Source organism: Hakea prostrata, chromosome 6 (genome assembly GCF_041222555.1).
Source record: "Hakea prostrata isolate BN-2017 chromosome 6, UWA_Hpros_2, whole genome shotgun sequence".
Taxonomy (NCBI): Eukaryota; Viridiplantae; Streptophyta; class Magnoliopsida; order Proteales; family Proteaceae; genus Hakea; species Hakea prostrata.
The window spans coordinates 31,190,872-31,257,477 of NC_142605.1; the positions used below are offsets into that span (position 1 = coordinate 31,190,872).

Consider the following 66,606-nt stretch of genomic DNA (forward strand, 5'->3'; position numbering starts at 1 on the left):
CACTACATTCCATACATCTTTGGTTGTAGGGAAGCGAACAAAAGTTCCAATCAAAGCTGGTTCCATGGAGTTAGTCAACCAACCTTTGAAAGTGGCATCATCTATTTTCCACTTTCTAAAGATTGGATTGGTAGGTAGGGGTTGAGGAAGCTCTCCATTGAGATGTCCCAACTTGTCCTTCCTAGAGACATACATCTCGACAACTAGTGACCAAAGTCCATAATTTTGGCCATTCAATTTGACGACAATTTGTGCGGATGGTGCTTTAGGATGAAAGTATGTATGTTGTTGCAGAAGAAGCTTCATCAGTCGGTGATGGAAGAGTCCCTTAAAGGGCCTCTTGCTTGGTTGGATCAGCCATGATAACTTCTCAAGTTTGTGGATCGAACTGCTCTAATGCCATGTTACAGTTAGAAATCTTTGGAAAAGTTCTAACTCGAGAAGAAGACTTTATTACTTTCTATATATATTCACGATTACAAGATCTGAATTTATAGAAAGAAGAATCTACCTAAAACAGAATTTAAATCTGACTAGAATTTGAGAAAGAATAGAACTCAACAATCCACAACTCTAGCCTAACTCATGTCTCTTACAAATCCTTATTTGCCCCAACTCTACTTAACAACTCACTCACGCTTCCTTGTATCTTTTTCCTAAGAAGGAAAAGAGAGAGAGAGAGAGAGACAGAGACGCAAAGAAGTGCTATGATATACTAAGCAATCATTATCAAAATAGAAGTAAAGTCTTTATCTTCTCTAGAGTGGGAAACAGATACAAAAGTGAGTATATGATTGTGAAATTCCCATTTGCGTTTGTCTAATTGCCTAAAAGGACACTATTATATTCAATATTTAATATCTTCATAGAGCAACTGCTCATTGGTGGTGGTGATTCACTGGTCAATCATTTCAAATAGGGAGAATTATTTGCTATGACCGACACGTTGAACCAATTGGAGTCTGATGTGGAATGACAAATTGTAGGTCATGAAATGTGTTAACATCATCTGGGTTAATAATTCAAGATTATAAAGATGGTTGTCTAGTCATGTAAGCATCTCTATCATTAAAGGGTTGACTAGACATTGGTCAGTGGGTCAATGGAATCCGGATCCTCACCCGTTGGGGTAGCACAGAGTGCTCCCTGACGGTTCCCGACCACACAAAACAGTGGGGCTCACGGATAAAATTTTAATTTTGTTTTTTTGTTTTTTTCAATAAGTATTTTTCACCGTGAGCCTCACTGTTTTGTGTGGTCGGGAATCCGTCGAGAGAGCTGATCTGGACTCGGGTCAATCTATATATATTTTTTGATTGATTGCAAACACAGCGACACAGAGATGTCCAAATGGGTGAGATACATTCAATCTACGGTATGTTCAACAATGAATGTATTTTGATACAGATTGATAAGCCATGATAATGTTATGGCACTGTCAAAAGGTTTGATATTTAGATGTCCTGAGATGATTCTTAATTGTAGGAGTTCAGTTCCTGCTGTTATATGCCATTTTATCTAATCATTACCACTTTCTTAAGGGGGTGAAACCCAATTAGTTTGGTTCGTGAGAAAATGTAGGGTAGACGGTTATTCTGCCACCATTAGTTGCAATCCTCATTATTCTCTATAGCAATATATAATATTCTTGCCTTGGTCCAAAAATGTACATCAATTCATAGCCAACCCAAGTTAGCCTCAATTGACATGGATTGACCTTAATTTTAGCAAGGGCGGAGCTGATTTTGATTGACCCTGGCCCTATTTTTTTTGTGCAACTCCAAAAGACTAAAACAGAGACGCCATTAATATATTTCATTCTTAACAATAATTCTGAAGACAACCTCAATGGGGTGGTTCAGTTAGTAAAGATTAACATTCATTAAAAAATAAAAATTAAACATTCGTTATATAATGTTAAGGGTTTGAATTTATCGGGATCTAGGGATGCAATTTCGTTATCGGGAATAATTATAAAAGGCTAAAGTGTACGGATGTGTGAATAGATTAGATGAATGACTATTTATTAAACTAAATCAATAAAATACTTTTTTTTCTCCAATTTTTTATGGGTTAGTTAAGTTTAACCTAATAGCACCCTTTGTGGATTCTGGTTGGCGGTAATGCATTTTTTCTTCTTCCTCTGTTTCTTTTCTATCGACTTCACTAAAAACCCTTTCACTTGCGTTATCAAGCTACCCTATGATTTTCAACAGTTCTTTTCTTGTCGTTTCGAAGAAGTGAAAAAGAAATCTCGTTTCATAAGTACCTCCTTTACTCTCGTGTCACTTGCAAACCCTCTTGATGTCAGAATATCAGATCTCTTGTCCTACCCACATCATTTTCTCTCATCTTACTTACAAACTCTCTCGATGTTTCTCACAATAATAATTGTTTTACTGCCTGAGATTTTCAACTATCTCTCTCTGCTAAATTATCTCTCCATTGTCGTGCCTCCCATTATTCTTAAGAGAATTCTCTAGGTATTTTTCTATTCTCTTACTTCTTCTTCATGAAAAATATCTCATGTGAATAAATTTTAATCTTGAGCTTTCAAGTGTGAAATTTGTAATTTCGTTATTTCGCAATCAATTAGGAGAGTTGTTTTGCTCGTTATAAAGACAGAGGAAGAAGAAAGAGACGTTACTCTAATGCCAACGTTGTTTTTCTTTTTTCTTTTTTTTTTTTAAATTTAACCAGTGATAGAAGGCTGACTTAGCTAACCTGCAAATAATGAAAGAAAAAAAATAAGAATTTTATTGGACGATTTAGATGGTAGATATTTAGAATTGTGTAACTATCATATTCACACGTCGGTTCACATCTTCCCATTATAAAATTAGCTCCAGTTTGGTAAACCTCATGTCCCAAGTTCGAATCCCCTCTGCTCCTTTGTTTCTTGCATTGGACAGTTGTGTGCTCTTTGGCCTGGGCATGAGTGCTACCGGCTTCTGTGGACTATACTAGGCCTCCGGTTGGGCTCCGCTGACGGGGCCAGTGCTTGCGCTGGTAGTGCACAGGGCTAATGCTTGCATAGGTCGCATTCGATAAAAAGTCCGAACATTGCGCAGTGGGGGGCGCTAGGTCGCCGCTACTGCATCCCCTCTTTTATTTATCAAAAAAAAAAAAAAAAATTAACTCCAGTTTTATGTGGGTTTAGTTTATCAATACGCCCAGTCAGCCTTGAAAATTCAAAGCATAAATCTCAGTCAAGAGATATGTGGCAAAGCTATTTCATCCAAATGGACTAAAAATGAGTGGAAACTGCGACTGCAACAATAAAATAGTGTAGAACTCATGACTCCAAAGAGCAGAAGAAGTGGCTTTTCGGTTTTCCACTCACTTGACCATTATTTCAAATCCAAATAAAGCAGGCCCTTATCCATCCTAGCTTGATTCTGCTGCTGGTTGTAGCTACAAAACCTAACAAGTCAATTTAACTGATTGATAAGAACTAAATTATGGAGGAGTCATGAAGAAGAACCAGTCTACAACTATTGACTCTGTTGTTCAGACATCAGTCTCAGAAACTCAAAAATGAACCAGGTTTTTAGACTCTTTACATCTTTGATGGTCATGACTAGGAAGTATTTTTCTACCGTCTTTAAAATTCTTGGAACAAGCATTAATGGCCAAAATACAAGTTGTAGCAAATATGATCCAACCTTTCCCACTGACCTCCTGCAATTCTTCTTTTAGTAGAATCGTTTGCTAATCGAATGCCCTCGTAGAGGATCAAGAAAACGAGGCATTTGGCGGATTCTATTGTGACCAAGCGCATGGTCTGGAGCGGAGCCCCTTTTACTTTCTTTCTCTTCATAATTTTCCCCATTTGCAGCAAATCTAACATACTTTTAACTTTTCCAAGATATGTAGCTTTCTTGTTGGTGGGGTTACCCAAAAAAAAAGGTTGATGGTGAATGCTCTTTTCTTTTTAAAAAGAAAGAATTCATTCATTGAACTAGCAAGAAACCCATAAATAAATAAATAAATAAATAAATAAAAGAAAAAGAAAGAGATAAATGCATGAAAATACAAGGTTCAAACATAAACATTCGAAACTAAGGAGAAGAATTTAATCAAATCGTCATACATGCAATAGACAGAGTCGTCCAAGCTATAATATGGGTCAATTTCAATAAAACCTTAGAAATAAAGTTGTAAGTACAACAACTAATAAACTCAAAAGGCACAAAATACGCATCATCTATCACAAGCGTCCAAGTAGGCGAAAACATGCTACAAAGGCATAAACTGACATGCCATATTGGCGGAGATGGGCGGGGAGAAAACACACCACAGGGGCGGAAAAGCTACATTGTGAACAACTACTGGATCAATTTGGAAGAGGGAACTGCAAGAAAGTTCCGCTGCTTGACTTCGTGAGAAGAACGAAGTGCTTCGGCAACAGTGACTTTTCCTTCACCAGATTTGTGGCCAAATGATGTTGCAGCAAAGGCTCTAGCAAATGATGAAGTAGGGGCTGCAATGGTAGTGATCAACAACATTACCGAGGCTACAACATGTGCCCGCAACATCAAAACTTCAAGATCCGAGGGATTTTTTTCAAATCTAGCAATGACAAGAATGAGGGGTAAAGAAAAGTATAATAGCGAAAGCTCCTAATAAGGGATAAATTCTATGAGAAATGAACAGGAGAAAGGAGAAAGAGGAAGGAGAAGTAGAAGAAGAAACAGGGCACCGTTGGGTTCTCTCCGCTTCAAGAGTTTACCTGCTGATGAAGACAAAAATAACACTGAACCGGGTTCTACCACGGTCAGGTCAATATCCCCGATCGGTCCAATGACTCCGATCGGGCTGGTTCAAAGGATGGGTCAACAAGTAATGTATGGAAGAAGCAACCCGACGGTTATGGCAAGAGACATGGGATTCCCATGAAATTCAGGATACATGATCGTGCCGTACAAGGAAACTACCACTAACTCTGAAAAAGGGGAAAGAAACCCTACGATCGGGCGGCTACAAAGAAAGATCGTGAATTGATCCAATGGTCAAGGATAGGAGGTAAACTTATATATACTAAAGCATTACAAAAAGCAGAGGTATCTAAATCGTTTTCTCTCCATTAACGTTATTCAATTAAGCTCTACAACCAGTCAGATCTCTGTGGTGATCCATTGCTAACTTAACATTTGGAGGTGGCTTTCCGACTGCACGGTTGGCCCACATCTAACCTTGTTTTGTAGGTAAGCTTTAAGGAATCCGAGGGTCAAGCAATTTTTGGACGAATCATTTGGCGCTGTCTATGATAAAAGTCATAGTGGTAGACACCAGGTCTACAAGACATTAGAGTCAGAACTTCCAACCTCCTTCAAGAGAAAACCCTCCAAAGGGAAATTGTGTTTGTGAAGGCGAACTTCATGAAGAAGAAGAAATAGCTAGAGGAGTTCACCTGAATGACCCAAATGATGAAGTTTGAATGGTTCCAGTCGTTCAGGAACAGATGAACTAGATGCAAATTCAATTTATGAAGATGCAGCAAATGGCCCAAATGGTGGCTAGACGCCTAGGAGCCCCAAGAAACTCGAATCTTCATGATCGTGAGGAAGCAAGAAGACAAACACAAAGGATTGAGAGAAGAAATTCTCCAATCAGGGGGCGTTCTCCATGGACAGACAGATGCCTGATCAAGGGCCAAAGTATCCATTAAGGAAGGAACCAAGGCCCACAGAAGCACAAGAAGAGCGATCAGGAATAAGGAGGACTAGAGAGCTACTGAGGAGAGATGAATAAGACATTCGAGATAGTGCACAAGGGAGTCTAATTGGAACTCCCCCTAGAATTGAGCGTGGGGTGCGATCACATACGACAACATTAGAACAATCGGGCAGGGACAGCGTCCGAACGACAGGCACTTGGGCTATGCATATCAATCGGGAGTTGGCTGACATCAATAAAAAATTAGGACAATTCACGAGAGGAAAAATAACCGATGACATTTATTCGATCATCAGGAAAACCTCGTTCGTGGAGGCAATTGCCAGGTAAGAATTCCCCCACAACTTCAGACTTCCAACCTTCTCTTCGTTTGATGGATCTGGAGATCCAATAGCCTATATGAGTTACTACCAGTAGACAATGGCTATTATAGGCAACTATGATGAGTATATAGAGTGTTCGGATCGTCACTCACAGGAGCAACTCAAAAGTGGTTCTCGAATAGACCCTCAGGAAAAATAGCTGATTTTGATGAACTAGCCCGAAAGTTCATCGGTCAGTTCCAAAGTGGAATTCAGAGGGGACCAGTCAATCCCTAATCCTCACAATATTTGAGGGACCAAAGCTCAAATCCCTCAGAAAATTGAAAGCGAAATCAAAGTTTTTCGTATAGGGAGAAGCGGTAAAAAGAAAGATACTGAATGAAGAAGAAATCATTGTCTTCAATGAGGAAGACAAAAGAGGTATACTGTATATGTACACCTCACGATGATGCGATCGTGATCAAGGTCGAGATTGGCCGTCAAGAGGTACACAGAGTGTTAGTACTTAGTAGACATAGGATCATCAGCAGATCTTTTGTCTTACAAAGAATATCATAAGTTAAAAATGGAGGAGGGTTTGTTGAAGCCAACCTCCACATGCTAGTATGGCTTCTTTGGATTGTTAGTGATAGCCGAAGGATCAATCCAATTAAATCTCACAGTTAGAAGCTTCCTGAAAGAGACCACTATTTGGGTAAAATTTCTGGTTGTCCAAGAACTCCCAGCCTATAATGTCATACTCGGGAGACCATCCTCACAAAGTTGGGACCAATCGTATCAACCAAGCACATAAAGATCAAATTCCCGACCGACAAGGAGTAGGAGAGGTAACTTCTGATTAGAAAACCTCCAAACAATGTTATGTCTCATATTTGACGGACAAGGTTTGACCGTGAAAAGCTACGGCTTTACCAATCGAGGTTCGTGATGATTGGGATGAAGACATAATGCAAAGACCCGAACTAGTTAAGAAACTAGAGCAAGCCCAGTTGGATCTTACAGTCGAAGGGAAGGCCACCTTCATTGGGTCAAAACAATCAATAAGTTTCAACGAAGAACTGAAGATGTTCCTTCGAGAAAACATAGATGTGTTTGCAGGTTGTGCATGGTTAGATAGAAGCATTCGATATACAAGCTGTGGATTGACCCGAAGGCCAAACCTGTGATCCAAAAAAGAAGGAATTTCTCAATTGAAAAAGATGAAGCCGTCAAGGCTGAAGTTGAAGGGACGGGGATTCACGACCTCGATGCCAAGGCCCAGAGTGACGGTGGAGGCGAATGGGAAATGGCGTTATCCAGACCTCAAAAGCCCAGCCCCAAGAAGGCAATGACCTCTCTGCCACCACCATTGAAGAAGAGGAAATGACCTACTAAAATGAAAGAGTCAAAGGGCGAGAAGAACGTTGAAGAGGATTGAGGATTCATGAAACCGATCGAATGCCAAATTTGGCAGCTGGCAACATAGTGAGCAAAGGGTTGAAGAGGTTGAAGAAGTAAGCGAATGACGGAAAATGGACAATGGAGTAGACGTCAAAGCTAGATCAACAAACATCAAAAAGCATGCCCAATAGCGTGGCCCATAGAATCATCATCAAATGTCTTGCCACTACCATTGAAGAAGGGACTCGATAGTTATGACAAGCGACGTGTTCCCATGAAATCCAGGAGATATGATCGTGCCATACAAGGAACTACCACTAACTCTAAAAAAGGGGAAAGAAACCCTACGATTAGGCGGCTACAAAGAAAAATCAAGAATTGATCCAACGGTCAAGGATGGGAGGTAAACCCTATATATAATAAAGCATTACAAAAAGTACAAAGAATCTAAATCATTTTCCCTCCATTAACATTATTCAATTAAGCTCTACAATGAAAGCTCTATGGTGATCCATTGTTAACTAAACCTGCGGTGTTGGCTTCCCGACCATGCAGTCAGCCCATGCCTAACCTTGTTATGCAGATAAGCTTTAAAGAATATGAAGGTCAAGCAATTTTTGGACACATCACCTGCATTTCAAGGTTCATTGAGAGCGACGCTAAAGAGGGAGGAGATAGTGATTGATTGACGAATGATATATTTCTTTCTCTACAACAATTTCCTCTTTTGGCAAGAGATCTGTTTTATTTTCCTTTGCAGATATGATTCGCTTTCAGGGGCATGATTAGGGCAACTGATGGACCATTCGTGTGGTATAGAGCTGTTTTCATCCAAATTTGTCCCCTTGGAGAAGGAAAGCTAGTCACAACTCACAAGACTCACAACCAACCACCCATAAATCTCCATCGAATAGTTTTTGACATTTTGTTATTATTGGTAGGTGGCAGGTGGGAATATACATATTTAGAGGTGAAGCTCCCGGTCTGTTACCTATATTTTAAATATAAACCAAGATTTCATCCTGGCCCCAAGAGGATTCAGACTCTTAACTTCCTGTTTGGAGGTGTTGGGCTTTTTACTGAGTCACCCCTTGAGGTTCCATTGAGCCTATTTCACAATAGAGACTCACATCAGAAGTTCATTATTCCAAGATTTCCCCCGAAAAGCCAATGCAACCATTATCAGGTCAGGAGCCAAATCTTCAAACTAGGTGGTTCTTTATTGGAACGGTGCAAAATTTATGAGACCTGAATTTACAAAACAGTGTTGATATGAAGTGCTTTAAGCAGTGAAGTGGCCATCTGTTTCACCAAGACTTGGCCTCCAGAGTGTTCTCTACGCTCCTCAATAAGGTTTTGTAGCTTCTGTGGCAGATCGTTCTCAACAATGAGTTGCTTGGGCCGTGGGTGGTGTTCGTAAACAGCCTGCAGCAGTGTTGTGTGTGAGCATATTATCAAGAACGGAACAGATAATAATTTAGAAAACCATATTAAAATGCCATCACAAGGTTCCAAAATCATAAACAACCCATGAAAACTTTGCTTCAGGAAAGATTTTCAACATCACAAATTCTTTGTTTAATAAAATGAAACTGCATCGAATTTAATAGATGACTGTAATAGAATGATAGGTATTTGTAAGTGCCCTAATGGTTATTAATGCATTTTAATCTTTGTTTATCAAAAAAAAAAAAAAAAATCACAAATTCTTCAAATAGGGATGAGTCAATGTATGGGTAAATGATAACCTACAACTAAATCTAACATCCAACAGTAATCATCTTAAAGCAGTAGAAACCAACCCTTTTCCCAGAGCATATAAACAACAAAGAGCTTTACAAAAAGGTATTTGATTAATCATGAAGTAGCCTTTCTGTCATCAAATGAAGGAACGCAGATGTTTCATAAATTAAATAATCTAACATCTTAAACTAGTGAGAATTTCAAATATATAACCAAAAGTAAATCTCTAATGCACAACGCATTCTACATTATTTTGAAAGCTAGAGATTTTTCACAGAATTCATCAATGAGTTCCACATCACACACTTTCTCGTTCCCATATATGGAAAAATTAGCAACATTCAGGGACTTAATTACAACATGAAACAATTATGTAGAACACAAAAAGCATCTGTGACATGGAAAAGCCTAAAAACTTTTAAGCAACGGTTGAGAATGACACATGGCCCTAGTATGCAATGCGCTATTATTGAATAGCCTCCGACAAAAAGCATAAAGCATGATACAAAGAAGAAATCTCGTACCAAATTTCCACATATACTAAAATAAACTAAGTGAGACATGATGCACATGGAACACTGGTGCAAGACAAGCTCTGATGGTAACCCAGGGAAAAAAAAGGGTGGAAAATTGTCACCTTTATCAACCTCAGCAGATTAAGACGAGCTATAGCATCTTGATGGTCAAGCCTTGCAATAAGTAGTGGTGTCAAACCATTAACAGCCAATGCCGTATTTATTCGAGATGATTTTCTGTTTTCCAAAAATAAATTGGTTAGCCATAAACATTAAAAAAGCATCAGAAATCAATTCATGGTTGTAAGAGTAGACCCTTGGATAGAATACCACAACAGCATGGTTATGCAACTTGAAGCTTCAATGCTAAAATTTGAAATGATTAGACACTAGATGTCATATGTTGGAGAAAAATGGACGGTTGGGCTATAATAGCAGATTAGATATTGGTTCATTGAAGTTTTGCACCAGGACATCTCCTAATTGCCTCAACTAGCATTTTGTTCATTGCTTTCCACATAGTCATAACATGTAGTACACTGTCAGTAACACCAGTTCACAGTGTATTCAACAGATGTACTCAGATATCTTGTTCTAAAAATGACAATTAAACAAACACACATCCTGTGCATGATTAGTAGAAAGCACAGATTCCTAAATCCATTTGCAAGCAGGCATCAAACATCTTCAGAAGAACAAAAATCTTGAGAGAGACATACGTGATCATTTTCAAGAAGGGTTCCAATATGTGCACGAAATATTGTTGTGGACAGCCTTCAAAGAACTTCACTAATTTGTGTACTGCTTCCTTTCTCAATAATGCCTGTTCTACCTTCCTATTGTCATTGTCATGTGCCAAGCAGATTGCAAGAGAATCCAGTGCTGTCACTGACCATAGCTCATCATCCAATAGACTCAAATACACGTCCAACCCACCATGGGCTCTCAATTTCTCCCTGGAATTACGGGAAGCATGGGCCATATCACACAATAGAGGTAGAGCATATTGTTTCAAGGGTGAATCTGACGTAATGAAATGCATCAAGTGTGGGATAATTCCATTTTCAGCAGCCTGCTCCTGTCTCCTCTTGTTTATCTTGCACAGATTGAACAGTGCACTAAGTACCTTCAGCAATACGATTATTAGTCAGAAAGAATCCACCAATGGGTTATCAACCAATGGGTTATCAACAGATACTTGATCTACAAATAGAGAGAGACTTTAGATGCCTTTAAATAATCAGTGACACAACATGGACCGCTATGTAGTTTTAGATACTGACTATGATTTGCATGCCAACCATAAAACTATAACTGAAAAGTCCTTCATAGGCCTAAAAGAAAACAGTAAAGTACTGTTCGACACATAGGCATACCAAGGCAGTAAACTTTCAGTAAGGATGAAACTAAGACATGGAACTAACATACACCATCTCTTGTTCTCTCTATTCTGCAAACGGTCGGAGGGGGAGGGAAGGAAAACCGGACAAGAAACTGTTGAATTAGCTTTTCAGGCATAAGTCGTCTCAAAGTTAGGCAATTCTTCCTTGAGAACAGAAAAATATTTCCCAGTTCAGGCCTGGGACAATTAAAAAAAAAAAAAAAAAAACTTATCACAGTCCAGACCTGAAGAAAGATCATATTCTCATTCAGTAAAATAAAATAAATGCTAAAGACTCATCTATTCAAAGATGTCTGCAGTAAAATAATTATTTCTACATTTAAATCTCAATGCTATTCATATCCCAGAGGCAATAAATCACATTTTAGTACATAGCAATTTTATGGCATGAATCAACAGAGTAAAATTGACAAGATAGGATTGCAAATTGGCCAGTAAGGATAGTGGCTAAATTCTGACAATGCCTTGGAATAAAATACTGCCCTCAATTCGGTGGAATGGCTTTCCTCTAGGGCTAAAAAAAGAATAAATTCAGCACACATGCATCACCCTGCTTTGTGCATCATTGGTAAAATGGGATTACACAAAGTAGAGATTGAAGGCAAGAATTAGGACAAAGTGTATAGAATTTTATTTTAAGATACTTCAACGGGGTTTACAACCATATAAAGGTTTTTACAGAGTTAGTGAACCAGTTTCTTTCCAAAAATTCAAATCTCAGCTCGACAACAGAGAAAATGTTGGATGCGTCAAAAATAATAATTGGCAGTACTCACTTCTTGATGTATTTGAGATATAAGAGGTCCATCTTGGAGTTCAAGGTTTGGAATCAAATGTCTTATCGCATCTGCACGTTGAAGATTCTCTAAACAGTTCGCATCGGCAGACAAATAATTTATACACTTCAATAACTACAGTGGAGAAAAGAAATACAGATGCAATTATAACCTGGAACAAAAAAATATTTGGATAATGAGAAAGCTATGTTGTCAAGTGAGATTTTGATCTAACCTTCAGAAGAATATGAGGCTCTATTCTATTAAACATCTGGAAAAGCCGGCTGAGCAGACTTTGGCCACACATGTAGGATTTGACAGTTGTGTCTGCTTGAGCAAACTCAAGAAGCAAGTCAGCAACCTTCTCGAGATATTCCTTAGTCACATCAGTATTCAATGTTGATGCCATATGAGAAAGTAAACCAGAAGATGCTGCACTTCCTGGTCTAGCATTTAGAACACCTGAGCCAGAAAGTACACCTGATGCAGTCTGAGATGCAAACCCAGACGTCAGGACAGCTCCCTCATTTGGCGTTGGTGGTCCTATCTTCTTAGTTACCGTTTTGTGAGGAAGTTTTGGAGTATGGCCAAGATTTCCATCTTTTCCACGTCCAGAAACCTCTGGTAAATCATGAATAAGTCCTTTAACCAATGTTACATGAAATGTTTATAGAAAAGGTCCCAAAGTCAACCTTTGACTAATGAAGGAACAGAAAACAAATACAGAATTATGAAGATATCTTTGTTAAACCATTCATGTTAAGAAGATCTATAGATTACTAAGTCTACTTTCTGCAGCAACATGAAATTTTATAGGAAGCATAAAATTACCTGCGAATTCTGTCATCAGGAAATCTAGTTCACTATTTATTTTCCTTTCCTGTAGATGTATGCAGCAGAGGCAGTATACTTTCATGCTGGCCAAACCCAGAGAAGTGGCGTACATACTCAAGCTGACCAGAGAGATGTTTAGATGGAGGTTCCTTCTCCAATAGGCTAAGAAGAGGTCGAACTTGGTCTTTCTGGTCAGCTGATGAGGTGGGGAACCCATTTGATGCATCATTTTCCATTTGTTTTGGAGGCTTATCAATAGAAACTCTATTAGTATTGTTTCGCTGTTGTCTAAGCTCAGCTTCTGTCCAAGATTGATCAGATTTTTGAAGGTCCAACAGTTCCAAGTCCTTCAAACCAGAGTCCTTGGTTGGTCGACTCCCAACATTCTCTACACCTGTTCGCTGTGGAGAAGAACTTGAGGATTCCATTACAACATAATTTGACCGATATTTATCAGGTAATTCAGTACCAGAAGGTGGCATTTCACAAGGTGCTGATACATGATGACTAAAATCCAATGAAACAGAATGTGGTAGTTGAGCTGAACCGTCAGCCGGAATAGACCCACTGGCACTTGAAACAAAAGCTAGCCGAGTTGCCTCGTTCAAGCTATGGAGGGTGTTAATAAGCCTAAGCAGTATGCCATTCTTTGCAGCTATGCGACAAAAATCATTTCTGGGTGTTGAACGCCGGAGCATGAAGACCTGCCACATGCAATCGATAGCTAGATGAACCATTTCCCTGGATATATAGAAGAAACTAATTAATATGCTTAGACTAAATTAATAGATAGGCAAAATTTTGAAATTCCATGATTGAAGAACTGTCTTACAAACATCCAGAGGAAACAAAAGAATGGCAAAGAAGCTTGACCATCATATTTCTGGAATTGTGTTGAATGCCAACAGCAAAGCAAACAGGTCAATAAATTAGGGCCATTCTATAGTGTCCTAAGCTTTTTTTTTCCTTTCTAGTTGGACAAGCAGGCACTGGTCATTCATGGGCGGTTAGGACTTGAAGATCATGATGGGTTTCATCCCAGTTCAGTGATATGAACCATTGTAGGAGAACTCTCGAGATCTCACTAAGATCTATGAGATATCTCTCTTTTTCCATTTAGTGAGACATGATGATGCACTTGATGAATCAATGTGCTTCACACACAGGGTCTCAAGCCACGACTCTCAAGTTGTAACTTTGACGATCAGGTTATCATTTGAACTATGAACATGTATAATGTATTAAACTTGTTTGATTTTAATATGTGGAGCATTAATCTAAGGTTTCACTTTTAGCGTAGTTGTTTCCCACTTGGGATCCAAAGTCAAACTCATTTTTACACCATTTTCCCCATAAATCTGAGGTCACCAATGTGTTCAGAAGGGCTGAAATAGGCTGGACATCAACTTTCAACCCCAACTGACCCTTAATATCCCTCGGGTTGGAGCCTCGAGCTGGGGAAACAAATTCCACCAACTTAGAAAGATCTCACCAAGATCTTGGGCGCACTCTCTCCTTTGACTTGGCAAGACAAGCATCGAGATCGAAATCTTGAACCATGATATGAACCTCCAATGACCTTCCATCTTAGCACTCTATGCCCAAAGCAATCAACTGCCATACAGAGCACCAAAGGTCCAAATTGGAGGCCCATCATTAAAGCATCTAGACTTTCTTCCTTCTTTTTCTTTCTTTCTCTTTTTCTTCTTTTTTTTTTTTTTGGGGGGGGGGGGGGGATAGATTTTGAATGTGAAGAATACCTAATAACTCATGGTATGAATAAACATGCACCTGTATTTTGCATAATCAGCCTCCAGAAAGCCCACCAAAACTGGAATTCCACGGCAAGCAATGAACATCTGCAGTGTCAAGGAGCTGCAAGACAAACTCCAGCATGACTAATCCAATAAAAAGTGATGCACTGGAATGAGGCTGAACAAAAAGGAAACTCAGGAGAAGATCTACACCTTGACTGACAAAGCTGTTGCAAAAAATACACAGCCTGCATACGAACTTCCCGTGGACGATCAGTTGCCGCAAAACTCATCACAACAGGTATCTGCAATTTCATTTCACAACCACACCATGGCAATGACTACTCGCAATAAAATAGCTTTCACTTCTTGAAGCAGAAAAAATTGTCACATAGCAGGCAAAGAGTAGAGGGATGATTGAAACCCATTTATCATATTTCTAGCCTAACAGTTTCAGGGTTCGCATGACAAGGTTCAGTCACCCCATTTACCAAGTTCCAACTGAAGGACCTAAGTCCCAAACTGATGTACGACTCTGCCGTGATATCTTTCAACAGAAAATTCTTAAGGAATCAATGGAACTTCTAGAATATTGACATGTCACAACTACAACACTGGGGAGTTTCAATGAAGGTCCAACAGGAAATATCTTGGAATTTCAGTACTTATGCAACCATACTTACCAGGCCAATAAGACAAGCATTTTCTAGATAATCAGTGTTGCCTTTGACTATCTTATTTATCATTTGAAGCACAGAACATATAACCTGCAATTTCATAGAACACTCGTAGCATCATACTTGGCCCCTCAAACTGCATTAAATTGCATAGTTAGCTACTTTTTCCAATAATTGAGAATAGCAGGCAAAGCCCTCAGAAAGCATACTAACACGGGTTTTAGGAACTTCAAGCAGTTCCATCAGAGGAAGCAAACCATGCTGTGAAACATAAATAACTTTCTGTTCTGGGCGCAATTGAAAAAAAGAAGTAAGCTTCTGACAGGCAGAGACGATCACATCTTCTGGTTCTTCTGGCTTTAGTGAAGCAACTAATCTGGTGAATTCGACAGCCTAAAATTGACAATGAAAACATATAAGGTAACTGTGCTAGAGTTAGTAAATGCAGTTCGCACTATTCAAATGTAGCAGATACTATAAGAAGTATCAGTGCCAAAAATTACTCTTTAGTAAACATTATTTTTGTTCAGCTTTTCACTTATATCATGGAAAAAGAATACGTGTTATGGGATAGGGCTGCAACACGGCCTGGCTGGGCTGGGCTTTTCCAATCCCAATCCCAGCCCTAAATGTCCTTAGCTAAGCCCATTACTGTCCTGACCCTGATTAACGGCCTAGGACTCTTGTCTTTGACCTTGAGCCCTAACGGGCCAAGCCAAGCCCATTCCCATCATAATTGGGCCAGGTCGAGATGGGTTGTCCTTGTCCCTAACCTGGCCCTAATTGGCCCTATCCCTTGTCCCTATCCCTATCCCTATCCCTAATCAAATTTGAATCAAATATAATCATATACATAATCGATAAAATGCATAACCTAACATGTTGATTCTCAATCTAACACCTTGTTCAATTTGAACCATCTAATACATAAAAATATTGGTCTAATATAACTGTACTATATGGCTAAATGACTAATAAACAAATTTTGATGTTAATGTCTAGAAATATCAATCGCACCCTTAGAAATATCAATCGCACCCCTAGTAGCCCTACCAACAGAATATTTTTTTCTTAACAAACAAAAACCTATCCAATGACATGAAATATCTGTTAAACCCTTTTAATTAAAATACCAATAATTTTGGCCGATTTTGATTGAAAATAAGATACTTATTAAAAAAAAACTATAAATTACATTTTGGCAATGATTCAGTAGTCAATCTCATTGCAAATTGATTTCATGTCCATTTGGTTCATTCTTTCATATATATATATATATATATATATATATATATATATATATATATATATATATATATATATATATATATATATATTATATATATATAATGAATTATTAGCAAACGCATGTGCCTGGTTTTTATTTAAACATAAATTATGTAAAATGAATTATGTAATTCACTTTTACATTGTATTACATTAGATATTAAGTGCATTTTGATTATTAGCATTTATTTTTATATTAGTCATCAATAAAAAAAAATTTGTTTGTTTGGTATTTTCTTCTGGTTTTGTTTGTTTGGGAAGTAGAGAAGGTATCTAAGTTATTATTATTTTATTTTTTTGAGAAATGGGAAAGAGAGAAATAATGGCAAGAATTAATTCTAATTAAGTGAAAGTTTAGAATTATGATTTTGGACATAATTAATTATATCATTTAAATGAACATTTGAGGGTGTTATTGGAAGAAAAAAATGTAACCATCTTTCATCAGTTTGTGTTTTTATAATAAACTAGTATGATATTTCACATCATTGGCAGTTGAGGCATTAACTTTTATCGACAATTAATGTGGTTAGAAATAATTTTTTTAATACATTACGTCATATAAAAAATATTTAATTTATAGATCATGTCATTGAAATTTCTTTTGAAAACTTTCTATTTTAAAATATCTATTTTACTTAGATGTAACAAATTAGGGTTGTCAATGTATAGAAATTACGCTTAGGTGTAAGAATGGCTTGAATTGGTTTTCATTATTGTTTATAATATGAGACTAGTACACATATTTACAATCCTAATAAGTTCTAAGTTAAATACCCTAATAAAATAGAATAGTGCAAGAATGACTTGAATTGGTTTTCATTATTGTTTTGTGCTTCGATCATTAAAAAACACTTAGAATAGGTTAATTGGAATTTTGATCATAGAATGCCCTAGTTTAAGAGGAATAATTTGTGACCTTAAACTTATGGCATTTCAAATGTACCCTAGTTTAATTAGAATTTTGACTCTAAAACACCCTAATAAAGTTGTATTAGAATTTTGATTTTAGTTAAGTCAACAATTATTTACATAAATATTTTTAAATAAAAACGTAGGATGTAACAAATGACTTAGTTTCTTTTTGAAACAATAAATCATTTATTTCTACTAAATGACAACAACACAAGACATAAAAAATAATATAAATATTCTTAAATAAAATGTAGGATGTAACAAACAACTTAGTTTGTTTTTGTGGTAACATTTCAAAATATAAAAACAATAAATCATTTATTTCTATTAAATGACAACAAAACAATACATAAAAAATAATATAAAATGAAGAGGACTCATGGGATCAGAATGATCTGAGGTCAAAATCAGGACTTGGATCAAGGTTAATATTAGGATTAAATCTATTGGTTAAAATCAAGGTCAGGATCAATGATAGAATCAGGGCCAGAATCATAAACAAAATTAGGGCCAAAATCAACACCAAAACTAGGATTAAGGTCAGGGCCGAAAAATAGGGATAGGTTAGGCAAGACAAACAATAACACCAGGCCCGCCCTCAGGGCCAATCTTGAGCTTAGGGCGGGGCAAGCCACCTAGGCCAAACTTGCACCCCTAATATGGGATGTGAGAGTGAGAGTAACAGACTTCAGCTTACGAGCCACCATTTCATATTGGAGAATGTAATCCTAACCAAGTGTACTTTACCTAACATAGTTAGTAGTACAAATAAAACTAAAGTTGTTTTGTTTAATGTCTTGTGATTGTGTAGTTGTTGTTCTTGTATTGTGCTCTTGCAATATTTTGTTTTATTGTGCTATTTGGCTCCCCCTAGTATCTTGGTGGAAACTTCAAGGTCAACTTAACAGTTTTTTTTTTTTTTTTTTTTTGGGATGAATAAAGAAATATATTAAAGACAACAACACCAAGAATACAAAGGGAGAGGGGGGGGGGAGAAAACAAAACCTTTCAAGAGGAAGGCCTAAAGGAGGAGGTGAGACTCCAAGAACTAACAATTAGCCTATTCTTGGGGAAGTTAGTCACCAGGGGATGGGGAACATTGAGGAGTCTAGATGAGACCTCAAAACAGATGGCCTTCTAAATCATGTCAAGGGATCGAGACTTGGAGGACCATCGCCTAAGATTTCGCTCTCACCATAAGTGGTGGATAATCGCACCAAACACTAGCTTGCCAACTTGGTCACAAAGGGAAGAGCCCAAGAAGATTCTCAAGCACCAGGCCCAATCTCGAGCAAAGCCATAAGAGCGCCTTGACCAAGGCAAAATGGAAGCAAGGGCTTTCTCCCAAAGAGAGCAGGAGAAGAAGCATAAGAAAAATAGGTGCTCAAGGTCCTCAGTACAATTCCAATAAAGGGTACAGCTAGGGTTAACCTGGATATGGCAACTAATGAGGAAGGCTTAGGTAGGAAGGGCTAGGTTAAGGGCTCTCCAAAGAGTAAGGGAGTGACGGGGGATGTGACCTTTGAACCAAACTAGGGGGCCCAGGGGACAACAATAGAGGGGAGTCTGAGAAGATTCCAAGCAGAGGAGGTGGAGAAGAGCTTAGTGGGGGAGGGAAGCTAGATGGTGATATCTTTAGAGGAGCCAACGATAAGGGGAGGGAGAGAGTTCCACACTTGTGTGAGTCTTGGGTGGGGGGAAGGGGACCAAGAACCATTAGTGATGAAGGTAGATAGAGGGGTGAGTTTGGGGATGTGGGAATCATAGACAAAGCAGGGGCCTAAAAAGGGTAAAGAGGATGCCCGACGGATGCCAGGGGTCAAGCCGAAAAAAAGTGGACGATCCAAAAGAGATTTGGGTAGAGATAGCATAAAGGGCCAAGTGACGAAGAAGCAAAAGTTTTCTCCAGACTCAGGAGAGGTTGGGAGGGATGGGGACAGTCCAAATGGAGTCAAATTTTAGTAAGTGAGAGTAAACCCAAGAAACCCAGATGGAATTGTGCTTGGAGGCAATTTTCCAGATGAGTTTCAGGAGGCAGACAAGGTTGATGTCAAAAATCCGGTGAATGCCCAAGCCCCCTTCGGTTTTGGGGCAACAAACAGACATCCAGCTGATAGGGTGGAGAAAACGGGAGGATTCATGGACTTTCCAAAGGAAGGCACAATAGTGGATCTTGGAATGGAGAAGATTCAACACCAGTAGAGATAGGAGGATTGGAGAACAAAGCGAATGAGCACCACTCGATTAGCAAAGGAGTGGAGTTTACTTTTCCAGAGTCAAAGTTTTTTCTGAATATGGTTAAGCATCAGCGAACAATGATGGAGAGTGAGGCGGTCAAGGATAAGGGGGAGCTTGAGGTAGGTGTCAGGGAAGGAGCCCGATCTAAAGCCAATAAGGAGGAGAAGGGAGGAGCGGACAAAATCGAAGACTCCGAAGAGAAAGAGGGAGGATTTTTCTAGGTTGACCTAGAGACCAAAAAGGGATTCGAAGGACGAGAGGGCTTCGAGAATGGAGGAGATGGAGGAGTGGTCAGCTTTAGCGAAAATCATAAGATCATCCGCAAAAGCAAGGTGAATGAGTTTCATGGATTTGCATTTAGGGATAGGGGAGATGAGGAGTTGGTTAGTTTTGGTTTAAAGGAGACGAGAGAGGACTTCGACAGCCAAGAAGAAGAGGTAGGGGAGAGGGGGCAACCTTGACGAATACCAACCCAAGAGGGGAAATATCCAGCAAAGGAACCATTGGTGATGATAGAAAAGTGGGAGGTAGATGTGCATATCTTAATCCACTGGACAAAGGGAGGTGGGAAGCCCATTGCAGAGAGGGCTTCACTAATGAAATCCTAGCGAAAGAAGTCAAATGCTTTGTGGAGGTTAACCTTAAGAAGGGCTGCCAGGGAATGGGCAACTCTATCAAAACCTTGAACAATCTCTGCATAGAGGAGGATGTTATCCGAAATGCTATACCCAGAGATGAAAGCAGATTGATTGGGACTAAAAAGAGAGGGGATGACTCGCATAATTCGGTTTGCCAGGACTTTGGCAATGAATTTATAGATGAGATTACAAAAGGATATGGGACAAAAGTCAGAGAGGGAAGTGGCCCCGGGTTTTATAGGAATGAGGCAGATGAAGGTTTGGTTAATGGAGGATAGCTGAGAAGGGTTGAAAAAGAAGCTATGGATAGCATGGACGAGGTCATCCACGATGAAGTCCCAAGAAGCCAAGAAGAAGCCCATACTAAAGCCATTAGGGTCGGGAGCTTTGTTAGCCTTATGGGAACAGATGGCCGAGACGATTTCCTCTGGAGAGGAGATGGAGCTAAGGGAATCAAGGGAAGAGGGGTCAACAAATTTGTTGAGAAGGGAGGGGGGGGGGGGGGGGGAGAGAAGTCGGAGAGAGAAGAATGAAATGACTTCCGCCTTGATACTAGGGGGATCATAGACCTAAGAGCCGTTCCTAGAGAGGAGACAAGGGATGTAATTGAAGTTAAGGCGGGCTTTTAGGGAGCGATGAAAATAAGCAGTGTTAGCATCCCCAAGCTCAAGCCATTTGATTCTCACCTTTTGACGAAGAAAGCTTTCTTCCTGGAAAATAAGGGAAGAAAGGTCCAGGGAGAGAGATTTCTCATCATCCGCAAGAGAGGAGTTACGGGGGTCTCTTTGGAGAAGAGTTTGGATCCTACTCTGAACGACAAGAGGAGATGTGGGAGATGTTACCAAAAGAAGAGGAGTTCTAGGACCGAAGGGCAATTTTGGTGCTCTTGAGCTTCCGGGCAAAAGCAACTAGGGGAAGTTAATAGACCAGTTGATTCCAAGCATTTTGGACAGTAGGGAGGAAGGAGGGGTTTAAGGTCCATATGTCAAAGAATTTGAAAGGTTTGGGGCAAAAGAGAGGGGGTCGAGGATGTGGAGGTGGTAGGGAGAATGGTTGGAAAGGGAGAGAGGGTAAAAGGATGCGAAAGAAGTGGGGAGAAGGGAGAGCCAGGGTTTATTGACAAGGAAACCATCGAGTTTGGAGGCGATACGAGCGTCTCCCGATCTGCGGTTGTGCCAGGTGAGGTGATGACCAATCCAACGGAGATCAGAGAGACCCACATCATCTAGGCATGAATTGAAAGCATCAATGGCCATCAGGTTTGGCGAGCAACCACCCACTCTTTCATGAGAGAACCAGACGATATTGAAGTCGCCTCCAATACCCCAAGGGTGTCCCACAGTAAAGGGATAGATGGCGCAGAGATCATTCCAAAGGGGGGAGCGATCAAGACAGCAGTTGAGGCCATAGATGATGGTGAGGAAGAAAGGAGGATTCAAGGGGGAGGGATAGGGGGTAAGACGAAAATGCATAAGCTGGGGGGGGGGTGGAAATTAAAGAGGTTTGAAATTTGGTTGAGTCTTATAAAATCTAAATACGCCCATTAAGGGTAATATTGGAATTAGATAGAAAAGACCAAGAGGGGGCAATAGAGAGGGCAATCCGACGATCATTATCGATATGGACATGGGTTTCAAGAAGGGCACAAATGAGGCTTCTGAATTGCGAATGGCGGATTTGACTTCAACTTGTTTGGCTTGGGAGTTAAGACTCCTAATGTTCCAAATGAGAAGGTCAGTCATTGAGATTGCAACGGGGGGGGGGGGGGGTAGCACTAAAGGTGTGAGAGGGGCAAGTGAATTAGGAAAGTTGAAGATCATAAAATGGGGGGGGGGGGGTAAACTCACACAAGGTGGAACTTAAGGGGGAGGAAGTTTCTAAGATGCTGAGGTCAATGGTGGAGCAAGAGCTAGGGGAGTTTGGGTTGCAAGAAGAGGTTAGGCAAAGGGTTTGGTCATGGGCGGTGGGGTTAGGGGGGTGTGGGTGGTTCAACGTTGGGGGGGTCCATGGGCTTTGGTCTACAGGCCTCACACAGTTAGGATGGATTAAGGGAGGTAAAAGGGTGGAATGGGGTGGGCTAGAGGAAAAGTTATTGGGAGATGGGCTTGGGCTAACATTAATAGAAGGAGGAATTGAAGAAAGTGAAGGGGTGGGGTGGGGTGGGCCAGATATAGGAGAAGATGGGCTTGGGCTTAGGTTATTATTAGGAGGGGTTAGGTTGGAGGATGAAATGGGCCTAACACTTGAGGTGGGTTGGTAAGGCCCATTGAAGGAGCCAAAGGGGATAAAGGGTGGAGGGTTAGAGGATTTTATGGTCGGCGGCGTTGGAGGAGGTATATTCAGGCTATTTGGGGAATGGGGTTAGGAGAGAGAAGCGGTACGGCATGAGGTAGAGGGTTTCACAAGGGCGGTGGTTGAGGTGTCATTACCGCCAGCAAGAGGTAGGGAACATACCTGGGATGCTTTGGCGCAGGTGTGCAGGGACTCTAAGGGCTGCAGCAACCAAAAAGGAGCCAGCATTCCATCAACAGTGGAAGGTGAGGTAGTGTGTGCAGGTGCAATGTCAGATGGCAGTGCAAAATCAGGCAATAAGGGGGGCTTCACCGTTGGAGGCAACAGAGAACCAAGAGCTATAGAGTGCATCAGCGTCAAATTCAGCAAGGCAAAGGTAGGTGGCATCTATTTCTGACGTCTTCTACTTCTCCGATATGTCTTAACTACCAGAGAGGGAGAAGAAGATTTGGCAACAACGTCAACGGAGCACTGTTCAAGCCTGTTGATGATGAGGCATGATGAATTGGAGGCAGGGGAAGGTGGCGGCATCAAATATTCAATCAGCGGCAGCATGCGAAGCAGCAACGGAGAATCCAAACGAACGGTAGGCGATTTTGACAAAAACGGCAACGACAGCATCGGGCTAGCAGTTGCAGGAACATTAGAGGCAGCAGTGCAATTCGAAACGTCATGGCCGAAAGAGGAGCAAGCAGTGCATCTATTGGGTACCCAATCATATACAATGATTTGGTCATAGTGGAGACCCAAAGTCGTCTTCAATGGAGATACAAGGGGGTAGGGGCTTGTCAATAGGGACTTCCACACAAATTCGGGCATAGGAGAGGGCAAGTTGAGAGTTTAGGGTCTGCATGGTGTGGGTGACCGAGTGTTGAGCCAATACGGCTAAGGTAGTAAAGATTCAAGAATTCCAACGGGAGACCAAGGAGATTAACCCACAAGGGAAGAGAGCTGAAGTCGACCTTGTGAAATGGTTTAAAAGGTTTCCAAGACTTGATGAAGATAGGAGACTTACCAACAAACCAGGGAGAGCCTTCAAGGGCTTTGTCTTTGCGAAGGTAGAGGGGAGCTTGAACGAGAAAATACCTATATCAATAACACATGCTTCCAAGGAGCCTTGAGCATGCCATTGCTTGGAGAGGGAGGTTTGGACAATGCGGAGCAGAGGGCAAGGGCCAAGAAATTGGCCAATCATAGCCAATTTCCAATGGAGAATGCTAGGTTTTGTAGCAAAGGAGTGGCAATGGAGCAGAGGAGGATGGAGGGAAATAGGAAAGGATGCATTCAGGGGTGGAGGGAGAAGGGTGGGAGAAAAGAGAGTTCCTAGGTATTTGAGGTGGAGGGGGTGAAGAGTTGCAAGTGTTACAGGGGGTTTGATTTTCAAGGGTGGAGGTTGGGGGGGGTGGAAGGAGGGGAAGCAGGGAGGGAGAAAACGTCTGGAGCCATCCTCGAGTTCTCAACTCAACAATTTTTTTTCAAATTATTTACTATTTTATTTCTTTTATTTTTGGATGAATGAAAGAATCATTAATCAAAAGAGGGGGGTGAAAAGAACAATGGGACTATACCCAACAAAGCTAGACGACCTAAACTCTGATTAGTGGAGGTAACAACAAGCAGTTTGAAATTAAGCTCTGATATAGTGTATTTTGAGGTTTTACTTTCAAGAAATCTAAGCTTGCCACCAATAAGAGTAAATCAAGATTTAAGGCTAGTTTTTGAATATTCTATACATAAGATTTGAATTTGATGATTTATTTTGAATGATTCAGTTTGAATTTAATGATGGTTTGATTAGCGTCCTTGTGGACTAAACACTTAAATATATCTAGCTCAGGTCATCAAAATAATGTATGGCACCACAAAGAAACATGCTTTATTATTATTGGTTCCCAGAAATTTCAAGAAACATACCATCTAATTCACATGTTATTTTCTTGTTATCAACAATTTCCCCACTTTTTCTTCTTCCCTAGCACTATTATCATACTATGTGTGGAACCATTATTCCAACAATTTCTATTTCATCTTGGAGTTCAAATAATGTCAACTCTTTCCTCATATTTCTATACTTTTTCTTTTTTGGGCATTGAAGATGTGAAAACTTCTCCTTCCTATAAGCATGATATCTTAAAGAAGTATAAGTCTTTTCACGCCTATCACCGGTCTATGCAGTCAAAGAGTCGCATAGTATATGTTTCTTTAGTAAGATGGACGTCTAACATAAACCAAAAGCACATCAATATCATGGAATGTTAACATAAACCAAAAGCACATCAATATCATGGACTGTAGAAATTCAAAGAATACTAAGCACCTGTAATGGGAAAAGGCTTTCTCCAGGCAATTTTTCATCAAATACCTGTTCAATACAGAAAGCAACCAATGTCAAGAAGGACCCATAACAAAAGCAATTATAGGTACCTTACAATTGACAAAACATACCAGACTGTTGTCAATACCAATGACATCTTCCCTAAGCACACCCATCATGAGGCGCATCAGGCCTCCCCCATTAGCTTCCTCCATTCCATTCTCCAACTGTTTCTGAGCCATCCTAGCTTTGAGCTTTGCTGCTAGGTCTTTTGGTCCAGCATCACGTGAAGTTCCTTGGTCTGTAAGTGATGAAGAAGCAGATTTTGAGGCTTCTGACACACGACCCTCCTGGTTCCTGTCCAATGTCTGAAACAAGTCATCCAAGGAAGCATCTCCTGGTGGATCGCTAAATCTACTCAGTTCATTGCTTCCAGAACCAATTGATGCCTTCATAGCCTTCAAAAAGACAGCTCCTTACATTCGTTAGGTTGGCTATTAACCAAATGAAAATACAAAGTTAAAATATCCAGCAACATGTTTTATATGATCTAGTAATTAGAACTTGAAAAAGTGAACAGTCATAATTGGTATAGGAATCCATATTATAAACATTGGAAACACTAAATAAGGGACAGTGAAAACAAGAAATAACCATCTTCCCTCACAAGAATTAACAAGTACTAATGGGAAAGACATCAGGTGATGGCAAAAAAATACATCATTAGGAGAGGACAGGTTATTGAAAACATAACCTGACGCTATATTCCTTCTATGTGAAAATTGAATTCACTCAGCTAGGCATATAAATGACATTTGGTTGACTCAACTAACTTCCCAAATCAGTCCAACCAAAACAATTGATTTTTCTAAAGACTGATAATGACATCATGGTCATTTCCTATGAGTTTCATTAATGGGAGAGGCTCCTTGTTAGCCATCACTCTCGAATTAACGTTGTTTCCATGGCCATCAACAAATTATCAAAACCTGCTTTCCATGCTGACAGAAGCTGCCTCTGTCCATAAGATTGGAGAATCTTCCAAAACATAGAAGCAATATCCAAAAGAAAAGACTAAAAACACTAAGCAGCTCGTCCCAACTCCTGCTCCACTAGCACAAGAGTATTATCATAGATTTTGAAGAAAGAAAAAAAAGAGAAATAAAATTTGGGATGAAATCCCACCTCTCTTGAAATTTTGTTGAAAGCCTCTTCAACCTTCTACAGATGTTGTAAGAGTGTTGTTCAAGAAGTCTAATAGGTATTCAGGCCAAAACTCCAATAAAAAAAGGTTTCCCAGAAAAGTAGCAATGAAGAGGAAGAGAGGACGGAGATCAAGCCGAGATATATCTTGACCCAATTGAGTTAAGGGCATCTTATAACACTAGTTGGACTGATATTTTGATTGAATCGAGACCCCCATTTGACTGAGATCTCAGTTGTCTTACAACTTTTTGGGATTTTTGACAAAAAACAAAAAAAAAAAAAAAACAAAAGAGAAGAGAAGAGAAGAGAGATCTCGCGAGATCTCATGAATTCTCAAACCATGACCTAATCATTCACAGCGCATTCCAGCTATGATAAACCATCTCTTGATAAAACACTCCACTGCACTAGTAGGAACTCAATCCTGATGCAAGCCTCGTCTCTCACTCAAAAAAACCTCGGTTTCTTGCAAGAAACCCTACAATTTACCCAGCCCAAACCATCAAAATTAACTCCAATTTTGATCGATTACTCCCGCTATTCTCCCAACAAGACCATCTGAATTTGGCTGCATTCTGCCCAGTAGAGATCCTAGATCCCCTTATTCTTCAGTGTTTAGAAACCCTAACCCTAAATTGTAGAAAGTTCAAATCCAGCAATGTACCACCATTTGTACACCCCAAACCTTAAATGGCTCCCCTACACTCACTTAACCCTACTATCAAACCCCTTTAAAGCCTAAACATAGTTTTAAGTCCTAAAACCCTATTTTGACATACCTGAGTTTTATCGATTCATCCAAGATCCTACATATTGGCTCCTAGTTGGTCTTCTACCAATGTAGGATTACATTGTATTGGATCCAAAGCATAGTTGCCAAGGATTGCATTGTCGCCTACATCCAGGCATCTAAGTACCTTTTGTTGAGGTCTCTAGATGCCATAACAGCTATAGTTCAAAGCCAAACTACTGATTTGGATCTTATTTTCTCAATCTAATTACTCAAACACATGTATTTACTTAGGTGACTAAACCAAGTCTTTAAGCTTGCATGGATATCTACTTAGGTGTTAAATCTATTTCAAAAAATTCTTTAAGCTTGCATGGATATACAAAGAAAGTTAAAAACCTGCTGGAACATATGTGGTTCAGATGGCCTATAAAACTTGATATGTGACTAAACCAAGTCCTTAGCTATCTGATGGTGGGATTGGCCACGACAGTCTTTGATGTGAGAGTAAACTAAGTTACTCATTTGCTAGCTGATGGTGGATTCGGCCAAGACAGTCATCCACATGCCTAAATGGCAACTCTCTGTACAGAACCTTTTACGTATGCCACGCAGAAAAACTTTTATCCATCAGATATCAATTACCATCTTACAAATGTTTTAGTGATACAGTTTTTCATCCTATAACACCAGACAAACATGGGACCTAAAAAAACGGAGGGGGAACCACAACGGCCCAACCAACCCAGGGGGCACCCGACCCCAAGGCCACGCCGCAATGGAACACACGGCCCCCGGAAAGGGAAGCACGACCGCCCCAAGCGGGCCAACAGAGACCCAAACGAAGGGGCGAACGAGAACCAAGAAGCAACCGCCGCTACTCAAACCAGGAAAAGCACAACCAGACCCGGGAAAGGGCGACTATCCTCAAACTAACCCCCGGACGCCCACCTCCAACCCCCCGGACAGGAGGAAGGCCCCTCGCCCGCCCACCACCCGCCCGGCCCACCCCGGCGACCGGCACCGAGGGACCCTCAACCCCCCCCGCAGCAGAGACCGCACCCAAACACCCGCCCCCAATCCAGGGCGGGCCCCCCCCACCAAGTCCACGCAGGGAACCCCCCCCACCCCCCCCCGAAAAGCAGGACCCCACCCCAAAAAACCACCGCGCGGAAGGCCCCCCCCCCCCCCCGGCCCCCCGGGGCAAAGGCCAACCCGCACCTCACCCGGAGAGCCCAAACAGCCACCAACGGACCGCCCCGCCACACCCGGAACCAAACACGGGAAGGCACGAGGACACGAGAGCCCCCAGTGCCAGAAAACCCAACCAGGCCCGACCGGCCAGGGCGGGAGGCGGGAGAACCGACCGGACCGAAAGGAGCGGGGCCCACCCCGGGGGGACAAACCCGCACCAAACCGACCAAGATGCTATTGGAAGCTATTTATTTAACCCAAATCAGCTCCTCCCCCGTGTGACTCCCAGGAGACCTGTGGCGGGGCCTCCTCCACCATTCTCCCCCGTCCATGACCTTGGATCTTTTTGTATTGTTCTCATCTTTTAATTGATTAATTATTCATCCACAAAAAAAAAAACATGGGACCTAAAAACTTCAAGCATATTCTACTATATCTCTTTTATAGATCATATGGGTACTGATAGACATGGTTACGCAAGAATAAATATCGAAGATCCATATTGCGTTTTAAAACTCTTGCTGGTCCACCCTCTTCAACAATTCTCTATTGTTGCATAAATGTTAATACTTTATACATAAAGAGACTGATGAAATTGTAAACCATCAAAAAACGTGGACTTGCTAAGCTCATTAGTCCATTACCAATTGAATCATCAAGTGTGATCCAACTACCAGATCCCCCCCCCCCCCAACGCATAATAATATGTGATCAAAAGATAGGGTTTCAGCTAAAACAAGCACATGCATCACAAGAAGTATTTTGGGTGGCTGTAGAGAACATCCAAAAACGAATATACAATGTTAAATAAGTAAATGTCACATGTCATCCTTCAACAAATTATCCACAATATATCTGTGGGTGATTTAGGTAACTCATGAGTCATCCCAGAATTTGAAAATTATAACTTTAACTTGAGACTATTCTAAGTTACCAAAGAATTATGAATCCATGTACAATTCATCTTTTAAAACAGCCCTTTTGGGGAATATTGAAAGAGAAAAAGGGACAGATATATGATAAGAATAAATAAAACCAAGGGGTGGAGAACACTGTGACTTACCTTTCCAAAATTAAGTGAAGCACTCTGATGCATGGAACTTCCTTTTCTTTCAATTTCTCCATTTACCACATTTTTCCTTTTCGATTCTGCATATTCCACTTCACCATTCACCATTGGTTCAAATGGTTCACATTCACTTCCTAACTCCATTGCACCAGTGGAATTAGCAGAAGCATCTTCTTGAGTGGACGGATATCTACCAGGACTAATTCTTGTGGGTAACCCATCATACAACGCTAAGGTGGGAACCGGATCTGAAACAAAATCATCTTAGATTAACCTATCTACAAAAAATATCACATTCAAATTCTCATTTTTATGAGACTTTCCATACCGATTCCACCTTCCACTAGCAACTCTTTTGAAGAATCCTCCTGACATGAAAAAAATCATCCAAGTAAATAAACAGATAATCCAAAATGTTTCAATTCAAGTAAAAATATTTCTTGGAAGTTTAACCAAAAATTCAGATAAAGAATGATAAATCAGATGTTTGTTCCTTGAAAGACCAAATTTCCTAAAATTAAAGTCATTGCATATTACAAGATTCTCACCAGTTTGAACACAAAAGCATCCTTCTCCGTTATCTCTCCAGATGGGTTTTCAGCACTTCTTTGATCTCCATATGAAATTTCATCTTCCTCTATATTTCTGCATGAAACAGGGAACTTCAGATATGTATGATCTTCAAATTTTAAAATCCAGAATGGTTGTTCCCGTAATTTGTTCTTTATCTCACTGTTGAAAGAACATGACCTAAAAAATTTAGAAATACCACTTACTCAAAATGGTCATGGAAATTGCAAGGAGTGTTTGACCAAATGTTAGGACCATGGTCGCCGAGATCTCACGAGATATCTTAATACATAAGCGAGACGAGATGGAGGTCGAGAGCAGAGAGTTGGAATATCTCGCTCGAGATCTCGGGATATCTCGCTATATCTCGCCATATCTCGCCCTAAATCTCGCTGAAACTCTCAATTTTTGCCTTTTTTTTGTGGATTTCGGCTGGATTTTCACTTGCAACTACTCTTAGCATATCGACAACATCAAAGGAAGATCAGTCATTCTCTTCTTGTCTTATGAACTTATGATTTAATGACTTATATAGAACTTCTAATATAATCCATATTGAAGGAACTAGAAGAGCTAGGGGTATACCTAAGATAACCTTAGGAGAAGTGGTGAGAAAGGATATGTATAGCTTAGGCCTTGTATCTAGTATGGCCTCGAACAAAACTGATTGGAGGGCAAGAATCCATGTAGCCGACCCCATTTAGTTGGGACAAGGCTTATTGTTGTTGTTGTTGTTGTTGTTGTTGTATATATAACTTCTAATGGTTGTATAATTTAATGATTCTATTCTTGAAAATTGAGATTGTGATACTCATATGGATGGAATTTAGATAACATTTAGGTTATTTGATGCATTTGATACACTTGCTCTTCATTTATATGCCTTAAAGGTTCTATATTACATGTTGTATAACCTTGCATTCCCTAATCCTACAACATTTCGGTTTCACACTATGGGTAGACTTAGAAATCACACATAGAGTTGTTTTCTATCAAATCCAAGGCCACCAATGTGTTCAAAAGGCCTCAAATAGGCTATATATTCTAAGTTTCAACCCAATTGGGACCCTAAAACCCACCGAAATGGGTCACCGAGTGGACGCCAAAAAATTGTATATCTCGACCGAGATCTCACCGAGATGGTCGAGATCTCTCTTTTTCAAGGTGGCGAGATCTCGCTTGAGAGCGAGATCTTCTACCATGGTTAGGACAACTATGTGCTAGTTCTTTAATCTTGAACAAATCTTCCCAAAAGAAAAACTTGGTATGAAACAAATGATACCATAATAATAGATGCCTCAAGCCCTCAAGTACTGCGAACATCTTTGTTTTGTATCGAGATCTCATATTATGGAATGAATGTATTTCATTTCCATTTACACAATTACCAGAAACCACAAAACATGTCACGAGCATGGTTTCAGAACTCTCTCTCAAAGGTCTTGGTGATCCCCAAAATTTAGATGGACTGAGATCTCACCAAGCTGGTGCACTTTTTTTTTCTTCTTTTTTCCCTTAAAAAAAAAGTGCAAATCAAAAGCAAGATTTGGGTTGGAAGCATAAAATTATAGTAGAATTCTAAGATATACCATGATCTAGTTAAGATACCAAGACATTAACTCGCAGGGCATCTTGCCTCGGAATCCCTAAAAGACGAGATATTACTGAGATCTCGGCCGGTTCTCATACAATGGTCACTAGGAAGCAATCTTGAACACACAAAAAAATTGTCCCACCCCTTTTATTGTTCTTTCTCGTATCCGCACAATTTACAATTGTTTACAATGAACCATCCCTTATATCCTTACTGTTGTGAGAGGGAGTCCTAATTAGAATAGGATTTTCTTCTCCTTATGTCTTCAGGACTTTTAGTTATTTCATATTTCTTTTCTATTTTGTATTCCCATTCCCTCTCTAAGTTGGTTCTAGTCTATGATTAGTAAATCTATAAATACCCTATTCAGGTGAATGATGAAATCATCTTTAGGAGCGCAATATTCTCTCAGTTTACAACACATACTTTTGCAGTGACCAGGCAAGCAGAAAGCTTCCAATCAACAAAAAGCAGAAAGGATCCACATCAGCATAAGTTAAGTTAAATCTTGATTACCCTCCAACTCACTTGTTAAACCAAAACGTTCACTAACTGTAATTATGAATCAGAAAGAAAAGGGGGGGTAGGGGGAATGCATGTGAAAGGGGTGGGGAAAGAACAAAGAGGGATGAAAGACCAGCCTGCAGAAAGTATCAAAGTATTCAACAAGAACTGATAACTGGCCACCGGGCTACCTGACTGTTCTGGAGGACTCCCGGAGAGAGGGCTGCAAACTAGGTCTTGAATTTTGTATCCACGGATGCATAAGTAATGTCTTCGCATCCGGTCTCTGACTAGCATCCTGAAATAGTTTTCAGTGTCAGGAAAATAAAAAATAGTAAAATTACATTGTCAGGCTAGGAACATTTTTCTCAGTGTCAACTGTCAGCTGCAATAAACAGTTTACCGGAATTCACTAGGGGGAAAAATGAATAATCAAAAAGGTAGGATAAAGACCTGGTAATTGGGAACTCAATATGCATGCAACCTTTCCAATGTAATCATACACATAATTAACCAGTCATGAATCTCCTTTCTTTTTTCCTTTTTCCTTTTTCTTTTTTTTTTTTTTTTTTTTTTTCTTTCACGCGGGGGGTGGGGGAGTTGTGTCGTTGGGGGATAAGCAATCATTTCAAAAACTTTTTGAAAAGACAGTCACCGATACTACGATTCCGTAAATTTTCATGATTTTGATAATACATAGCCAATTTAATTTAACAATTAGATACTAAGAAATATTCATAAAAAACTCAAAAGTCTCATGAAAACTCAGGATATTTTTACGGCTATATTTCTACAATTAAAATATTACTATTTGTTGGAATGTCTTTTTGCTAAAATAATTGAAGTTGGTAGAATTTATAGACACAAAATTTATGTATATTCATGGTTGCACCAGCTTGACCAGTCTGACCATCCACAACAAGATGAAAAAGGTCCCAATTCTTTCATTTCCATGCTTAAAGAAATTTAAGCTTCCCTTTATATCAACTATCATTTTGTCCCAAGTCTGTTCATTCTGCCCTAAAAGAAATTTGAACTTCAATTTGTTTACAAAATCACCAATACTCTCTAATTTATTGAGTTCTATCATTCAGGAAGTGCACATAGAGACCCTAGACCGGGTTTTTGAGAATCCATGTCACAACAAGAACGTTGAGACTTTCCAATAACACAGGTCCTAATCTCCTATGTGGTGCAGATAAAATAACTATTTGCACAGAGAACACTCCTGCCCATAGTCCAGGGGCCCATAAAGTATTATTCTAGGAATATGTGAAGTTATAAAAAAAAAATCAGAATAAACAAATGCAAAGGGATAAAGAATTGAGAAATATCAATTTCAAACATCACCTTCTTAAAGCACTGATGAAGGAAATCTGTGATTTCAGGGGAAAGATGATCAGGTATTGGTGGATGCTCATCCTGCAAAGCATAAAGCTAATTCATTCAGTTGAAAATTCATAAAAATAATCAATATGCTGATTATAGCACTGAACCAATATGCTCATCCTGCTAAGTGTAAAGCTAATAATTCAATCACTTGAGAGTCCATAACAATATGCAATCTGCAGACAATGAGAAACAATACAAACTCTTCACAAATTCAGAGAAATAGAAAACAGTAACAGAAACTCCACAAAACTAACAAGAAAGAACCTGTCAAGTTTTTGACAGTAAAAGCAAGAGAGAGAGAGAGAGAGAGAGAGAGATATGGAGATGGACGAGTTCAATATAGACGACTAAGAGTTTACAAAAAAAATCATAGTTCTTGACATTCTTGATAGTAAATTATCAAAGATAGGAACAAATATTCCAGAATAATGCTGGCATATCTAGACGGGAAAGAAGACCTGGACAATTCGCCAAAGTGCTGGCATTGGCTGGAGGTCATAGTAAGGTGGAATACAAGTGAGAAGTTCTATCACAGTGCAACCAACACTCCAAATATCTGATGCAGCAGAAACTCCTGACATTTGAATCACCTGCAGATAAAACAGTTAAATAAAACTTGCAATATAAAATTTACTTTCAAATCATATGCTTTTTTCTTTGTTGGACCTATGTTCCCTTAATGTGAATTTTGATTGTTCTTTTCCTTCATTTTTATAGGACAATTTCTTCTTCTTCTTCTTCTTCTTCTTCTTCTTCTTCTTCTTCTTCTTCTTCTTCTTCTTTTCTTTTTCTTTTTCTTTCTTTCTTTCTTTCTTTCTTTTTTTTTTTTTTTTTTTTTTTTTTTTTTTTTTTTTTTTTTAAACCTTTACACAAATCAAGAGTCCACGGTTTTGTATCCTAGACCTATGCAAAATCTCCCTTTCTTCTTGTAAAATTATTTCTAAACGAAAATAGTTAGTATTAGTCTTTGTCTAGAGGACAAAAATTCTACTTTAATTTAAGTAAAAATTTCAGTAGATCGATCCAACCAACTACAAATCCCAGGTTATGGTACCTGAGCAGCTAGCCTGTGGAGTTGCATCCGGGGCAAAAGAGAAAACTGCCTCAAGGTGGAACTCTACCTGTAACCATGGTACAAATTTCGACCAGAATAGTCGAAATTCCAACCAAAGTATCAGCATTTTCAAAATAGAAATGGAACTTATGGTATTTCATCTTGTTAAAATGTTTCAGTCAAAACAAAAACGAAATTTCAACCCAAAAACCTCAGTCGATTATTCCTTATAAAATCCTCCATCTCGGTCAAAACCTGCAAAATATCACAGGTTTTGCCCTTTCTGCCTTGGTTTTGCAGCTTAGGTTTCAACCAATATTTGGTGATTTCTTACCCCATTTTCACCCTATTTCCACAACACCTATGCCTTCAAACAGCTCTTTTGCTCCTCCTTTGCTTCAAACACCTCTCAAGCCACAACAATTAATGGGCCCAAGCCCAAACTACAAAGGAAATAGTTACTCATGGACCCCATCGGCAACAAAATATAAAGCATGAGCCATACCCAATAGTTCCAAACTTCCTTTTTTTTTATTTTTGTTTTGTTCATGCCTTGAATGAGTCATCACTTGACCTAGTTGGTCATTGTATTTTATTGATTTGTTGTATATGTAACCATATTCATGTATGCTGAAGATTCTATGCCTATATGCAATACAATTTGTACTTCTCCGAACCAATCATTTGTTAGTATACTTGAATGATAACTTTTTAGCGGTTTATTTCTGCAAAATACCAATTTCATTGTGTTTATTATACTTTAAATGGGCAAGAGGCAAGAAATCAAATGAAATGGAGGCCATATAAACCCCAAAACCTAGGTTGAAACCTTGCTAAAAAAAGTACTAGGTTTCGACCGAAACCTTGAGATTTCGGTTTTTGGCCAAGTCGAAGCCGGCCTCAAAACCCAAACCTAAATCCTTGCATGTAACAATGACAATGTCTAATGCAACACATAGGAGGAGTCTCCGACCTCAAGTGTTATGGCTAAGGTTAGTGTTTCTGGTTGATCCAACCTTGGGTCCAAAGAGTAAGGTAACAAAAGTTGGGATTGCGGGACCCGTCAGTAATTAATTCTAAAAGATTTTGGAAAACATGCTATCTACGGACGATCAGGCAAGCGAGGGTCATCAATGGCAAGGAAGAAGTCACAGAAGGGGGGGGGGACCAAGTACCGGTGGAAAAGCAAGGGTCGTAGAGATCATTGTGCATACTATCAATTGGGGGGCGGGGGGAAGGGGGAGGAAATATGGATGTGCAAGAGAAAGGTAGAGAGAAGGGAGAGACATGGATGAAGGGAAGACTGGAGGGATTGGTTCTCTAGAATTCAGTCTCTTAGAAGGATGGAACACATGATGTTGATGTGGGATTGGATCAGGTTGGGTGTTTGGTGCTGGTAGGTGAGGGATCAAGCCCATGGGATGAAGAGTAGGTGGGCCAAGAAGAAACCACAATTACCCCTCTAGCTATTTGAGGTGGTACTTCATGAGTATAAATAATTGGCGAAAGGGCGAAGAGTATCATAGGAATGTTAGCCAATCGTGGAGAATAAGACCCTCAACAAGGGTCTGGCCCTTATTGAAGTGAATGAAGGTTTGCCTAAAATTCTATCCAAAGAGGGAGACGGTGGGCAAATCTGAGAATGATGAATGGGAAGAGATACTCCCTCAAAAGGGGGCAAAAAAGAAAGAGGGAAAACTTGGGTGAGAAGAAACAAGACCAGCATTTGACTCAACTTTGACAGAAAATGAAACTTTATGGAATATATTGGAGGGTGGCAGGGAAAGAGGGGCTTACCAAGTCCCAGAGATGATTGTTGACACAATAAAGTTTGTTTTCTCGAAGGTGAGAGGTCTCAACTCCGGTGAAAAAAGTTGGAGGTGCAGTATTTACTAAGGTCACAGCATATTGACCTATGTGCATTGGTGGAAACATCTGTAAAGAAGGGACAGTTTGAAAAAGTAAGCAGTGAATTAAGGCAAGATTGAAACAAGGTTGACAATTACTTTGCTCATGAAAATGGGTCTATTATGGTTCTTTGGAATGGGTCAATGTCTACAGTTGTCATGTTAAGTATGGGTGCCTAATGGGTTCATCTAAAATTGACAGACAGGTCAAAATGGTCCTATGTTATGTGACAGCAGTCTGTAGTGCAATGAGATGCTTGCCAGACAGGTGTTGTGAGATGATACTCGGAGGCTACATGGGGTGGGGGGAAGTCTCTGTGATGCCTCCTAGGTGACTTTAATTGGTTACATCAGCTTCTGATAAAATTAATCACAGCCCAATTGATGTACTAGTGGTCGAGGATGTCAATGAATGCTTAGGCGGGGTTGGTTTTGATGATGTTAGGAGGACAGGACAAGCCTTTTGATGATGTTAGGAGGACAGGACAAGCCTTAGCCTAGTCCTATAAGCATTTGGTACCTAACAAAGTCTCTAGCAATTGGATTTTTTTTCTGGGGAATGGTGTGGCTTAAATTCCAAATCAGGATGTGCTTCTGACTGCAATCTAGGTGTTGTAACAGTCTCCCTTTATCTTTGGCCCAAAACTGTTCGAGTACTTCGATATGTGAAGTCCCTTTATTTTTATTTCTTTTCTTTCTCTCCCTCTCTTTTATCACCTCTAGTACAATAGTCTTGCTGTGGTTCTCCATTCTAACCCTACTCTCCTTCCTAGGATACACCATTACTTCAAAATATTTTTTTCTCCTTTCCTAGGATTCACCACTACTTCAAAATATTTTTTCTTTCTCTTATTTCTGTTCCTAAATGCTTTCTAACCCCTGTTTTGCAACCAGGATCAACAGGTAACATTATCTCTCCCCAAATATTTCTCATTTATTCTTTGGCAATAGTTTTGTCTAAAACAAAAACTTCCTAAGACCCTCCCTTTACATGGTTAATTATTGAATTCCTTGTTAGAAATCTGATATTGATTAGGACAACTCTATTTTCTTTAAGTTTCTTAATACCCTTGCATTCAATTTAGTGTTATGGTGCCAAGATCCCCATCCCCTTGTTTCCCTATTGATTCTTGTTTAGTTGTGCTTACCAGTAGGACTTATTGTGTTTATTTCTCTACTTTAGCTGTCTAACATGCATGATTAATCAGAATTCAAGTGCTGCAAATTCCTTTCTTTACTATCTGTCAAGATTCAAGAATAGGTGTTTAATTCTAAGAGTCTAGTAGCCCACTTTGTAGGTCCCCTAGTTTCTAGGGTTTCTCCTACATCACCTAGTGTACACAAGCCAAGGTATTTTCCACTAGGCTTTCGCAGATGATGTCATGATTTCTGTCTAATGTAGCCTCAATTGAGTGAGAGCCAATCTTCCACAATATATAGAGAGCAAAGTCAACCCCACACTCAAAAACAAAGGCCTATGGTGAATTCAGGTACAGCCTAAAGGGTGATCCTAAAAGGGAATTCCTGTTTGAACAATTAGTTCTTTAAAACCCTAGTTGGAAAGAATGGATAGTGTTGGTTTTATATGCGGTAGTTTTTGACAGATTTAGAGGGGTTAGGATATTGAGTGTATGGGGTATATTTGAGAGAAGTCTCTTGAGATGGCTTTTGGGATTTAATGATGTGAGAATGGGATGAAACTTACAGAGTCTAAGGCCGATTGCCTTGTAGTTGCTCATCAAGTTTCATCAGGTTTGGGTGGTGGGATTCTGAGTTATAAGAAATCTTGACTTTCGAGTGAAAAAATGATGTAAACAAGAAGAACTGGTAGATCTGGACTGTGGCTGGTGGTCTAGGGCGCAATATGGTTCAAAGGTTAGAGGTAAGATGCTGGTATGTTGGCTAGAGTTTGAGGGAATTGTGATGGCTGGTTATTGAGGTATGGAGATTCCTGATGTGATAGAGGGAAGGCTTGAGAACAAATTAAAGGTGAAGGAGAAGGGCAATGGGGTAGGCAACCATCATACCTGTATGGGGGCCTTGTACATTCTCAATTTCAAGTGGAGGTGAGTCAAATGATGTCCTATCAGCCAGAGTAAGACTATGTCCTAAGAGTTTCTTCAATCTTGGACCTTTACTGATCAAGTTGAACAAAAGCAAAACTGCAGCAGCAAGTCACAAGAGAATACTTGAATGAAGAAAGCTTTATTAATCATATAATGTTCAGTGCCCTCGCATTGAGTGGAGGGAGTTATTTATACTTGATATTTGATAATAGGTTGGATTCTAATATGATATGGACTCCAAGCTGGATTCTAACTTGAATTAGGATATATCTGTCCTATGCTAGGAATATAAGTATGATTATGTCCTTATAACTCAGACCTGTACAAGGAATAGGACCCTAAATTGAGGGCCTCTGTTAAGGACTTAAAACTAATTTAGAATTAATACTATGCCCTCAGACTGGGCAGAATTACAACACCTGCCACTGCCCAATTGAATTAACCTAGAAAAGTCAAAAAGAAAAAAGAAAAATAAATAAATAAAAGAAATAGATGTGCTGCTGGGAAGCGACCTCAAGGCCTTCACTTGGCCTTCCACATGGTCTTTAGGGCTTGGATCTTGCACCCCTGTGGCAGACAACTTGCTTGATGCTATTATAGGGGTCTCAGAAGATTTTGGTAGCTGGTCAAGGTTGTGTATAAATAAAGAGGAACCAGCTATCTTCTTAGTAGGCATTGAGGAAGCTGAGAGAGACAGATCAGCCCAGATAGTTAAAAATGGGAGAGGTACCCTTCCAATTAAATATTTCAGTTAACCTAAGCTCTCCACAAAACTAGCTTTTCTTCATTGTAAGCCTGTCCTAGAAGCTTTGGGTAAGCGCTCTGGAATTCTGAAGGGAGTGCCTCCCGGTCTTCTTTAATCTTTTTCCGAGAGTGATCGGAAAGAAGGAAGAGAAGGGGAAGGCATAAGTAGTTGTTTCATAATCGAATCTTCTCTTTCCAAGACTTTTTTATGGTGGCAAGGCAAAGCTGGTTCATCCTGTGATGCAAGTAATGTATTTCCACCGGGTGGAGACCCTAGGGGTTCCAAGTAGGGTGTGTGGAAAAATAAAATCCCTTGTGGGTGCTCTCTTGTGGAAGGGGTCTGACTGCACTTCTTTCTTCTGGATTAGCTAGGTAAGGTTTTGTCTAGTGAAGAAAGGAGGGTAGCGTATCAAGACTCAGGCAGGTGAAAGAAGTTGGTGGTGTAGCCTGTATCAAACCAAGCAGGAAGGTGGCTGATAAAAAGGATTCTTAAGAAGTTGGTGATGTAGACAGGTCAGGTGCATTCCTGATTCTTCTTGGTCTTGATAAAATGTTGGAACCTTGATCTACTGTAGAAAGGGAGAGAATGATGAAAACTGGCAGTGGGCTTCCTAAAATATTCTAGTTGGTAGTTGGCACCCTCTTGGTATGTTACTGTCATAAGGATGATACCAGATCTGTGCTAGGAATGGACAGATTAGGTATGGTCTGCAGAATTGGGGGAGATTTGGAAGGACCTGGATCAAATTTACCATGGGGAAAATGATGCAATAGATACTTAATTTTGGCTCCTACAGGAGTACTCTCTTTTAAAAAAGCTCGGAATTTTCAGTGTAGGAGGAATGCAATAGTTGCTTAGTGGAAGATTGTGTGGTTCAACACACACATTCCGGAACATTCCTTCAAGTTGTGGAGAATGTTCCAGAAGGAGTTCCCTAGTCCCTACTACTGACCTTCTGAATAAAAGAGGGTTGAATGTGGTGCAGAATGTTCCAGGAACTCATTAGTCATTACCACTGACCTGCTGAATAAAAGAGGGTTGAATGTGGTGCAGAATGTTCCAGGAACTCATTACCACTGACCTGCTGAATAAAAGAGGGTTGAATGTCAATACTACGTGTACTTTTCGCTGGAGTGGAGAGGGAGATCTAGATCATTTGCTTTTGAAGTGCCCAATAGCTTGGTGAATTTGGGAGGCAGTTCAACAAAGATGATGCAGATCCAACACCACATTGGATTATTTTCCTGTATAATCAACCTAGGGTTGATAGATATTGCTGTCCATAGGTTTATGTAGTCATGAGCCTATTCTATGCCACAAAGTTAAGTGTCTAGGCCAAGTATGAAAAAAGGAACATTAATTACTTTGATTGGTCTAATTAAGTAAAGGGTGCCCAACTTTAGTTATACGGGCAGAATAGTATTTTCTTATGTTTTTCTTTTATTTTAGTTTTAAGCATCCAAGTTAATTTGAAGTCAGTTATGAGTTCAAGTCAAAATAGATCTCCATTATTTGTTTGTTAGGAGTTCTATTACCACTAGACCTCCAGGGTTTTGTTATAAATAGCCTATCCCATTCAATGGAAGGTTACCACTCTCAGATTATAAATAAAGTTTTAATTGAGTCCTCTTTGTAAGTGAGTGCTGCCGCACAATGTTTCCTTCAATTTGGTAGGTCCAATATTGAAGAACACTAAGATGAAGGTGAAAATCAAGCCTGTTCCTCACCGTAGCTTAAAGAACAACCTTCTACAACTTCACCTGCATGCGACCCAAGCTTCAGCAAGGCCCCCATCCAGATATCTGGCAGCCTACAACCCACCCACCCCCTCTTATCACCTTTACGTCCTGGAAATGCAAACTATTTTACTACCCCTTAAACAACTCAATCTAGTGACCCTCAGACTAACACATATCCCTACCATTTCACTTTTGTTCTTAAGTGATGATGTCATCACTTCAATTTTTTTTAAAACCCAAAATACATCTTTGCCCCCACTTATCACTTTTATGGAAAGGAAAGGGCAACTAACCCTTTACATTATACCCTTCTTTTATTTTTGAGCAAATTGCACCGGCACCCCAAAATGGAAGTCTTAAAACACTGACACCCCACTTTATGTTTAAAAAACACAAAGACCCAAATGGATTTTATTGGATATATTTATCCAATTTTATCTTGAAATCAGTTAAACAGGTTATTGTTTCAATTTAAAATATCCCAAAATAAACGATCCGGACGTCAATGATAAATTAGACAAATATATCCAATAAAAATTCAATTTTGGGGGTCTTTGTGTTTTTTAAACATAAAGTGGGGTGTCAGTGCTTTAACACCTCCATTTTGGGGTGTCAATGCAATTTGCTCTTTATTTTTTTTTCTTTCCTTCATCTTCCTCCTCAACCTCCAACTGCCCGATGCTTCGCAAACCCATCTTTGGGCATTATGCATTCCATGGTAACTTCAAATGGTCAATTTCTTTCTTGCTTTGGCAGCTTCAGCAGACATTGTCCAAGTTCCTCTGAGGAAATGTGCAGCAGTGAGAGTAGGACTGCATAGAGTGGCAAAAGAAGAGAGAATCAACACAAAGAGATTCAACAACAATCATGGGGTAAATGGATGCTTCCTCTGCTTCCAATTCAAACCCAATTAACCCTGTGGCAACAGCACCTCCACCCATGCCGATGGAGGACATGAATGTGCAGAACCAGATGGTGCCATTACCCATTTTCTAAGTGACACACTAGAGAATGGTGCAAATCATTTGACAGTCGGGAACAAAGACAACTTTGTTTTGCCAAAATCCATCATTGGTTTGGGTCTTAAGCAACCTGGTGCAGACATTGCAGAATATTCCCCATCCGATTCCTTCGTTTTATTTTATTTTTTAAATAAGAAGATACTAAAACCAATTTGGAAACCCAATCCTAAGATCTGATCCACTAACCAACTTTTAAGCCTACAAGGTGGTTTTTTTAAAGGGAAACAATGTCATTTACTTATCAAAACTAACAGTCTCAGTCTTTGGTACTGGATTTAATTGTTGAAAGTTTAAGGGATGGTGAATGTAATAGTTTGCACTTCCAAGGGGCATATACATAAATTTGCTCTTTATTCTAGAATTTTTTATTTCAGATACCATTAGACAGCAGAATTTAGGAGCCAACCTAATCATCAGAATTGACTCAAACTTGGAGAGAATCCTTCCTCCCTATTAAGTCTACATTCCACACAACTCCATCCAAGTTCTCTAGACCCATTAACCATAGGAGTCCTTCTAGGGTTCAAACTCCTACCAAATTTAGGACTCTCAAACCAGCCATCAGATTTAGCTAATTTTCACCCCATATCATCCTTAGGTGTTAGTGTTGGGACGGATACACAACCATGAAGAACACAAACAAAGCACACTCACAACATTAAGGAACTTAACGTGGTTCGGCAAGATTGCCCACATCCACCTCGGGAGAAAAAGAGATTTCACTAATCTTGAAAACCTCACCACTCATCACACCTCACAAAGTGCTACCCTTTGCTTGGCATGCTTGCCCAATTCCCTAGGTTATTCCACGGAGACTATTTACAGGGAAACCCAAAAACCTAATCCCTATGTGATTACAACTTTATCCCTGTACCAGTAATTGACCCAAAACCCTATCCCGGTTACAAATAGAATTAAATTATAATTATATGGACCCGCAGAATACAAGACACCCAGCCCAACAGTTAGGACCTATATACTAATCCCTTACAGTTTTATCTGAATCCAAATATTATAATACCCAAATACCCCTCTACAGCCTAATCCAAAAACCTGGTTTTGGGCTGATTTCATTATGATCTTAAACCTACTCAATTTTCATAGGGTCACCATAGTCTGGGTTCTAAAGAGGTACATGCCAGTCTAGGGTTCACCACAGTCTGGGCTCTGAAGAGCTACATGCTGGTCCATTATAGTGCGCCACTGCATCACTAGTTCAATAAACTGATCCAGTCTGTTTTGTGGTTTTGAGCATTATTCAATTTCCATTCTCTGCACTAGAAAGTGATACGTGCTTGCGATGTTCTCCACTTAACATATTAAAAAAATGTCTCATCGACCAAATAAATAGGTTAACAAAATTTTGAAATTACAGTCTTTCTTTAGGTACCTCAGGGGCCATCCAGTATGGTGTTCCAACAACAGCAGAATGTGTATTAATATCAGCCTCACTTAGCTTTGTCGCAACCCCAAAATCAGCTAGTTTAACAAGACCCTGAAAGCATAAACCAAATAGAGAAGTCACATTCAGTATCTGAAATGCAATGATTACCTGTTGGAGGGGGAAAGAAACCAATGAACAAGAGCTTATCTTCCCAAATATTTAATGCCCCAACACAGGCCTGTACATGGCTTGGATTTAGAGCAGAGATATGCTTGTATCTATGTTTGGTCTACTAGAGAAAATAAGATATCTGTTCGCAGTCAAAGATCCCATGGATATGTAAAACAATTGATTTCACAGTCCACACCAGCATTTGGTTAATAATCAGATATACAGATTTAGATATAGAGATCCATTTTAGAGTTGCAACACCAAGAGATCAGGGGTTCGAGTGTCTGGAAATAGTCTCTCCATGAAACAGCAGTAACACTAAGGACATTACGACCCTCCATGAACCCATAGAAGCAGAACCTTGTACACTAGGCACACCCTACAACAATAATTGAAATAAGTTGAAATTTTCTTTACAGTTCCTTTAAATAGAAGATCAGAATGCCATTTGTGGATGTATGAAAAGAGAAGTAACATACATCACACACATAGAAACTTAAGAAACTAAGAACCATGGTTATCAAAGCATCCTCCTAGGCGCGCCTAAGCGGCCGCCTAGGCAGCAAAGCGGTTTTTGAACCGCTTAACTAACGGACTAATTTCTTGCCGCTTTTTTGCTTGGGCACTACTGTTTTGTCGCCTTTTGCGCCAGATTGCCACCTAGATGCTAAAGTAACCGCTTTTTTTACATTTTGTAATTTGTGCATATTATTTTTTCTTTTTTTTTAAATCATAATTTATTCTACAATGCCGTATATAAATTTAAATATGTGAACCATTTCGAAAAAATCGAGGCCCAATTTGCAAGTGAACTTTGAGGCCCAAAGTGTCTGTCGGCAAGAGAATTCGAAGCATGAGCCATATTCAACATTGATAATCAATGAATCATTAAATAAACAATGACTTGGCAATCGGAATAATGAGATCTATTAATTTATCATGTCGGCACTGTTTGGTTAAAAAAAGGGGAAAATGGATGCATCAATTCTAATTACTGATCTATGCACAAGAGTACAAGACACTTATTTGGCGTCACACTATCATAGAGGTAAGTAAGATGTAAAATTACTACTTTCATTTTCATTTTTCACATTGATTACTGATATAGTACATACTACATAATTATTGATATGAATCTTATGATGCTTGATGAGATGAAGTTCTGTTTTTAATCTTTTTTTGGATAATTTTTCATAATTGTGATTCTTGAATGTTTTTTTATTTTTATTTATGAATGTGATTGTTGAATGTTTGTTTAGTACTTTAGTTTATTATAAAAGTATTTGTATTAAAAAGTAGTTTAAAAGTAGTTATATTAAAAATATTGACTAAACCGCTTTGGTCGCTTTATTGCCGCCTAAGCGCCGCTTAATCGCCTAAACGCCAAAACGGGGCCCCAATCGCTTTGGTTGCTTTGCCGCATTAATAACCTTGCTAAGAACTACTAAATAGAAACTCCTAAAGAGTAACAAACCAACACTAGAAACTTTCGAAAGCCAATCAACACGTAATCTCCTCTCTTCTAAGTGCTAAGCATCCAACCTCGCCCATCTAACTTCCGTAGATGATCTCATGATTTTCTATAGGGCTGAACCTTCCTCCCTCTCCTCCGTCATGTCCTCCCTTCACCACTTTACTCTATCACTAGACTTTGTGTCAATCTCCTCAAACCCAAACTCTCTGTCTCTAGGATCTCCGACTGCCTCACAGCCACCCTTCTCCACATCACAGGATTCTCCCTCGGCAGTCGGCACCCTCCGTTCGTTTGAGGGGTCACCACTGAACCCTGATGCTTGACCTAATCAAGAAGAGACTACAACTCTGGAAAGGAAATTTCCCATCCTATGCTGATTTCCGATAGACTTGTTCTTATCAATCGTCCAATCTTCCAACATGTACTGGTGTGGGGTCTTTGCCCTCCCAAAATCTACCATCAAAGTCTATTCAAAGCTATGGAAACTCCTTTATAGCTTTCTTTGAAAGGGTCAAGAATCTTCCAGATTCCTTCACCACCTAAGCTAGTCTAATAACTACAAGCCTAAATTTGAAGGTCTTGGCATTCAATGTATCAAGGATTATGATATTGCCGATCTGCTCTTGAACCCATCCTGGGTTTAGAGGAAGCTTTTAACCCTGAACCTCTTACCCTGCCAGCCTTGTCATTCTCCATCACAGATGGCCCCAATATATTCTTTCAGCTTGACCCTTGGCACCCTTTTGGCATCCTCTACTATGTCATAGGTGCCCGAGCTGTTTACTCCTCAAGCATACCCAAAACTCCCCTCTCTCTCCCTTCATTCTCTCTGGCTCCTAGTCTCCCATGAACCCCTTTCCCTGAGAACTAGATCCAATTTGCCCCTTAGTTCCTCCTTTGCCTAACCATACCCCCTTATGTGATGAACTCCTTTAGCTTCCAACAAAAAAATGGTATTTTCCCTATGGCTTGATAACACATTCCCCCCCCCTTCCCCACTTGTTCTTGGCACAATCTTGTCTAGCTCATTGGACACATCCCCGGCCATCTTTCACAATATGGAGAACCCTCACCCTCTATCTTCCCAACCAATCCCTTCTAATTAACCGCTTGATCCTAGCCCCTCCACTCTTGCATCTTTTGCCCCCTTTGATGAAGATATCCCACATCTCTACTTCGTTGGCCCCTTCACTAGACCCATCAGACAACTTGCTCTCACTTGTATCTAGCCGAGATCTAGATGCCCTCTACCTTTTGAGAACGGATACCGTTGGATTGCTCCTCTTTAAAGACCACTCCTTAGCAGACTCTATTAGGAAATTGATGTCCAGTGCTTGTATATCATGGATATAGACTAAGCACAATATGTACAGATGGACTACCAAATCGAGATCTCCTCACCAGATTTGGAAGACCAATGATGTTAGCTCTAAAGTTACTTAGTATACCCATAGGATCTTACATCATACCCCAAGGAACAGGCTCATTGTTGTTACCTGGGGCCTAGATACTAGACGGATCTTTATTGACCACTCCTAGGGTCTCATAGCCAGGCTTCCCTCCCCCTTATTCCTGCTTGTATTCACTTCCCTTCGGGGTGTTGCTATACATTAGAAGCTTCCTAATTGAAATAAAATATACTCTCTACAAGTGAAAAAGAGACTAAAATAGCAGTGTTAGGATAGAATCTTTTTCATTTTGATGGGCCCATAAGACTTTCTAAAAAGCATATGTGCATATGATGGTTGTGACACTGTTCGCATGAGCAAAAACATGAACAAGGTTTTGGACATTTTATTTTTCTTTCATCCTTCTATTCGGAGTGGGGCTGCCTTATGTGATCCTCCATTTAACCAACAAAAACTTGCCACATCATTCAACGACTCCCTCACACAACAATCACATCCCACATCCTTGTTGGGGTGGTTTCTCATGTGTATATGGGCTTGTGGTCTACATCATCAAGTCTAGGCAGTATGCAGGATCTAGGTCTTAAAGATGGTTATAGAGTTAAGGAGACACCAAGGTTTATGGTGTGCAAGATTAGAGGAATTCAGATTGGGGATGATTCAATTTACCATTTGTTGAAGATTGTCTTGGACAACAAATTTAATAATGAAGAAGACCTTGATTCCTATCGAAGAAGATCGAGCAAATAGAGTGAACTTCGAGAGTTTGATATGGCAACCTTACAACTTCTTGAAGTAATTAAATTGAAGGGGTTTGTGAAGAGTGCATCTTTCAAATCTAACCATGCTTAAGAAAAATGTTTTATTCAATAAACCATGGTCTAGTATATGTATATATATAGCAAATGGCTATACAGGCTGGTTGGGAAGGGGTGATTAGCAAAGAAAGGAATCGGTGAGAGAGAGATTTGTATACCTTTCGCCAGGACGAATGAGTGGCTGTGAAGCATGTGGAGGAAGAGATTGACCCTTCCCCGAGTCAGTCCAGTCAAAAAGAGGAGGGCCCAATGTCTAGACTGCATCTCGGGAGTTTGAACACATCCCATTTCAACCAAAAATACAACCCTGTCAAAGGTATCTAACCTTCCTTATGAGTGGAAATCCAATCCCGGGAGTTTGAACACATCCCATTTCAACCAAAAATACAACCCTGTCAAAGGTATCTAACCTTCCTTATGAGTGGAAATCCAATCCCGTTTAACCATGGTATATATATATATATATATATAAAATCCAGATTGAAGGAATTAGAAGAGCTAGGGGCAGACCTAAGATAATCTTAAGAGAAGTGGTGAGAAAGGATATGCATAGCTAAGGCCTTGTATCTAGCATGGCCTCCAACAAAGCTAATTGGAAGGCAAGAATCCATATAGCCAAGCCCCATTTAGTTGGGACAAGGCTTGATGATGATGATGATGATGATGATGATGATAGCAAATGGCTAGACAGAAAAGCAATAGAATTGACAATCTAACTAGGACGTCCAACAACTAGGATTCCAAATTAGAGAGCTAGAACTCAAACTTGGATTAGGACTCTGATAGAGCTCACTATCATTTTTCCATTAGGATTACAAGTAAAAGATTAGATAAAATTTAAAGAACCTCAACTTTGCCCATGATTTTAGTTTTGGTGCAGGGGAATCCCTAGACCTAATAGTGCTCGTGTAGGAAAGAACCCCTACACCTGAGTGTGGTTTTAAAAGCCTAAGTGCATCACTTGCTAGGCAATATGACCATTGGCCTTGTTCCCTATTCTACCTTCCATGCAACATGATTCTGCTGATCTTGATGCCATTTGCAAAATATGCCTAATGGGGGACAAAATAGAGAAGAAAGAAGCATAAAGAAGATAGGTAAAAGAAGAGGACATTTGAGAAGAATTAGACTTGAAGAAGGGTAAGAAGGAGAAGAACACTCATAAGAGTAAGAGAAGAGGAGAGAGAGTGGGGCTGCAAACACCCAATGCTAAACCTTCAATTCATCTTTTTTTCCTCCAAAAGTCTTCTTTTTCTTATTGCAATGCAAAGGCCTAATTATAGCTTGGCTAAAGCTTCACAAGAGATAGAAACTTAGTAAATTGGACTGGACTCAAATGGGTCCTGGACTCAAACCCCCTTCCCATTCTCACACAAGGTTTGGGAATCGGTCCCCCCCCCCCTCTCTAGCTCCTCTACATACCTCACCATTTGGCTCCCCTCCACCTCCAAAACCTTCACCACTTCATCAGCTTGGAACCTTTTTAGAGCCCATAGCCCTAAGCCCCCTGGCCCCCATTGGTTTGGTTCAAAGGCTTCAACCCCGTCACTCCCTTACCCTCTGGAGAGCCCTCAACCATACCCTTCCCTCCCAATCCTTCCTCATTGACCGCCACATCCCCGCTAACCCCAACTGCATCCTCTGTTGAAACGGTTTAGAAAACCTTGAGCACCTTTTATTTTCTTGCCCCTTCTTCAGATCTATCTGGGGAAAAGCCCTTGCGTCCATTTGGCCCCGCTCGAGGCGATCATATGGATTTTTTCGAGATTGATCTTGGATTTTGAGAAACTTTTCAGGTTCTTCCATTTGCGATCGGATTGGTAAGCTAGTGTATTGTGCCTTGATCCATCACCTTTGGTGGGAGCACAATCTTCGGAGATGGACTTCCAATTCCCGCTCTATAGACAGGATTTTGAATGCCATCTATTTTGATGTATCTTCTAGACTGTTAGCCTTGCCCCATCCCCCTATTGACGATACCCCAAGGAACAGGCTTATTGTTGTCTCCTGGGGTCTTAGTTCCTCTTTTCGGTCTTCTGCTTAAAGACCTTATTCTCTTGTTTCCTTTTGTTTAATATATTCATTTATTCATCCAAAAAAAAACTTAGTAGACTGAAAATGGAAACTAAAATCCTAGTAACTAGTGACGATAGAATCTCATGGACATAGAAACTAATTAAAATTAAAAACTATTAGGCTTTATATTTCAGTCACAGGCATAAATAACTAAAATAGGAACTATCAAAACTGAAACTAAACTAAAGTCCTAAATCTCCAAAGAATAAAATCTTCATAAAATGTGATCTTGGGCCCCCACAAAATTCACTATGAATATTCCCAATACGCCAAATAATGGGCTGTGATACTGTTCACATAACAGTGTTTTGGCCTCTTTCTGGCTTTCTAAAGACCATCTCAACTGAATGGACTGGTTCCCTTGGTTTTGGTTCCATGCTAGTTGTCCTGCATCAATGCCTATACTCAAAAAGTCATTGACTACTTATCTAATTGAGAATTATGTGTCTACTTCTGACAGTATTTTTCTTTTTCCTACTACCTTATTCCTCATAATCATTGTGAGGTCTTACCTCACTGTGGCTGGAAGTTAGCTATGGACACCTTGTAATCTCAGGGACGATGAACTATAGTGGACTTTAGCTCCCAGTAAGGATCTTATGAAATGCTGCTGGGTATACACCATCAAATACAACCCTAAAGGATCTGCTTGACTCTCAATGCTATGCTGGTTGCTAAAGGGTACACTCAGACCCTTCAAGATATTTTCTCCTGTTACCCATTTGAATTCTGTTCGTGTTCTCATCTCGCAAGCAATCAATTTGGACTGACCTCTCTAGTAGATGAACATCAAGAGTGACTTCCTCTATGGTGATCTATAGGAGAAAGTTTATATGGAGCAACCTCAACAGGTAAGTTGCTTAGGGAGAGAATTCTACTGAAGTTTGCAAGTTACACAAGGCCACTTATGGGCTAAAGCAAACACCTAGAGCTTGGTTTAACAAGTTTAGCATTATTGTTACTTGATGGTTCTTCGCAGTTTTAGTCTGATCATTCTATATTTGTGCATCACAAGTACCCCAAGATTGTGATATTGGCTGTTTATATGGATGATATAATTATCTCTAAGAATGCTGAATTGGAAACTGCAGCAGTAAAATCATATCTAGATCAACTTTCAGCTGAAGGAGATTTCCCCCTGGAATTGAAATCCCATGCAGTAAGAAAGGGGTCAATCTGTCACAGAAAAAAATATGTAATAAAACCTATTATTAGTGGCACAAGGGCCTTCAAAATCAGGAAATTCCACCAATGCTTTTACATTTACACCAATACATGCAACTTCATATAATATAACAGGTTAAAACTTTAAGGGGTCATTTAGTTCTTACAGTCAAAAGCTAAAGGATAGCGTTACATGGGAAAATCATATATCAGAGGCTGACTTGAGACTCTACTTTAGAGTTGATAAGAATGAAGGTTTTGGTGGTTGCCAGTGCCCTCTCAAATTTTCAATCGCCTCTAATGCATTCAGCGATAGGTGTCATTATGGAGTTAAAAATTTTGATGAGGTGTCTATAGGAAGATGCCAAACCATGAAAAAGTAGTAGACAGCAAACTAGGCCAATAAACAATGCCTTGAACGGTTGAACCTTCTACTGGTCAACTATACCTCTGATGGTTAACATTGAACAAAGGAAAATAACCTTGGGCAACATGAAATAACACTCCTCCAAATGGATGTAGAGTTTCTAATACCATACTACTGAAATCACACACAGGAAATGAACAAGTTGGTGAAATTTATCCATGTTGTAAATTAGGAGGAAATCATAAAACTGGACAAAAACCTATGAGCATTGATGAGTCCAAATAAAATGATTTGCATTCATATAAGCCATCATATGTCTTGAATGTTGTTGTCCATTCATCATCGATATTAATGTGGATCTGACATAATCCCCTTTTCAACTCTACCTACAGAGGAAGATCTTAGAGCAAGATACCATTTGGAGCATACCATCTAGTCAAGGAATAAGAAACCTTCACTTTATTGAAATATTGTTGATTTCTCGATTGATGATGCACATGCAGCACAAGCATTTGGCGCATGCAGTGCAAGAACTTGGGCTCTCTTGAATAATCCTTTTTCAGCAACATGTCAACTTGTCGTTTCAACTCAACATACCCTGTGGGATTGAAATGATAGGTGGGGAGACTTAGTAACATTAACCCTGGTATGAGATCCATTGCGATGTTTTGTGTCAGGGATAACACTGACCCTGGTATGAATTTGATTACATGTCCACTTTATTTTTCTTCCAAAATCCAAGGAGAGTAATTAGAAGTTTTGTTTTATATCATGCTGCATGAATTCCAAATACACTTTTCTTTGCATTGGTCCTCATTTTCATTTCCCTTCCCCTCCTCTCCCATACCATTCAAGTATTCAACCAAACACAGCACAAGAAAGCTACAAGAAAAAAGACATGTAAAATCAATATTCAAGTTTTCAACAGCAAGATCTTCCAGTAAAGTATGTACATACAATGTTGAAAATTGCGAAAGAAGAAGGGGAAAAGAAAGAAAAAAAAGCATGACTAATGTTTTATAAGGCAAATACAGAGAAGCATACTATCAGTAAAGAAGAAGAAGAAATCAAGATGCAACAACGCATACATTGAGAAAAATTCATCCCTCCACCCCCCCCCAACCAACACACACACACCCATGAAAAAAAGGGGGGGGGGAAAAGACTTAACCTCTTTGGTTGTCAGTATATTTGCACCCTTGATATCCCGATGAATTACACCTTGCTCATGTAGATAAACTAAGCCTTCCAAAACCTGCAGTTCTAGAAATATGAACATTAATGAGATCAAAGCAAAACCGGGAAAAATAAAACAAAAATGCATAAACCCATCTCTCAGCCACAAGTTAAACTTAAGAGAGGATCAAAGACTACTCAATGCCCATTATTAGGTGAGTTCCCACCAACAAGATTGGGCAGAGACGATCATAGTGGGTGTTCTCTAACACTTATTCAGATACCCAGAGAACATTCAAATGTTTCCAAAAGTTTTAAAAGAAAGAATAAAGATCTGATGGATAAAAATCATCCAATTATCAGATCTTTAGATGCACATTTGGGTTGTGATCCCTTGGATGTGCAACAAGTGGCAAGTTTGGGGTGCTCCTATCTTTGAATAGGTACTGTAACCCCAAAAAGGAAATGCATTTATATACAAACCTGGGCAATGTAAACAGCAACAAGTGTCTCTGGAAATGGTCCAAATTTGTTAGGTTTGATAATGTTTGCAAGAGAACCATTTTCCACATACCTACATGAAACAATTCAAAATTTTACTATGTTCAGATTTGCAAATGCAAATTCTTCTCTCAAAAGTTTGAAAATGCATCTCTTCAAAACTTAACCCATCTCAGCCTAACCAAATTATTGGAGGATGGTGAAGTAAAATGAAGAATACTAACTCAAGAATTATGTGCAAGTGCATCTTTGTCTTCGAAGACCCTAGATACTTCACAATATTTTTATGTTTCAAATTCTGCCAAAGTGAAAATCAAATAAATAATGATCAGAATCTGAAAAGCATTGATTAAGGGTAAATTACACCTGTGGTTCATCACATTTTGGGTATCAAATAGCTAGATTCATAAACTTTCATGCATTATGTCGCGACTGTCTCAAACGTCAACAGTGTTAGTTCAGTCTAATGGTTAACTTTAATTTGCCAATAATCCCTTGATTAAAGGAAGTCTCAGTAGCATTCAAAATCCATCTTACGCTAAATTAAAATCAGCAACAAGCCAACAATACAGAATCACATAAAATGGGAAAATAACCCAGATTTCAAAAAGAGACTCTGATTGTGGCAATATGCATGAAGGATTAACTCAAGTAATGGAACAGAATTCAAAAGTTTCAAGTTTATCTAATCAAAGTTTAAAGTATCAATATCGGGTATCATATCAGAAAAATGATTTTAAGAGACATATTTTATTGTATTAAAGAGACAATAGACAGACTAAAGGTACATATGGCATTGTTCAAGAAAGATAAAAAAGACAAAATAATTGCATTCAAATAATTGTATATAATGGACAATATTTCTTACATGTACTAATATCAATTATTTTTAGGAACTGTATCAGTACCTTAGAGATCTGATAGCATTCAACATGCTGAAACCAGAAATTAGGATAAGATTCCGAACAAAACTAGGTTAAAAGTTTGCCAGAAGTCATCAATTACAGTGAGAACCAGAGAAAACAATGCCTGCTATGGAGGGAAAGATGGAGAAAACTGAGAAAAGAGAATGGAATTGAATTGATTGGCCTGTCCAGAGAGAGAAGTCACCTCACTTTATTTAAAATCAGAGAAATTGTTACAAGATTGGAAATAAAACCTAGCACAATGAACCTAGATAGTCTAGTTTATCTGGGTGGTCCAGGTCATGGATGAATATATTCTTGCATTCTCGGGTCATGGATGAATATATTCTTGCATTCTCAAACCCCCACTTGAAACAAATAGGATGGAAGCACTCCGCAATCTTTTGTGAAAACATCGGCAAGCTGGTTCTCTGTTGTGCGCTATGATAGAAGGAGATCAAAGATAGTATTCAATTTTCTTCTTGATGAAGCGTCAGTTAGTCTCAGCATGTTTAATTCTATCACGCTGAACAGGTTTATGAACCATACAGATTGCAGCCTTATTGTCACAGTAGAATCTCATAGTCCCTCAAGGTGCTATTCTTAGATCTTGGAGAAGTTCCTGTAACCAAATGAGTTTGCAAAGCCCTTATGCCATTGCCTTGCACTCTGTTTTAGCATTGGACCTATTGTTTCCTCCCACTCCAAGTGATCAGATTCCCTCAAAGGGAAGTACAATAGCCTAAAGTCAACCTTGGACATTGGAGTTAGTACTTTTATCTTCTCTTGTGAAGATTCCTACCTAGTACCTACTGCTTGCTTCTTATGATGTAGCCATTGGAGATGCTGCAATTTTGAGACAATTGCTACTCACTACTACTAGCATTACTTGGATAACGCCTTTGATATTATTGTTGCTACTATGCCTATGGTGTGGTTCATGTTCACTACTACTTATAGTTCTCATTGTTGGATGGTTTATTCAAGATGGAGATTTTTTATGGAAGTTGGTATCTCCTGTGTGAAGATTTCTCAATGTTTATCAGCACCTGCTATTGCTAATTGTGCCCAAGATTGATGAAGTTTTTTTATATATGTTTTTGTTATTCCAAGTTGGAGCCTTTGATATGTATATTCAAGCTCGAGGGGGATGCTAGAAGTCATGCAATGTAAAGTGGTACATGACCAAGTGTACCGTGGGGCACACTTAATCATGTACACATGCTGATTGTATTTACTAGCTTGCCCCTTCCCCTTTGCTTGGTTGACACAAGAGTATATCTAGGATCGTATCATGCTAAGAATAGCTTCCTTTTTAGAAAGTTTCCTTTTTGCAGACAATATTTACTTTCTATTTTTCTGAAACCAGTTTAGAAAAGATATACTTAAACTGATCCTTGACCATATATTATAAATAAGTGGGAGAGGCAGAATCTTGGGTGGGCAAGATCTTTCCTTCATGCTCCCCACATTCTCCTCTCCATCGTCTCTCTCATTCCCCCCATCTGCAAGATCTTTCCTTTATGCTCTCCACATTCTCCTCTCCATCGTCTCTCTCATTCCTCCCATCTGCAAGATCTTTCCTTTATGCTCTCCACATTCTCCGCTCCATTGTTTTTCTCATTCCTCCCATTTCTTTTCTCTGTTTCTAAGTTTCTAAACTACTGTACTAATACAGCTAACTTGGACTAAACTGTCTCCAACTGAGGCCTCTGAAACATGATATATATGAACATTGATCCCTCAGGTGCAATTTACCCATTAGAAGTTCACTTAACATGTCATGCTGACTCCAATAGTGAATCACTATATAAAATTAACGAAGCATATACCAGTTGAATGCCAGATAAACACTAAATATAGTTAACAATGAAATGGGTTCTCCACTATCCACACAGAATACCATATTGCTAAAGCAAATGAATAAAAATGCTTCCACCACGGATACTTATTTAAACCATTAAGCATCCAGGGTTAAATCTCACTATTAAAGCTTCTGATATGAATAGAAATGATAATGATGGAAGATTCCCACTGGTCAAATCTGAAAAGTACGTTTTTCTTCACAATGACAGTGCATAAAGTTTGACAGCAAAGTTAAGGATAAAGGGAATGTCACCTTTAGTAGATCAATCTCTTGCTGTGATATGGAATACATCCACCAAAGAAAAGAATGTAGCAAAAGGAAAGAAGTCAGTCAATTAGTCAGTAAATTATTAAGAGAGGAAAAAAAAAAAAAAAAAAAGATATTTGCACATTTCTCTCATCAAATCAAATATATAAGTATCTATGATCTCAGTGCCTAATGTCTATAATATGCAGCCTAATTTGACATGAAGAAGAGAAATTACTTCTTGAATCAGAAATTTGGATCTGATGTGGGAGAGGGATCACTGTGACACCAGAGTGCAATTTCCCACCTTCTATTCGAATAGACTAGTAGAGGATTTAATGAGGACAGAGCATGGAGGTTCCACAGGTGGACTTTGAAAAGCACACACAGGAATCTACTCACTGGCATTGTGGCAGTTCTCTTTCTATTTTATGCGCACGCAGGAGAGTGCTTGAGGCAAGCAATGCCATATTTACAACCTTCAATTTAAATGAGTATCAGGCTTTGATGATTACATCCCATACAAAAAGGGTGAACTTGGTGCCAAAGGCTTCCACACAAGCAGAAATGGGGGCAGTTTTCTTACGCAGCCTTACCCCCAACAATTTTTGCTGAGGCTGTTCAGATGCCTTGACCTCAGGCTACAATTGTAGTCCATCAACCATCATGCCCAGGCTTGCCCCTGACTATGTTCTATATGTGTGATGAAAAATCTATATGGTCTTCCCAGTGCTTCAATGAGTGTACACTGTACAGCTTCCAACCATCAAAGAAGTTTATCCTTGATCAAACATCATACTGAAATATCTAAAAGCTACTCAAGGGACTTTGGTGGAGCGAAAGCTGGAAGATCAAGTCAGATTACTCAAATACACCCATGAGGGTTGAAGCAATTCAGGCTGGAAATGAAAGATCTATTTGTAGTTTGCTTGAATTGTGCACATGGGTGGGTAACTGGTTTGCACAGTCCACTGGTTACCAGGAGCACCCTTCTTCAGACAGATGTAAGGTTGGTTGAATGTTACATCTTGTCCAAAGAGAATTCTTCTCAGTTTACACTGGTGGCAAACTGACTCAATATATCAGTCGACTGCATTTCAAAAATAGACTGTTAAAGAGGAAAGTGACTATTTTTTACCATTGGACAGATCATATAAATAGTGATTTAGAGATGGTCTTTACAAGATATATTGGACAAATACGCGGAAACACTGCAGCTATAAAACCGTGAAAATCCAACAACAATCTTGCTTAAACTTGCAAAACTTATGAGCTATGTTGTGAGCTTCAACTTTCATATTCAACAAGCCTTTGGGCACAAAGCATCTGACCATCTAACGAAGGGGTAATCTTGTGCCAATGCTTCTCCTACTAAGTAAAGAGAGTATAAAGGGCTGTGACCACGTTAGATGAAGCATGTTTTTTGATAGTGGTAAACTGTTACCACTGGGCTTGGGTGCCGCTACCACCCCACCCACCCGTGCCCCACATAAATGGAGATTGTTGATGTAAAGGTGTTGCTCCCTCATTTAAAAAAGATTGTTAGTTCCAAGCTCAATAGGGTTTGCGGAGTGGAAGTAGGATAGCGGCAAGACTGTGCCAAACCACTATAAATGTTGAGTGCCATCACTTTTGTCACTTCCGCTCCATTGTGTAGTTTATTGTACTTTATTGACATTAGTTTTCGGAGATCTGGGTAGCATAACATTGAAGGTTGAAGGAGAATTTTGATTATGATTTTACACAGCATTTCCAAATCACCCTTTCCCTCTCTTGGGTTGCCAATATGGTCCAACAGAAATACCCTCCCTTGGGTTGCCTATATGATCCAACAGAAAGAACAAGGACTATTTCTCAAGCTCCTCAACTTGGTTTGTTGCTCAATAATGTCATCGGCTGGCTCCATCTCTCCAAATTTTGTATTCTTCAATAATTTTTGTACGAAACAGAAGATGGAGGAAGGAGAACTGCGACCTAAACCATTAGCTCCTTAGTGCAAATCCCAATCACTTGTCAAAAATTAAAGTACAATTGAAAGTCCTGTTTTATCTCACATAAACAAGTATTTCTGCCTTTCTTTCCAACTCGATTTTAAATAGGAATAATCCTTCCCCAGATATAGTACAGTCACCTGGAAATGCCAAATTAAAGGAAAAGATATCTGTAAAACAGTAGGAAATATATATACCTGAAATGTAAGCCAAATTTAAGAAAGTAAAATAGCATCTGGGAGCTACTATAGTAACAAAATAGAGAGGAGACCAAGTTTTATCTGTAGATACAAATCCAACTACTTCATACATTCAGTAAAACATATTACATTATTTGGTTTTTCCCAAATTTCTTGTCCCATTTCTGAGGAAGATACAAAAGCATGAATTATAAACTTCACCATTCAAAACTGGTCATGTCTTTCTCATGTAATAAATAATACAGAGTAGAAGACAACCGATAAAGCTACTAATCAAACAGAAAGGGGAAAAAAACAAATAGACCCTTAAATGTTGAATTAAATTACAAAAAACTGAAAACAATAATCAAATTTCTATGGCCCTAAACTCCAATTCCCAAGAATTAAACCAGCCAAGTGATTTTAGAAAAGAAAAATGCAATCATCAAATACAACTTTTTCTCAAACATGCACAGAAAATGCTTTGCAGTCCATCAGTCTGTTACTAATCTTCTTTCCACTTTCTCTGTAAGCAACGCTGACCATAATGATCGACCACATACATAAATGATGAACCCAACGGGAACCGGAGAAGTAACTATAACCCACCAAATAAGGACAGACTCAAGGTTGTTGAATGGATATATAACTTAACACACTAATCAAGCTAAAACACTCAAAATCAGAACATATATTCTGCAAATTTTAAGCTAAAAACTTCAGTAACCGAAAGATATAGCAGACCATAATAATGTTGAGATCCTCTTGAGCGATATTCTCCAAGGAGACCTGCTTAATTGCAACAAAGTCTCCATTCTCCAAGTCCAGACCCATGTAAACGCGAGCATGAGCTCCCTTCCCGATCTCATCTCCGATCATCTAAAAGCAGAAAAAACCAACCTCAAGCAATTAGCACCTTCGATGTTTCAAACCAGACCAGCAGAGCAAAGCAATTAAACAAACCCTAAAAATCAAACAAAGACAAGAAGAGAGAAACTGTAACTAACGTATTTGTTGTCGATAGTCTTCGCTTTGTGGAAATGCGCTGTAACTCCTTGGCGAGACATCTCTGGTTTGTGCCAGTGAAACCACTACAACCGCCCTATCATCTCCAAAGCAAAGCAGTTACATCTGAAGTAGCAAGTTAGCAACGTCGGGAAATGAATGGAATCCGGCGACTCTTACCGGAGTTCCGACTTCCCCGACTTAACGGACCCACCGAAACTACTATTTTCAAATTGGTCAGGGAGTGGAGGTTCCACCGTTCCACTCCACCTTGCTCCACATAGATAAGTAAGTACTCGGGACTCGGGAGCATCATGCAGGGCTAATTTAGTAAATTTGAGGAAGCTGAGTTGTTTAATTGTTTTATTTGTTTACTCGTTTCCCGCGAACAGAAACCCAAAGCCGCCGCCATTGACTATGATGAACATTTTAGATATCTTTCTTTTATGAAATTGACCATACATAGACACAAACTAACACATGGGAAGATGCTGATTGCCAATCATCACACGACACGTGTCATTTATTTCTTCGAGCTTTACAACTAGTAAGAACATAATTATCCTTCATAGATTGTAAGCTCGGAACAAAGTCAGCTTCAGCATTTTGCAGCGAGGGCGATGCTGGATTGGTTGAGTGGTAAAATTATATTTTTCAGTGGAGAGGTCGTGAATTCGACCCTTGCGGATCGTATTTTTAATATTAAAAAAAAACATCAACTCTCCAAAAAAAAAAACATTTTCTCATTAAGAATTTATTCAGTTGCATAACAAAGCAGGCCTTTTTTCATGTGGGTCTCAGATCCTAATCTATAGCATTCTCAAATTGGATTAGAAATATTCATATGATAATAAAGAAAAATTGGCATCAACAAAGGGCCTTTGAGATATAGCAATTGGCATTCTTATTTTCTGATTTTTTTTTTTTTTTTAACTTCTTAAGTATTTAGTATCTATTTTAAATATTATTTTTGCAAAAGAATAGAAATTTTCTCCAAAATATGGATCTAAAACTTAACATAAGTCATTAAAATCTACATACAAATGGAGGATAAAATAGTAAACATATATTATTTTAGTGAAAATCTTATTGTTTTCTCATTTTTATCACCCCAAGTCTATCAATCAATTACTAATTTTCATCATCATTTTTTTTTATTTTTTTGATCTAGACATATTAAACTTATTTTTAATTCAATAACTTATTCTAAACAAAGATTACTAAACTATTTTTAATTTTTTTACCAAAAATGAATTTTTGTACTCATATCTTTTATATAAGTAAACCAGAGAATGAAAAAGGCTACCAAAAAAATCCTTTTGAGATGTCAACCTAAGCTAGGCAATTAAATATTTTAAATTTAGATTAATTATAGACTACTAAATTAGTATTGATCTCATATGGTTTTTTTTTTTTTTTTTTTTTGTCCAAGTAAAAGCTAGGGTTGAAAGTTTGACCTTTATTTGCCTCACATCATTTAGGTCCACCTTAGCTTGTATAGGCTTTGGATTGAATTTTTTTAATCAAAGATAAGTTAATGTTAAAATATTTAGGTCCTTGAGTTAGTAAGTATGCATTTGATAAGCAAAAAAATATTTTTTGGTATTTCTGTCCTTAAAAAATATCTTTTTGAAAGCAATTTTGAGTGTTTGATAAACTTGTTCCGAAAATGTATTTTAAACATTTCAAAACAAAAACATGTTTGATAAACACATTCTTAGAAATCTCTTATGGGTGGAATTTCATTTATAACAAATATTCACAATTAAAAAAGTAACAATACCATCTAATTAACTACAAATAATGATCATATATTTGAACTAAAGTGAAATTAATTTTATCTAGTTGTTTATGATGTATAATCTAAATTGATAATGAATAAAAAAAATCTTGGTAGATTTGAACCACCATCCTCTTGAAACATGCTCATGTTCCAAGTGCTCTACCAATTGAGTTAAAAATTCAGTACTGTTTTATCTGAGGTTGGAATTATAGAACATTTTAGACTTTAGTAAAGACCCACCAGATCTTTTGATTGTGACAAGGCTAGGCTCACTAAAGAGCAAGTAAAAAGAGCCGGTCGCTCACAAAGGGGCGGAACACTTTGGAAAAACAAAAAAAGTTTTAATTCATCCGGGGCCCCAGGGCCCCGAGGGTGAGGCCGTTCAGTAAAAACCCAGCCTAGTAAGAGAAGATCAGTAGGTGCTGAGTACATAAACTAGATTGAAGGACAACTTAAATAGACCAAGGAGACTAGAATTAGGGGCAGCAGTATGGGTTCCACACTAGTATTAAGCCACAAGATTCTGGTTACAATCCATGGGTCAATTAAAACTAAAGACTACAGTCACTGTGAGTAGCAGCTTGATGCCCAATTAGAAACTACAAATATCATTTGAAGCCTAGGTCAGAATACTAACAAGAATTGACATCAAAATTAAAGAGAAATCCCTTGAAATCTCAGACACAACTAATGATTAGACTAGAATTCCAGAACACTCCAAATATAGCAACTATAGATCAATCAACAGTAGCAGCTCATATATTACCTGAACCTTACCTGTATATTTGTCAAAGCATATATTACTCATAATTGGTGAATGCTTAAATGTAAATGGTAACAGTTAAAATATACAAAAGTAATCGAAAACAGATAAAACATCAAGTTCATGTATACAGGGTGAACAATCATTTACCATTAATTATTAATTACTATCAAAATATTACAATATCACAAGTGTACAATCAGTCAATACACCAAAGGAGCAAATGAGCCGAAAAAAGCCCTGGCAGCTCTTAGTGTATATATTACTCTATGAATACTGGAGTTTGGGGAAGGCTTGAACAATGTGGAAGATTACTGCATTTAGCAGAATCATTGCACCGACTTGATTACAAAAGAAGGCCATGCAGAGTTAATTAGGTATAAAGAAACACTCAGTCCTCTACAGCAGCCTGACAGGTTGAACTATCAACACACTTTAGGTACCTTAACCTCTAGTTTAATTAGATCTTAAGGTCAAGGTAGATGATGTAATGAGTGCTTGTTTTAGCTAAGAATGAGTTATGCTTTTCATACTCACTGTACAAGATATTGGGTGTGCCTGCGGGAATGGGACTTTGCTTAGGTCCTGCGCATTAACCGGCTGTTAGATCAGAATTTCTGTAGAAAATTCGATTTCTATATTCAATTTCGACCGAGATTTCAGATCTGACGATCCAAAATCTGGTCTTGACGGTCATGCGCATTCCCAAGCAAAATTAGTAGGAATGATGGTGTATACCAGTCTCCTGGCTGTCCATTCCATGTCCACTACTATCCTTCAGTCTGAGGCCTTTGAATGTGTCATACAATGTAGACTCATCTTTCTCCATGTTCACATTGCCATGATTGTCTGGTATAAAGCTGCAATGTAGGCATTAGAGTTATCTATATGTGTGGGGGTAATTGCATCAAGGCGAGACCTGAATGTGGCGCATTAATACGCAGAATCTGCTGCCAAGGGTCGAGATCTCGACTGTATGTCTCACATGTGATTGAAAGCAAGACGGACGATGTTGGCAGCACAATGCTGTGCATTTTGATATCAACTGTTGGTAGTACAATATTGTACATTAAATGCACAACACTGAAGTTGAACCACATGCTCCATGGTTGACATCTTGTGTAGCATTATCGAACTAAATCTCTTGGTATATTAAGGATCAGCTCTAGGGTCTGGCTCTACCTCTGCCTGGTCATACCCTTGAAGACTCACGAATCTGTTAACACCACCACCACCACCCTTATCAGTTTCTAGGTGCAATGATAAGAAAAGTCGCGCATTTTGTTAAAATTTTGGTTTTTTAGAAGATGGGTTTGGGATGTTTCGGTAAAACGACACCAAAACGTGAAACCCAGTTGGGATTGGACCAAAACTGACACCTTGTCAAGAATTGCATCAAAGTTTCCGTTGAAATCTTGCATGACTATGGTTATGTGTTGACAACTATTTGTCTCAACCCAGGATGAAACCAAAACATTTCAGTAAAATTTTAACCCATTAATCCAGCACAGTTTTGAACCATGTTGGGTGTAGATTGCCAAAGGACAACTTGGGCACTATGTTATAAAATTGTTTTTGAAAGGCATGTCTACTGCTATAGCCTCCTCTCCCATGGTTTACATGTTTGGGAATGGAGATTGAAGGGAAATTAATACAAAATAGAAAATGAAAAAGAAAAGATAAAATCAGTTGCTTCAATTCTGGATTCCATACTCCAGTTGATATGCCTCTTCTTTTGTATAGGTTAAAAGAGACCAATTGCTTTTTTAACCTAACTCTAGCTTTCAGATCAATAGACACCTTAGATAAAAATCATTTCCTGTGTTCTTTTAGTATGTGAATCAGTAGGTTTTCTTTTTATAAGAAAAGAGAAAAAGGATTGTTGGCAAGACACAGTCCTGTGTTACTAATAGATCTCATAATATTATCTATAGAACTCGAACATTTGGTAAAACTTGTCAAATTTAGGTTGAACCAGGTCTCAACCACATGAACCCATTCTAAATTATACTCGTAGGTGAACGTTAGTTATAAGGTTGTTGGATGTATTATATAGGTTGATAATATATATTATTTTTAGAAATATAGGATAATAATATTTCGAACTATAATGAGAGTAGTGAAACAAAGTAAGCATGAGTAATATTTAGAATTATGTTGTCTATTGAAAATGCATGTTAATCACATGGGGCAGAGTACTTCATTTGTTTTTTATTTTTCCTGGTGATTTAGAACTATTATTATGCATGATTTTTTTAAAGAAGTACATTATGCATGTTTGAGGATAATAAATAACCATACAAAATCCACATGGATAATCAAAACACATTAGTGACTACCATCTCCGGTTATTCTATGCAATTAACTATAATTTAATGCAATGATTTTTAGTTTATCTTTTTTTAATATTAAGTTTGATATACCGGAGGAAATTGAAATGTCTCAGGTAAATTTTTATTTATAATTTCATAGCAATACAAAGTAAAATAGACTATTGGTTTTTAACGAGTTGAATGATCATCAAAATCCTTCAATTACTAAATTTCATGTTTTTCACTATACATATTAGGTGGTCTTTGGCATGTCTATTTTATTATTAACTACAATTTTGAAGTATTATTATTACATTAGAATTAGTTGAATAAAATTATAATTTTACAATTATAGAGTAGAAAAATGACTTTTTAGTGATCATTGATATTCTAATTTTTAACAAAAATTGGATATTCATTTTTACTCCTCATTTTCAGAACTTTCTCCTTTGAAAGGGCTCCACTTTGATTGGGTTAAAGTGGCGCTGGACATTCTTCCTCGGACAGTCTTCTTCCTGGATTTGACGTTATTGGAGATCACCGGAATACTTACAAGTGAGTTCTTGTTAGGAGTTTCTCCAATTTTTTTTCCTCATCTCAATCTTTCACTCTTCGTTTCTTTTTCTAAACCTTTACCGTTTTTATACGACCATTCTCATCTCAATCTTTCACTCTTTGTTTCTCCGGCGGTTTTTATTATAGACTCGACGAATTTCTAATCTGATGGCTCTTTCCAGTGGTTTTCTTCCCCGATAGTTTGTAGATCTTTTATTCTCCCTTCCCAAATCGTATCCAATATTTGTTCACTTATGATTTTTTTTCTTTGAATTCCTTTGATCTGGTTCTCTGATTTTCGGTTTTTTCTTGTTTTCCTAAGCTGCTGAATGGTTAATCGTTGAAGCATTTTCTATTTTTTCTTATCTTTTTTTCTGAACGAGGTTCTGAATTTCTCTTTTTGTTTAAACTTTCCGAAATTGCTGGATGTTTTATTTCTGGAATTTTCCCCTTCTCCTGAATCACTTATTAAACTTCAATGTTTCAAACTCTTTTTGGTTCGCTATTCTCCCTCCCCAAATTTCTTGTGATTGCTTCCATCTGCGATGCATTGCAGAATTTCTTATGTTTTTTTTGTGATCATTTTATTTTTCATTAACCATTACAATCTGCTCTTTGTCCCTTTCCTGTGTTTTAAATTTTTAATTACTTAGTTTACCCTGGCTGTTCTTATCTGCAGAATTGTTCTTATTCAATGTTTTTTTTCCTTCTTGTTTATTCTATTTTTATTAAGCGTGATAAGGAAGATTTTTCATCATCTCCCTAATTTTCTCTAATTTGAATTTTTTCCATATTATTTGCTTCTCTCATTTAAATTCTTTCCATTGCTTACCAAAAAAAAAATTTAATTCTTTCCGATCATCATTCTTCACATTTGAATTATTTCCATACAATTTCATCATTCTATTTCATCAATGTCCTAATTTGGGTGGATTAGTTTTTCTATTAAATCATTTTCATGTATAGTATTTCTTAACCAACATTTCAATGTATTGTATTTTTATGTTTTATATCTTTCTTTTATTGTTCATAGTTACTTAACCGCATGAAATGTATGCTACCTATATATTTGAAGTTCTAAATTATTCAACCATTTTTCCTATTGAAGTTAGTTTTTAATAACTAGTGTCTCTCAACTCAAATGCAGATTATGCATCAATTGGATTGATCTAGTAAAGAATAAGAGACAACTTTATCTCAATCAAATGGGGCTAGTTATCTCAATCATTGCCTTCCAATAGGCTTTCAAACAGACAAAGAATTAATTAGATTAAAAAAAAGTTATATCAATGCATACTGTTTTTCATTAGCAAGATTCGTGGATGGTTAGATGTGTGGCTTACTTTCTTCAAGATTTGAATTCATGAGCAGTAGTAAATTGGATTGAAAAGTCTCTTTTGGTGTGTTTGATAACTCTCCCAAAAAATGTTTTCCTTGTTTTCATGTGCTGTAAGAACAAAAAACAATTGAAATACGTTTGATAAACCGGTTTGTTTTTATGTGCTAGAAAAACTAACAGGTGGTAAATCTTGCTCAATTTTGTGGAACAAGTATAACTTGTTTTTCATTCAAAAACAAGTTTAAGAAAATTGTGCCTGATAAAACCCCTTATCTATTCTTCTCTCCCATGCAATTCTATTAGAGACTTCACCATCTTCTCTAACCTCTGTTGCAATTGTGGTAGGAAAAATCATTAAAATATCGTGGAAATTTGGGGATATTTCAGTGTGTCGCTACAGGCGATATATTGTGCTTTTTTCAAATTTTTGGACATTTATCGCCAAAATATTGGCTATAAAGCCAGAATTGAGGCAAACTTTCGCCTCATTTCAGCAAAGATTTGAAATTCTCTCCAAAGCTTCTTTTTCCCATTCTTGCTATATATATATATATATATATATATATATTTTTTTTATCTTCGACATCAAGGGGTGGATAATGATTGTTGTCAACAAACACGTGCATTCAAGTGGCTTTTTAGTTGAGTCTTGGAGATTTTCACTTTAGAAGTAACCAAACTTCATTTTTACAAAATGTATGATAGAATGATGTTGGATTGATATGTACTTAATTTGGGCTTTTTGGCAAGGAATCACTATTTGGAATCACTATTTCCGGTTTTTACTCCAACAAATTGCCCCTCGGCTCAAGTGGGAGAGGCACTTGCAATCCGGACAGCACTGATGCATGCCTTAGCGGAAGACCTAAACAAAGTGATTATCGAATCCGATTGCAAAAGAGTGATAGAGATGATATCAAGAGCAAGCAAAGCTCCTATCCCCTTAAGCTCCAGCCCATAATATTTGACTTTCAAAAACTTGGGCTTTATTTTGTATCATGTTCTCTTGAACATATTACTAGGATAGAAAATTCAACTGTGCATGTCCTAGCATAGAGGGCCCAGTTGATTGAAGACGCAACTGAATGACCCATCTCTATTCCATGGCTTCAAGATTTTTATCCTGTGGCTAGGCACTTGTCTTCTTTATCATATATGTATATATATAATTTATGTTGAACACCGTGTGCCAATCTACAAAGGAACTCATGTTGTCAAATTTTTTTCACAAACAAATTTATTTATTTATTTTCAGGCATAAAAAAAAATCAATTTTTTTACATTAAAAATGCAACAAATATTTATGATATATGTCTTGTATGGTGATGAAATAAATATATGTTGAATTTCATAGATTGATCTACAGTCGAAAGATTTTTTTCACCTAATAAATAAATTTTTTTAATTTATTAAAATATTTTAAAATAAAAATAATTATGAAAAAATAGGGAAAATATTTTGAAAATTATAAAATAGCTCTCTATGAGTTTTTAATACTATCCATGTGACTTCATTACCTTTTGGTATGAGCAACCTATTCTCTTGCCAAAATCTATTTTATG

The 66,606-nt window shown here is 38.6% G+C and overlaps 1 protein-coding gene across 1 annotated transcript; it reads right to left on the reverse strand.

Annotated features, from left to right (window-relative positions):
- Nucleotides 1–8,341: 8,341 nt before the first annotated feature.
- On the reverse strand, nt 8,342–58,551 carry LOC149013346 (MAP3K epsilon protein kinase 1-like). The gene is given in 26 exon segments (XM_089158382.1): nt 8,342–8,807; nt 9,763–9,877; nt 10,360–10,766; nt 11,819–11,953; nt 12,054–12,439; nt 12,650–12,686; nt 12,688–13,393; nt 14,444–14,527; nt 14,620–14,711; nt 15,090–15,173; nt 15,297–15,476; nt 24,771–24,815; nt 24,899–25,225; nt 28,961–29,214; nt 29,295–29,334; nt 29,515–29,611; nt 31,826–31,932; nt 32,985–33,056; nt 33,485–33,616; nt 42,950–43,054; nt 51,594–51,677; nt 52,082–52,172; nt 52,324–52,397; nt 55,124–55,144; nt 58,032–58,166; nt 58,295–58,551. Coding segments are annotated over 26 exon segments (4,041 nt in total). The 5' UTR covers nt 58,355–58,551; the 3' UTR covers nt 8,342–8,636.
- Between the last annotated feature and the right edge of the window lie 8,055 nt (nt 58,552–66,606).